Below are 72,089 nucleotides of genomic sequence, written 5' to 3'. Positions count from 1 at the left end.
ATGGCAGAATGACAGCAATGACCAGTAGTATAGAAACAGAAATCCAGACAATCCAATTCCAAGAGAATCAACCAATGCAAACCAAACTAACACACTTAGCTGATACTTGAAAAGAAAACTGACTGAATAGGCTGAGCAGGCTAAGAATTGAACAAAAGCAGGAAGAAAACCAGTTTCTGATTTCTGTATCTTTATCCCTCTTACTATCTATTTCTTTTCAAAACCCAATGTCCAATTTCAGTCTTGAAATCTATTTTTGGCTATCCAAAAGAATTCTTTTGCAGTTCTTTTTTCTGTTTTTCAGAACTCAACTCTCCTCCAAATGTTCCCTCTCAGTTCACTCTGTTATTATCAATGTCTATCTGTGTGTGTGTGTATATCCAAAAATCTCCTCCTGTGTCTCTCTATTATCCCCCTTTTACTGATGGAAATCCCCCCTTTTATGAACCTAAAATCAACCTTTTAACAGCCTGTTTAGACAATTAGAATACCCCTCCCATGTGCTACCCTCTTTTCAGATTCCACTTAGCTATTTAAGTATAAACCCCCCATGATATTCCCTGACAGACTTACTCTTTTAAACGAGGTTTAATACTTCTTAAACTAAAGCAGGGTATGGGCAGCAGAATATAATCTGACAGCATATGCTGTCAAATTATTTTAATCAGAATGGCTCTTATGCACATGTTGTGCACTGAAGCACATGCCCTCCAATTCAGGTTGTAACTAACAGACCAAAACTTGGATTTCTGAAATCAAATTAACAACTATAAGTTACTAAACCCAGTCTCTAATTGATTCAGGCAATGCTTAACAGAAGCAGGTCAATTGGTTATTGTTCGGACAACCGAAACTAATTGACGACATATGTCGACTCGACTATACTAATCATAACACGTACAATCGAAACCAAAATCAGACATTTAACATTATCGAACACATGACTCGAATCATACTGACCAAGCAGAATTGTACTGGGGAATCAGTTGATCAGTCAAATTTGAGGTTCGACTAATTGCACAGCACACACATATACACATTATTAGTAAAAATAGAAGAGGGATTCAATCAATCACAGAGGTTCAGTTAAGGTGGACAACCAACAGTTGATAAAAATTCAAAGACACAAATTATACAAGACATTCGGCCATACGAACAGACCTTTTAACTACACACGTACTGAATAACAAAGAGAAAACAAACTTACCTTAAAAACTTTGAAAACAGAAAAATCAACTCGTTTGAAAAGACCCTTCTCAAGGTTGAACGGAATTTAATCGAAGTGTTTCTCAAATGAGAAACACTTCGATTAAAGTCCATTAGACCCTAATCTCTTGGTTCGAACAGGCACGGAACAGGCACGAGGAAACCTAGGGTTCTAGAGGGCAGATTTGGGTTTTGGGCTTTCTTGGTTAGATTCGAACCAAACCAAGCATGGTTTGGTCACGAGGGGGGTCCGAGGACTGTCTGGTATGAATTTAGGGCAGATCGGTGTAGATCGAGTTTTGACTCGAATCTTCAAATGAAGATTCGAGAAGGTGGGATGGGATTCGAGCTGAACGGTTGGTGGATTCATGTTCAGGGTGTCAAGGTGGTCCTAGGGTGTTAAGGTGAAGGTCACCGGCGTTCATGCCGCCGGGATTAATGGTGAGGAATAAGGGGGCGGCTAGGGTTTCGTGGGGAAGGGGATGAGGACGAAAGCTGGGGTATTGGATAGGGGGGCAGGGTATGGTAGGAGACTTATATATGGAATGGGTGGATTGATTTCAACCGTTGGATGAGGCGAGATGGACGGCTTGGATCTGAAGGTTTAAAAGAAACGTCGTCGTTTGGCTTAGTAGGGGTCAGATTTGGTTCGGGTAGCGGGTCGGGTAATGGGAGTTATGGGTGAGAGATCCGGACCGTTGGTTTGAACGGTCGTGATGGATTGGCATTGAAACGACGTAGTTTTGGTGTTAAACTACGTCGTTTTGTGGCCTGGGGGTGGGCTGTTCGGACTGGTGGCTTGGGCTGTTCATTTGGGCCTCAGATTTTGAAAATGGGAATTGGCCCAAATTCATTTAAAACAAGTTTCAACCTCTTTTTCTTTATTTCTAATTTTCTTAAACACACAACCTAATTAAATAAAACTAAACACCATTAATTAACACTTAACGTATTTATTACACGCAATATAAAAAATGTCAAAAGTAGGTAAAATTAAACAAGGCAACAAATCAGGACAAACAAAATGCGTACTTTGTGATTTTCCATTTAACAACCGGATTTCGGTTTAAATTACGCATGACACATACATTTTTTGTATTTTGTTTCAATAAAAATAAAAATGGACAAAAAATCATAAATAATTAACAAAGTGCCATGTAAAATCCAAAAATTGTACAGCATGACCATTTGTTATTATTTTTATTTCTTTTGGAGCGATTGTCGCGTAAAAACAAAAATCACGTGCTAAACAAAACAAATGTTAACTTGTTAAAAATTGCAAAGTTCTTAACTTGTGTTTTCTGATTTATGTTCGTCTACCTCAGAAAATTGCAAAGTAAATATCCTTTCAACTATGAGCGCTGCCAACAGATCAAAGGAATTGCATAACTGTTGCCTATAAAAAAGATAACCAAAGATTTGAAAATAAATAATCCCTCTGTTTCAATCTCTCTTTTGCTACCGCAAAGGACTCAGTTCCAGACATCGAATACTACAATTAATAGAAAGCGCAAACTTCAGCTAAAAACTGAAAAAACATTCCATGTGGAAATGACTTTGTATCGTCGCAAATGCTTTCCATTATGTCAAACATCGTTTTCTGATTTGGTATGATATTTTGGAAGAAAACCAGAAAGCAATGCAATCAAATGAAACATGTTAAGCTGAGGAATTTGGTAGAGCAAAAGAATTTTAATTACTCAGAGCAATGTAAGCATAACGTCACACTCAGCTATAAGATCTGTAATATAGATTGCATATTGTTACCAAAAATCCTGAAAAAGATTGCTAAATTGAGATCAGAGCAATCTATCTAGTGCTTATCCTTTTAGTTGTTAAATTACGTACTAAGATGAATTTCCAAAGACAATAAACATCCGGATGACATATATGTGCATATACCAAGTTCATTACATGAGCTATCAGCTTTTTTGAGAAAATTATCTCAATTCCTGCATATACCAGATTTTGTTTTACAATGTTCAATGCAAATATAAGGATTTTAGCACCTTTTCTTGTTGTCATCTAACATTAAATTCATCTCGGTCTCAAGATGATTCCTCGGCTTCATTGTGGCAATGGACACACTACACACTGCTCATCAAGACTTTTAACAAAGGAAAAGAATTAACAAAGAAGCCAATAAAAGTAACCAAAAATAAAGAGACGTCGCTGATCCATAGACATCAAAGCGATGTGAAGACCTCCGGTCAGTAGTAAATGGAGCTCAGGAAGCCCTTCTTCTAGCAATGATTGAATTTGAGGTAAATTAAGAGTATATAGAGATTCAAGAGGTAAATTAAGCATAGAGCTTGTTACTACCATCTAACAATCCAACTTCTAGACTGCCCTGCATTACTAATTTAGAGAAAAACAAATGGAGGCAAAGAACTATATATTCACGGTGAAATAATTAACCTGTGTAAAACAAATATAAGGTATACAGGACTTCACTTTTGGGTGGCATCCTTTTTGAAAAAAACATGTTCCAGCTAGTTTTACATGTGGTCTTAGAGTCCTCAAGCAATAATCAGTTGCACAAAATGATTTCCTCTTCTAAAAAAACTCTCTTTTGTGATTTAGAAGTACTTATTCCATGCTAAACTAACACCATTAATTACACTTAAATATATATACTCTCGCTAGCTTGTTACAGAAAATCACACAGTGAGAATAATTACAACGATACTGCTGACAGGAGAGAGTTGATAGAATCTATGTTGCTCGGACTCTCTGAAAATGTCGCCGGGTGCGTGTCGGATACTCAAAAAGTAGTGTATTTTTGGAGAATCCGACACGGGTGCGGCAACATTTTGGATAATCCGCGCAACATAGGATAGAATCTACAACTTAGAAATCGATAGAACCATTTATCTCTGTGGAACTAAGCTTAACAGCTCTCATGATGGCGATTTATTTTCCAGTCTGTAAGATTTGATGGAGAAAATAGGTTAATAAAAAAGAAGAGAGAGTCTTAAAAAGTAACAGGCAGGTGAGGTACAACAAAAATAACAAGAAAAGAGAGTCTTTGGTTATTCCTCTATCATCATTAGTCGCCTGTCTTTCTAATAAAGGATCACATGAATGTTGAAAACTGACTCGCGCCTTTTGCTATATAATTTAGACAAATTACATTTACATTTATGAAACAAGCAATCTAACTGAGATTATATTGGAAGTGGTGTTGCTGCCAACTACTGACAATGGAAGTTTACTTATTTCCTAGATGATTTGGATGGTTGTCCGCGATTTTTTGTATATATGTGTGTGTATATGAAATATAACATCTATATGGAGCCTTAGAACAGAACTAGCGTTTAATGACAAGCAGAACATAATTCATGTCCCTGGTAGCAAATTGAAAAAAGTGGAGTTTGATCATTCTGACAAAATTTTATCTTTCTAGTTTCCACTGGAAACGAAACATCAAGCAGTAGAGAGGCTTCTAGCAAAACGGTTCCAATTCAGTTCTGATAGTTATATCTCATTGTTAGGCATCGATACCAGTAGCAAACAGAGTTGTTGGAAGTGAAACGGTTCCTTCATTCGCGCTACCAAATGCAGAAACAGCTGTAGCCGATTTATCCCAATCAGTATTGTACTGATAATGCACTAGGCCTTTAGGAAACACAAATTTGTAGAGTCTTAAGTATAGAGCTTTTTACTACTATCTAACAATCCAACTTCTAGACTGCCCTGCATTACTAATAATAGCTCGGATGCATGAAGGTGAGTGTGGGGCGGGTTGACAATGAAGTAGAAGAAGTATATGAGATATTATTTTTGACAATTTGACTTCCCTGCTCATCCTTTAAACTACACTGCCAATGGCTGATAAATTGCATTAGCGTTAACTATCAAAAGGCAGAGGTAACAAGCAATTTGAAAATCATCAGTATTACCTATTGAATACAGGGTGGTTAGAAACTCAAAGATCAAAATGAACAAAGCAATACGTGATGAAAAAGAACTGAGTTTGGAGATCTTCATCCATATATTTTGCTTTCCAAGCTTGATGAAAAAAGTAGCTGATTGTGACATAGAGATTGCTAGTTTCCGACCATTCGTGATCTTCCTTGTGATTCCATGAATTGACTGGGGTTTAAGAACAACGAACAGAAGATTGAAAAACTGCAACAACGACAATGTATCAACGGCCAAATCGAGCTAGTAGAAAAGGAAGGGAGGAAATCCTCAAAATAAAATACCAAGTTACTCTGCATCATATTTTGAACAGCTAATATGCATCAACTGAAACAAAAGAACTAATAAGATCTGGCTCTTTCTTATAGGAAATAAATTTTGAAGAAAAAGCAATATTACCTCAGAAATTGGTAATGGAATCGATAGTAGGAGGCTCTTTCTAGATGTTGAAGTGAAGTGAGGCACCAAAGACCTATTCTTAGGTCAGAAAGAGACGAGGGAAGTCCTTCTTCCAGCAGCGATAAAACTTCATTCCCTGAATGCATCAAAACTTTAGTTAGAGCAAATCAAGGCTGAACTATATAATACACAGAGCTAGTGTCTCCTCAGCTATAACAAAATAACCTATTTTAATTTGGGAAAATATCAGTTTTAATTTGATAGTTGATAGAACTGGATGATTTAATCGACAACAGAAAATGACTAGTTCTTTTAACTGATGTATTGGAAGAAACTGCTGCACAAAATTTTGCACAATATTTTCTAAGGGTGATCAAAGAGAAGCAGTACTGTCAAATTCCACACAAAAGAGTAGTACGTTTCTTCACTTACACTTTGCTGACAGACCACATTCAGCGCAACTTTCCATTCACCAATGGAGCTAAGAGCGTTAATAGCTTGCATATTGTTACCCAAATCATGATAAAAATAATTACTAAGATGATATCTGATAATCATATTGGGAAGCAATTTTTTTTTTTTTTATATGTAGGAGACAAACTTTGTGTCGCGTATACCTTTGAATTCTATAGTGGACATGCATTACTCTAAACCACGGCCTCCTCGCTCAACTCACTGAAAAGGGGAAAGAACAAGAATACATGAATTTCTATTGAGATGAAAGTTCAAGCAATACATGAACTAAAAAACGACAAGATGTAGAGCGAGATATATGACAATAATCTATGAATTGCAATTGATGAGATGAATCTCCAAAGACAATAAACATATGTCTGATATATATGTGTGTGGTAACAGATTAATATTACATTAAGCTATCAACGTTCTGGAGCAAATATGTGAATTCCTACCAATACCAAATTTTACAATGTTTCAGTGCAAATATAAGGATTTTATCATTTTTTTCTTTTTGTCATCTAACATTCAATTCATCCCAATCTGAAGATGCTTCCTCTGTTTCATAGTGGCAATAACCTCTTCACACTGCTCAACAAGATTTTCAACAAAGGAAAAGAATTAACAGAAAAGCGAAGAGAAAAAAAGAAAAAGAATAACTTACATCTGTTTAAGCACCTTCGTTTGAGTCATCACAGGTGTTCCCCATCGATATATATTTTGGGAATATGAGCAATATTTGGCCAGTAATCCCCTTTCTCAAATTCTAGGAGTGGTTCCAGCAATGGGCAGCTGCGAATATGTAGTTCAGAGATGGAAGAGGGCATCCCTTTTGCTGGAAGAGATTGGAGTTTAGGGCAATCGTAGATACTCAGCTTAGAGAGGGAGGAGGGCAACGCTGATTCTGGAAGAGGTTCGAGATTATTACCGCAACCACAGATAGGCAGCAGAGAGAGGAAGGAAGGCTTTCTTTTCACTTGAAGTGATTGGAGATTATAACTGTTGAATTTGGCAAAACTATTTGTCCCACATCGGTGGGAAGAGAAGGGTTGGAGGATTAACCCCTATAAAAGAAGGCTTAATGTTTAGGATTTAAACACACCTCTCATTTGCCTTCTCATCTGTTTAAGGTATTTGTATCTTCTCTCTTTAGTATTATTTCACTTGTATTTTTGGAGTGAAATAAAATATTGGTTGTGTCCGAGGAGTAGGCAAAATTAGCCGAACCTCGTAAATTCTGGTGTTCCCTTTATTGTTGCTTTATTGTCTTATTTATTATTTGGTGGCTGTCATAATTTTTGGTATAGTAGTTGTGACTTATTCACACTATATACATTTGGCTTCCGCAACAATTGGTATCAGAGCCAAGGTACTGTCTAAGTATGCTCTGTGGTTGCAGCATAGTCTGATCTTCCACATCAGAAAAGATTTATCTTGGTAATTGAGTCAAGGTTCTGTCTGAGTATGCTCTATGGTTGCAGCTTAGTCTGATCTTTCACACCAGAAAGGAAATGATCTTGATTTGTGTCGTCATCTATTAAATAATATTTGTGTCAAAGATGGGAGACAATAAACAAGAAGAATCTACATCAAGTGTCAACAATACGTCATCATTGACATCTTCGCTTATGACAAGAATTGTGTCAAATGCGAAATTTGCGGTCGAAATATTTGACGGGTCCGGACATTTTGGGATGTGGCAAGGCGAGGTCCTAGATGTCCTTTTTCAACAAGGGCTAGATCTGGCCATTGAAGAAAAGAAACCAGATGTTATTGGAGAAGAAGATTGGAGAATTATCAACCGTGTTGCTTGCGGTACTATTCGATCCTACCTTGCTAGAGAGCAGAAATATCCATACACAAAGGAAACTTCTGCAAGTAAATTATGGAAAGCACTGGAGGATAAATTTTTGAAGAAAAACAGTCAAAATAAATTGTACATGAAGAAGAGACTGTTTCACTTCACCTATGTTCCTTGTACCACGATGAATGAACATATCACCAGTTTCAATAAGTTGGTCACAGATTTGCAAAATATGGATACAACTTATGATGATGGTGATTTGGCCTTAATGTTGTTGGCGTCACTTCCTGATGAGTACGAGCACCTTGAAACTACTCTACTCCATGGAAATGACGAAATTTCTCTCAGAGAAGTTTGTTCGGCTTTGTACAGCTATGAACAAAGAAAGCGAGAAAAATAGAAGGGCGGAGAAGGAGAAGCATTGTTTGTGAGGGGTCGTCCTCAAAATCAAACGAGGACAAAGAAGGGAAGATCCAAGTCAAGATCCAGACCCAGCAAAGATGAATGTGCCTTTTGTCGAGAAAAAAGGGCACTGGAAGAAAGACTGTCCGAAGTTGAAGAATAAGGCCAAACATAACAATGGAAAGGCTATTATGGATTCAAATGTAGCTGATTGTGATGATTCAGACTTCTCATTAGTTACAACAGAGTCATCAACATCATCAGACATATGGTTGATGGACTCGGCTTGTAGCTATCATATGTGTCCCAACAGGGACTGGTTCGTGGAATTTCAAGAAGGAGAATATGGAGTCGTCCACACAGCGGATAACAGCCCTCTTACCTCATATGGCATTGGTTCAATACGATTAAGGAACCATGATGGAATGATCAGAACATTAACAGATGTTCGATATGTACCAGATTTGAAGAAAAATCTCATCTCTGTGGGAGCCTTGGAATCAAAAGGGTTTAAAATCATTGCAGAAAATGGAGTGATGAGGGTATGTTCCGGTGCACTAGTGGTAATGAAGGCTAATCGGAAGAATAATAATATGTACCGCTATTGTGACAGTACAGTTATTGGGACAGCGACAGTGACATCCAGTGACGACAAAGAGGCAGAAGCAACCAAGCTATGGCACATGCGCTTGGGACATGCTGGAGGAAAATCCTTGAAAACTCTATCAGATCAAGGATTGTTAAAAGGAGTCAAGGCTTGCAACTTGGAGTTTTGTGAGCATTGTGTTAAAGGAAACAGACAAGGGTTAAATTTGGTACAGCGATCCATAATACTAAAGACATTTTGGATTATGTACACTCTGATATTTGGGGTCCTTCCAAAACACCTTCATTGGGTGGGAAGCACTATTTTGTAACCTTTGTTGATGATTTTTCCCGAAGAGTATGAGTGTATACAATGAAGAGCAAAGATGAAGTGTTGGGAATTTTTCTCAAATGGAAGACGATGGTGGAGAATCAGACAGGCAGGAGGATCAAGTATATTCGCACAGACAATGGAGGTGAATACAAAAATGATCATTTCAATAAGGTCTGTGAAAATGATGGCATCGTCCGACACTTCACTGTTAGACATACACCACAACAGAATGGAGTGGCAGAACGTATGAACCGGACCTTGCTGGAGAAGGTACGGTGTATGTTGTCCAATGCTGGCTTGGGCAAAGAATTTTGGGCTGAGGCAATTACATATGCATGCCACCTCATTAATCGTCTACCATCTGCTGCTATTGATGGCAAGACACCATTTGAAAAATGGTACGGAAAACCTGCTGTATATTATAACTCTTTGCACGTGTTTGGCTCAACTGCATATTATCATGTGACGGAGTCAAAATTGGATCAAGGGGCAAAGAAGGCTATTTTTATGGGAATTACTTCTGGAGTCAAAGGATATCGCTTATGGTGTCCTATGACAAAGAAAGTAATATTCAGCAGAGATGTTATCTTTGATGAATCTGCTATGGTAAATAAGGTAACAGAAGACACCAAACAAAATAAAGGTGCTTCTAAGCAGGTGGAGTTTGAGGGAAAATTTATTTTTCCTACACAAGAAGCAGAGGAGGAAACAAATGAAGATTACCCTCTAGAAGGAGAGCCAGTAGAGGAGATTCCAACTCATGAACCTCAACAACAACTTGAATCAATAGCAACCAGCAGGCCAAAAAGAACAATAACAAAACCTGCTCGTCTCATAGAGACGGTTGCTTGTGCAACCTCAATTATAGCTGATGATGTTCCTACTACTTATAAAGACGCTGTCCAAAGTTCAGAAGAAGATAAGTGGAGGATTGCCATGAATGATGAAATACAATCCCTTCATCAGAATCATACATGGAGATTGGCCAATCTCCCGAAGGGAAAGAAAGCAATTGGATGCAAATGGGTATTTGCAAAGAAAGAAGGATTTCTTAACCAATTAGATATTCGCTACAAAGCAAGATTGGTGGCCAAAGGATATGCTCAAAAGGAGGGAATTGATTATAATGAAGTGTTTTCTCCAGTTGTAAAACATTCCTCCATTAGAATTATGTTGGCTTTGGTAGCACAATTGGATTTGGAACTAGTTCAGATGGATGTAAAAACTGCGTTTTTACATGGAAACTTGGAGGAGGAAATCTACATGACTCAGCCAGAAGGATTCAAAGTTGCTGGAAAAGAAAATATGGTGTGCAAACTTGAAAAATCGTTGTACGGATTGAAACAATCTTTTAGACAATGGTACAAGCGATTTGACGAGTTTATGTTGCGGCAAGGGTACAAGAGAAGCAAATACGATCATTGTGTGTATTTGCACAAGCTTAAAGATGGTTCCTTTGTATATCTTCTCCTATATGTTGATGATATGTTGATAGCTTCCAAGAATTCGGAAGAAATTGATAAGTTGAAGATTCAACTGAAGAAGGAGTTCGAGATGAAGGATTTGGGTGAGGCAAAGAAAATTCTTGGCATGGAGATAATTAGAGATAGACGTTCAAAGAAACTTTGTTTATCTCAAAAGGAATATTTGAAGAGAGTACTTCAACGTTTTGGCATAGATGACAAGACTAAGCCAGTTAGTACTCCACTTGCTTCCCATTTTAAGCTAAGTACTATTATGTCGCCAATGGATGAAGCTGAACGAGAGTATATGTCAAAGGTACCATACGCAAATGCTGTTGGTAGCTTGATGTATGCAATGGTTTGCACAAGGCCTGACATTTCACAAGCTGTTGGAGTTATTAGCAGATATATGCACAATCCAGGGAAGGAGCATTGGCAAGCTGTGAAGTGGATTCTACGGTATATTCATAATACTGTAGATGTCGGGTTAGTTTTTGAGCAGGAAGACAATCAGTCTGTAGTTGGATATTGTGACTCAGATTTTGCGGGTGATCTGGACAAACGAAGATCAACTACTGGTTATGTGTTTACTTTTGCAAAGGCACCAGTTAGTTGGAAGTCTACTTTGCAGTCAACAGTTGCTTTGTCTACAACAGAGGCAGAGTACATGGCTATTACAGAGGCTGTGAAAGAGGCAGTTTGGCTTCAAGGATTGCTAAAGGAGCTTGGTGTTGAACAAAAAGGTATCACAATTTTTTGTGATAGTCAAAGTGCTATTCAATTAGCGAAGAACCAAGTTTATCATGCAAGGACGAAGCACATTGATGTTCGGTATCATTTCATACGAGAAATCATAGAAGTAGGTGGAGTCACAGTGAAGAAAATTCATACTACGGAGAATCCTGCTGATATGCTGACAAAGGTGGTGATTGCGGTCAAGTTTCAACATTGTTTGGATTTGATCAACATTGTTGAAAACTGAAGATTGAAGATGAAGACACAATCAAAATTTGTTATTGAGAGAAAATTGAAGATGTGGAATTTTGCCAAGGTGGAGATTTGTTGAATTTGGAAAAACTATTTGTCCCACATCGGTGGGAAGAGAAGGGTTAGGGGGATTTCCCCCCTATAAAAGAAGGCTTAATGTTTAGGATTTAAACACACCTCTCATTTGCCTTCTCATCTGTTTAAGGCATTTGTATCTTCTCTCTTTAGTATTATTTCACTTGTATTTTTGGAGTGAAATAAAATATTGGTTGTGTCCGAGGAGTAGGCAAAATTAGCCGAACCTCGTAAATTCTGGTGTTCCCTTTATTGTTGCTTTATTGTCTTATTTATTATTTGGTGGCTGTCATAATTTTTGGTATAGTAGTTGTGACTTATTCACACTATATACATTTGGCTTCCGCAACAATAACAACTCCAGATGGTCAGCTCAGAGAGGGAGGAGGGCAGCGCTGATTCTCGAATAGATTTGAGTTGATGGCAGTACTTGATCTTTAGACGTTGAAGCGAGGTGAGGCGTCGAAGACCTTCGGTTGGTAGTGAATGGAGCTCATCATGGCTATCTAATGTTAGCTCAGAAAGAGACGAGGGAAGCCCTTCTTCCAACAGTGTCTGCATTTGAGGTAAATTATAAGTACATAGATATTCAAGAGAGGAGAGGCTTTTGAGAACATGGCTGCTTAATGTTTTCAGACTGGTTATCGAAAGAGTTCGAATAGAGGAAGGCAACTCCCAATTTTCACCAGCACGAATCTCTTTGTCACTACTATCATGTTTGATGTATAACTCTGTGAGTTTCTGTAAACCCCACTCCTTTCGCCCATTCACCAATTTCTTGCAATACCAGATTTTAAGGACTTCTAAATTGAAGGGAAATCCTTCTTCAGGAAAGGACTCTATTTCTGGACAAAATTGCAGTTTCAGTTCCTTAAGAGATGGAAGGAGTTCATTCATATGTTCTGGCAGCGACTTCAGCTTCTCGCATTGGCAAATATCCAAAGTACTCAACGACGTCATTTGAGCCACCGAAAGTATTTCAAGATTCTCACATTCATTAATTAGGAGATATTCAGTCCCATTGGGAATGAAAAGCATGGTAAGGTCGTGGCAACTGCTTACACTCATATAGCGTGCTTGTGGGACCAACTCAGGTAATATCTCATTTATAGAATCACATCCTTCCAGTTCCAAATTCTCCAGAAACATGTTACTTCCTCCAGCTGATGACTCCAATTTCAATTTCCCACAATGCTCTATCTTTATTTCCTTCAAGGTATTTGGCATACTGCCAAAAGGCAAGGAGGTAAGAGAGTGACAATCACTTATGCATAATTCAACAATCTGTTTCATTCTTTGAAGTTGAGATAAAAACAGTCCAGCATGATAAAAAAGAACTCCAACCTTAGGAGAACCTTCAACTTCAAACTCTTTTAGACTTGAAAATTCTATAGGTGTCTCTAGATTGAGTTGCGGACATTTTGAAATTGTCAAACTTGTCAGAGAACAAAGATTTTCAGGCAACGTTCCAATCAACTTGGGGCAATTAACAATTGAAAGCTTCTGAAGCATAGGAAACTCTTCTCCATTCCCTAGTATGTGCCACTGCTTCCACTTCAGCATCTTGTCAAACTCAAGTCGCTCAAGAGAGTTAAAAGGCTTTTTGGAGGACGAACTACCATAGAATTCGTTAGTCACCTCTGTTATTCGATGCATCCCTCTAATGGTAAGGAATTTCAGAGAAGGAAGTTGGCCTAATGCTGGCAAGGAATAACAGTCGTTGCAGTTGCTTAGAGACAATTTCACTAGCTCAGAAAATGAATGATCAGCTAGCCAATTTGGAAAGTTTGTCCCTCTATATCCGTTGATCTCAAGTTCTTTTATGTTTGGATTTGGATGTAGCTTACCAAGTATGTCTCTTTCATTTTGTGAACTGTCCGCAGTACTTACACTCCACTCCAATGATAACTTTTCAATATGTTCCTTTCCTCTCATGTTTGCCTTCAAAGATTCGCTTCTGTCGGCCACATTTTCCAACTCTAGAATAGATAGAGATCCATACAAGTTATGTAGTTCACCTAAATCTTCCAATCTCCAACCACTGGGATCACCTAGAAGAAATTTAGCTCCCAATAACACATGGAGGCTTTTCAACTTGCTCAGATGTAGTGGCCTCTTCAAGCGAGAAGTACCACTAATGTCAAGGTGACACAAGTTTATCAACTTTTCCATCTGCTGTGGTAACTCCTCAAGGAATTCACAAGATGATAAGAGAAGTGTCTCTAAGTTATAGAGTACACAAATAGAATCTGGTAATTGCTTTATCTCTGTCCAAGAAAGGTCCAAAAATCTTAGGAGCTTAAATTCAAAAAACAAGACATTCGGCAACTCCACAATCCCATAACGAGACAATGATAGTGCCCTTAAGGATGTTAGTGTTGGCAATATATTATGCAACACCCTCTTGCTTAGAGGTCGACCATAGATATTGTTGATTGGAAGCAATGTCCTCAGCTGCTCCAGTTTGTAGAGAGGTTTCAACTTTTCAAATTCACCACCATATCCCCTTGAATATGATAGGTGTTGACATCTTCCCAACATATCAGATCCTTTGTTATCTTCCAAATTAATGCAAAGTTTTGAAGATGTAATTTGGGCCAAATCATTCACAAGGTCGTGCATTAAGAATTCCTCTGCATTAATTTTAGAAGAATTTGGGACCCTTTCGAAAAGTGATCTTGATTGCAACTCGAGGAAGAATAGGTTCCCTAAATCTTCAATTGTTTCATTTTTTTGTAACCCCTGTACTAGACCATTAGCAATCCACAACTGAATGACTTGTTTCTTCCGAAATGGATAATCTTTCGGAAATATTGCACAGTAGGAAAAGCAATGCTTCAAATGCACGGGAAGATCATTGTAGCTCAACATCAACGCTGGTAATATGCTTTTGTCTTTCAGCTCCCATATTTCACTCCTCAAAATGCTTCTCCACTCTTCAATCTTTGATTTGGACTTTAACAAACCAGCAAGTGTCTTTAGTGCTAAGGCCAAACCTTTGCACTTAGCTGCGATTTGTTTCCCGACTTCTACATGGTCTAGATGTTCCTTAGTGTCCATTTTCTCAAATGCATGTCTTTTGAATAAAGACCAAGAGACATCACTAGACAAAGTATCCATGCTAATTTGCTCATTACCCATTGTCTTGGCAACACTTTCCTTACGTGTCGTCACAATGATCTTACTTCCAATTTCTCCTTGTGCAAAAGGAATTCTCAAGGTATCCCACTCAATGTAGTTGTCATTCCAAATATCATCTAACACAAAAAAAAACTTTTTTCCTTTTATGCTTTCCTTCAATTTGATTTGAAGCTGATTAAAATTGTTATCAACCGTCAAGTTGGATGAACCAATTTCTTCAAGTAATCCTTTTGTTATTCTAGAAGCATCATATGGTTCAGACACACAGAACCAAGCATCATATGTTATTCTAGTCGAAATGGTCTTTCACCTTCTTATTATTGTACACAGTTTTAGCAAGTGTTGTCTTGCCAACCCCCGCCATTCCAACAATAGGAATTACACTATAGCTATACGTTTTTTCATCGGCATCAACAGACAATAAACGGTCAACCAAAGTCTCAATTTCATTCTGCCTACCAAAGATATCAGATTCATCAACCAAAGATGTTGAAGGTACTCTAGTTTCTTGTTTAATAGAAACAAGATAGTCCTTTAGGCCAAGCCTACCAATTTGCTTTTCCAACTCCTCCAATGTTTCAGTGGTGCCTTCCAACTTCTCCTTTATGTTAAGAAAAAATCCATCACTCAAGCACAAGTTGAGGTCACTTACCTGCTGGTTGCTTGCTTCTGCATGATTTTGATGCTGACCTTGCACCTTAACTCTCAGAACTTCATAATTGATTTCTTCCATTAAGTTTTCCGCATTGTCGACAGCATCTCGGAGTTCATTAAGCCACTGAGTCACGTTTGGATTAGATGCCTGCTTATTCTCTGCATCAGTAAGCACAGCCCGGAAACCACACAAAGTCCTCCTTAGCTTCTCTAAGAGTCGAACATCATGCTTTCCCCTCTGAAACATCTTCAGCAGCTCGCCCCGAGGAGCATGCCTATCAAAGAGAACATTCAAAGCTGAAGATAGAAATGCACCTCCAACTGCTAAGCCAATCTCCATTTCTGAAAGCTGCAAAGCAAGACAAGAAAATCATAAAATGATTAAGAACTTGGAGAGGATTAATATTTCAATCTTAAAAATAGTGCTAGTTTTACCTGTTCAAAGCTAAGAGTAATATGAACAAGAATGCGCAAAGTATATGCTAGCTTGAATAATTGAGGCAAGCTGTTTGGGAAATGATGTAAATTGCTATGGGGTATGTGTTAGCTGTGCATTTTGCTCATATCATGAAAATGTTTTAGAAATTTAAATGACTGTTAAATTATTGCTGAAATTCCTATGAGATACTCTACACTATACATTCTGGAAAATAATGTTCCTTATCTTATCATTTTTTCAAGTTCAAATTTCTGTGAGGTTGTAAATAATTTTCTTTGCAATATTCTCTTTCAGGTTGTAAACAATGGTAGGAAAATAATTAAGGTTGGCTTTAAATTTTAATAGTGTTGTCTCTGTCTCTAAAGAAATTATTGATCTATTATATGTGGTAGCTAGTTGTTATTAGTGACAGTTTCAGCATAACTTGACAAATCTAAATTTTGAAATTCTTTGATATCATGTTTTCGAAACTATTAGAGCTTGAGAATATAAGATGCATATTAGCAGTTCTAGTATAAGTTTTCTACCGATAAGGATTAAAAACCTTAGGTGTATTAAACAAATATTACTTTATCTTGAAATAATCTTTACAGAAAACATTATTTGACGTATAAAGAAGTATGGTATACTAGTTGTGTGTTATAGACAAAATTTACTTTGCATGGATTCTCCAAAATGCTACCGCACCGTATCGGATCCTACAAATATCCACTACTTTTGGAGGAACTGACATGCACCCAACGACATTTTTCGAGAGTTCGAGCAACATTGTAAGATATTTTCTCTTATATAGACTATTTCTGACCATTCATTACTACTACTACGTTTGCTTTGCCAAGTATAGTTGGCTATCATAGAATGAGAAAAGGACAAGGATTAATATGTTTATTTTTTTTCTCTTTTTCCTTTTTTCTTTAAGAATCTTTGTTTTCATGCTGAAAAGGTTCATTAAAGTAGTAAAATATTTCTTCTAAAAACATTCTTCATTTCCAGATGAAGAATGTTTTCTAGATGGAGAACCACAATCAATCCTTGAGTAGTGGAGTATAAAGGATTAAAAAATGATTTAAAAGAATCCTACAAAAGAAGAGACAGATTGCACAAAAACTATCCAAAGTTACGAGGGAGCAGTAAAGTTTTTTCGGTCTTTACTAAATTAAATGTTTCAATTTCGAGTTTTACAATGGAGTCTTCTTTAGTAGGAAGCGCTAAAACATTCATACGAGGCTTTTCATAGCGTGAATACAAATGAGTTGAGCATGTGAATTCCGAACACGACAAAAATCCAGATTAATCGGGCCCGTTTAGTTTGGAGATTAATGCTTCTATCTTAAAAAAAATAGTCTTAATTTCACAAGTTCTATGCTAAAACCAATATGTATTGAACGATACTTCTCTTACATATAACAATCATGACATTAACAATATCATGATTTTTGGTACATAGTTAAGTATGTATAAAGTCATGATTGTCCTTTCAAAATCTTTAATACACCAAACTAAACAGTCGATAAGGATTAATTTCAGCATTACTAATACACCATATTCGATACTGTTCTTATACACCTTACCAAACAATCCCTAATTTCAAGCTTGTAATTCTTACGGCTATATTTGCTACTTAACTACCGTTTGCAGCTGACACAGAGAAATAAAAAAAACGCATAATTGTCCTTGTTTTCTCTTTGCTATTAAAAGTAAGATTTTATACCCAACAAAAAAAAAACAGAAGTCTTCGTAATAGAGTATTGTTTCTTGTATATTCATTACTCAGCTGAATAATTGAGGCAAGAGAGGAAAGCTACTTGAGAGTGTAGAAAGGGAATGATAAATTTCTGTAAGGTATGTGTTGCCTTTGCATTATATATTTTTCCACTGCTCATTGTAGTGATAATTAAGCATACCATATCATGAATATGTTTAGAAATTGTGAAAATTTGAATGAATAGAGTATATAGATACTACCATATCATGAATTATTGTATATGGAGTTATGGACCCAGATAGGGACCATGATATGGTTTTGAAGAAGACTTGGAGGTCTTTTTTCTTGAGACATTAGTGTCCTTCAATTATTAAAAAAGAAAGAAAGACAAAGACTTAAAAATAAGATTAAAATTGTAGACAAAACTTTATCCAACTTAAAACTAAACTGTCTATGCACATGACTTCATAATGGAATTAACTATTCATTGAATAATTGAGGCATGGGAATGTAAAAAGGTTTTGTAAATGATTCCAACAAAAAGACAAAGACTTCTTTTCATTGAATATTTCAAAGTTCAAGTTTTTGTGAGATTGTAAACGATGTTCTAGCAATATCCTCTTTGAATTTGTAAACAATGGTAGGAAAATAATTAATGGTGGCTTTAAATTTTAATAGTGTAGTCTCTGTCTCTAAAAATTTATTGATCTATTATATGTGGTAGCTAAGTGTTATTAGTGACAGTTTCAGCATATCTTGACAAAATCAATTGAGAATAGAAGAAGCACATTAGCAGTTCTAGTATGAGTTTTTTGTAGATTGGGATTAAAAACCTTAGGTGTATTAAACAAATATTACTTTATCTTGAAATAATTTTTACAGAAAATATTATGTATTAATTTTGTAGATAATATAAAGAAATATGGTATACTAGTTGTGCGTCATAAACATGCACCCATCGATATTTTTAGAGAGTTTGAACGATATAGTAAGACATTTTCTCTTCTGTGCACTATCTCTGACGATTCATTGCTACTAGTACGTTTGTTTTGACTTGTATAGTTGGCCATCATAGAAAGAGAAAAGGACTCGGATTAATATGTTTATTTTTTCTCTTTAAGCATATCTGTTTTTATGCTGAAAAGGTTGATGAAAGTAGTAAAATATTTCTTATAAAAACATTTTTCATTCCTAGGTTTTCAAAAACGAAATTATCTTTTCTTACGGTTTAACATTTTTTTTAATACTGAAAACATTAAGTAGGAAAAGAAATTACGGCTATGAAGTTGTAGCAGTCTGTTGTAAGTTCATGCATGTAAGAAGTGACGTACGCATGATTTTTTTTATAAGCGATGTCACGATTTTAAAGAGTGTGAACAAATAATAATTCTCTATAATAACATCATATTAAAAATATTGTTAGAATCATATTCATAAAACACAACTCAAAAATAGTAAGTGAATTTTTATTTTTTAAAATGTACTCAACAACCTCATTGAAGATAATACTAAATATTTCTTTTATAGAAAATACTAGACAATTATATAAAAATGCATAGCTACTGGTTTCGAACTTGCGACCTATCCTTCGAATATGAAGCTATTGACCGAATGAACTACACAGCAATTATTAAGAAATGGTGTCACTTCTTAATTTAAAAGTTATTTTGCTTTTGGATTTTAATAATATATACATAGTTAATAAAATTTCCCGATCAAGCAGTGTCACGTGACACCACTTGCGCTAAGGTGTATCCGCCCCTGTTAACGTAAGGCATCCTACAATTTATACAACTAAATTAACTGTTTTATTGGCAAGTAAAATTTATACTATTATTGTAGTTTTGTTTTACCATTGTAACATGTTATTTACCATATTTGGCTAGTTACCTATCAGGCTTGCCATAAAAGTTACTTGTAGTTGGCTTTTAGATGATCTAATTGTATGAAAAAATTACATCACCGTCGAACATTAGATAAACTAGATGAGAATTGGTTGTCATAGTAATCACGCAGATTTCAATTTTCTTGCATCTATCTACGCACAATCACTTTAAAATTTTGGAAAAATAATAGCTAAACCGATGATTTTAGGATAAATCATCAGTTATTGCTCATGTTGACCATGGTGAGGAACCCATAAATAATCTTTTTATTTCAATTTCATGTACCAGTCTTGTCACGACCCCAAATACCAGTCGTGATGACACCTATCACATTACTAGGTAAGTCAACCCAAACATTTGATCACAACCCTTTTTCCTTATAATAAGCCATTTTCTAACACAGGTTTTAAATACCAAATTTTCATTATAAGTGTTTAAAGCAACAAAATATATGTGGAATTCAAGTAAACATGAAACTACACAGCCTCAAGTATCTCGTGTCACGAGTCTAGAGCCTCTAATACATAACTGACTGTCTGATACATCATAAGTCTAGAAAATGCGGAAAAGAACAAGATAGGAAGGAGAAAATAAGGCTGCGAACGCCATGCAGCTACTTGGCAACTCCGGCAAACTCTGGATCAGCTGAGGACCCTCACTCTAATGCTCGGGTACCTGGATCTGCACACAAGGTGCAGGGAGTAACGTGAGTACGCCAACTCAGTAAGTAACTAAAGTAAATAAGGTCTGAAAGCAGTGACGAGCAGTTAAAAATCATATGAATGAAAAGACAACCAGAAAACAAATCAAATTCCACAGTTTAAAACCATTTTCGTCGAAAAATCATCAATTTCAATTTAAATACTTGAAATCATATACTTAGCAATTTCTTACAATAGAGGCTTGTTTTAAAAGAAGAGTGAAATTGGTGAAAATATCATAACTGGGCCCCTCAGGCAAGGTATCACTCAGAACATGGCCCCTCGGGCAGCCTCTCAGTCACTCGTGACTCGACTCTTATCACACAGTACTCACTCTCAGCACTCGGCTTATTAGTATCTCATAATAATAGAAATCATAGTACCTGCTGCGGCGTGCAGCCCGATCCATATATAATAGTCGATTACGCTCACTGGGGGTGTACAGACTCCGGAGGGGCTCCTACAGCCCAAACGTCATATCGCTGCGGCGCGCAGCCAGATACATACATACATACATATATATATATATATATATATATATATATATATATATATATATATATATATATATATATATATATATATATAACCCGATCCATATAAATATCGTTGCGGCTCAGCCCAAACAGTCTTCACAATTAGAAGTGGATTGATAAAACCAGTTTTAAACTTTTAAATAGGTAAAACATGACTGGGATATGCTTTCAACAAATAAAGTTAGGAAAAATAGTAAATATGCCCCTAAGGGCCTCAACAGGTCGGCACAAGGCCCCAAACATGACATACAACCCATAATACAGTATAAATGACTAAAGTACAGAATAATATAAGATTCCAAATCAAATACGCGGCTTAATAGTCGCTACGGAACGTACCAAGTCACAATCCCTACCGGTGCATGCCCACACGCTCGTCACCTACCATGTGCGTCACCGCATTTATCAAAACAAGTCAAATACCGTGGTTTTGTACCCTTAGTTCTAGATTTACAATGGTTACTTACCTCAAACCGATGAAAATACTACCCCGCGACGCCTTTGCCCCTCAAATCGGCCTCCACTCGCATCGAATCTATCCAAAATCAGAATCACGGCGTCAAAATATGCTAAGGGAACGAAGCCCAAGCGAAAATAATCAAATAATACAAAAAATCCCGAAATTGGCCAAACCCGACCCTCGGGCCCACATCTCGAAACTCGATAAAAATCAAATCAATGGAATCCTTATCCTCCCATGAGTTCATACATACTAATAACACTGAAATCGAAGTCCAAATGGCCCCTCAAATTCTCACTTTAAGGTCTGTTAATCTCAAGCCCTAATTCCTCAATTTTAGGCTTAGATTCCATGATTAATTAAGTAGATTTCACATTAGAATCGAGTTTTAAGTCCAAAATTCTTACCTCCAAGTGATTTCCTTTGAATCCCTCTTCAATCTCCTTCAAAAAGCTCCAAAAACGACCAATAATGGAAGAAATAAATCCCAAATTCGCAGACAAGACGACTATTTAAACCTTCTGCCCAGGCCTAAAATCCTTCTTCGCGAACGTGGTCAATGCCTCGCGTTCGCAAAGCACAAAAATTCCATTGACCATAACTCTTCTTCGCGAACGCAATCTCACCACCGCGAACGCGATGCCTCAGCTTTACCAACCTTCGCGAACACAGCCAGGCCTCTCTCAAATGCGATGCTTACCATTCCGCTCCTTCGCGAACGCGGGACTACCCTTCGCAAATGCGAAGACCAAACCTGACGCCTCCCTTCCTGACCCTTCGCGAACGCGAAGAACAAAATACCTGCAACAGCTGAAACCAAAATCTGCAACTTTTCTTTAACTTAAAATGATCCAACTCACCCGAGGCCCCCGGGACCTCAACCAAAGGCACCAACATATCCCAAAACCTTATTCAAACTTATACCAATCTTCAAAACACCACAAACAAAATCAAATCAACCAAAACACATCGGATTCAAGCCTAAGTTTCCAAAATCTTACGAATTCTTCTTTTGATCAAAAACCCAACCAAACCACGTCCGGATGACCTAAAATTTTGCACACACATCCCAAATGATACAACAGAACTACTGCAACTCTCAGAATTCCATTCTAACCCCTATATCAAAATCTCACCTACCAACCGGAAATCGCCAAAAATCCACTTTCGCCAATTCAAGCCTAAATCTATTCCGGACCTCCAAAACTCATTCCGATCACGCTCCTAAGTCCCAAATCACCTTCCGAAGCTAACCGAACCATCAAAATTCACATTCGAGCCCTCTAACACATAAGTCAACATCCGATTGGCTTTTCCAGCTTAACCTTTCTCAAAAGAGACTAAGTGCCTCAAACCTTACCAAATCCCTTCCGAACCCTAACCAATAAACCCGATCACATATAGAACCATTATACAAAGCAATAAGAAGCAGAAATGGGGGAAACGGAGCGGTAACTCATGAGATGACCGGCCGGGTCGTCACAAGTCTTCTATCATTTACACGTAAAAAGATTGTCTTGTATTGGGTTAATGCTGTCCGCTTTATTAATGATTTAAAAGGGGTGGTTTTCATTATGCTCGAAGGCTCATTTAAGGTGCGATTAGGCCTTGAAGATCAGAAAAAGCATCGGGAGGGCGCTTCATCTTGCTATAGCTACTCTTTAGTGTAGGTTAGGCACTAAAGCTTGCACGTCATTGGCCATAATTTCTATATTGAATTGAGCGGTACTGAACAACAAATGTAATCGACAAATAAGTGTATTACTAGTTGTTAAGAGAACAATTATGAATGAACTTGTTACTTTTGTCTTGTATACACAAACATTTTTATTTTTTCATCTTCATTGTGCCTTAAAAACTAAAGACCATACTTTAATTGCGCTTTGTGCTTAAAGCCCAATAGACATGGAGCGCTTTTTACCTTTGACAATACTGGTAGTTTCGCATTTTTTCATGTCATTCGAGTTTTGCCACCTTAGAGGTTCTTGGTGGTACTTAATGTTCATTATATTAAGATTCCATATACTTTTCTGATAATGTCTTGAATCTAATAGGAAAGTCTACCCTGACCGATTCACTGGTGGCTGCTGCTGATATAATATTGCTCTGAAAGTTGTTGGTAATGTCAGAATTGCAGTTATATGTGCAGATGAGGCCGAGCGGTATTACCGTCAAATCCACTGGTATTTCACTTTACTATCAGATGAGCGATGAATTGTTGAAAAATTACAAGGGAGAGAGACAAGGGAATAAATACCTTATTAACCTCATTGATTCTCCTGGACATGTTGACTTCTCATATGAAGTGATTGCTGCTCTACGTATTACTAATGCTGTGCTTGTTGTGGTTTATTGTGTGGAAGGCGTCTATGTCCAAACAAAAACAGTGCTCCGTCAGGCACTCGTAGAAAGGATTTCATCCTGTTTTGACTGTTAACAAGATGGACAGATGTTTCCTCCAACTCCAGGTTGATGGCGAGGAGGCTTATCAGACATTTAGAAGAGTTATTGCGAATGCAGATGTTATCGGTGATGTTCAGGTTTACCCCAAGAAAGGGTTGGATTGTATGGTTGGGCTTTTACCCTCACTAACTTTGCCATGATGTATGCCTCCAAGTTTGGAGTGGATGAGTCAAAGATGATGAAAAGGCTTTAGGGCGAGAACATCTTTAATCCTGTCACCAAGAAGTGGACCAACAAGAACTCTGGGTCTCCTACAAGCAAGCGCGGTTTGTTCAATTCTGTTACCAACCGATCAAGCAGATTTCCAACACTTGCTTGAACAACGAAAAAGATAAGTTGTGGCCATAAAATCCAAAGAAAAAGATTTGATGGACAAGGCACTGACAAAGCGTGTGATGTAGACCTGGTTGCCCACAAGTATCGCTCTTCTGGAAATGATGATTTTTTATCTTCCATCTCCTGCCCAGGCTCAAAGATACCGTGCTAAGAGCTTATACGAATCCACTTGATGATGTTTTTGCTAAAGCTATCAGGAATTGTGGCCCTAAGGGACCGCTTATGCTCTATGTGTCGAAAATGATTCTAGAACCAGACAAGGGTAGATACTTTACTTTTGGCCGTGTGTTCTCTGGTAAGGTTTCAACCGGTTCAAAGGTCAGGATCATGGGTCCTAACTGTCACGAACCGATTTCACTACAGGTCATGATGACACCCAACACCGTTGTCACGCAAGCAAACGCAAAAATATTAGTGAATTCTTATTTTACTTACCAAGCACTTACAACATTTTTCTTAATTTGCAATTAAAACAGGTGAGAATAAGCAATATTCAATAATAGCTATACAACCCCAAAAGTACTATCTACTAATGTGTGTGCCAAGACCTGGTGTCACAAGTTGTTGGCAACTACTAGAATATACAAAATAACAAATCTATCCTACTATTAGAAATAGAATAGACAGTCAAAAGTAAGAAAGACTCTATCAAGCTGCTGATCGGCACAGGAAGGGAAGTAGCTCACCGTGGAAGTCTCGGACAATGATCAGGGACGCGCACCTGTCTGATAGCTAGATGTACCTGCCTTAGAGCATGTACAATTAAGTACAGAAGCGTAGCATGAGTACATAAACAATATGTACCCAATAAGTATCCAGTCTAATCTCGAAGAAGTAGAGACGAGAGGTCGACTTGATACCTACTAGGGTCAAATAATATAATATGATGTTATGCCAGACATGATGGTCATAATTATATAACAGTTGAAATAAGGATTTCTAAGTCATGTCATTTTAATATCATAGTTAATTCTTTACAATTCAAACCATGTATCAGGCAAGTCATCAATAATAATTCACATAAATATCATGTACATATTATGCCGAGGTCGACGGCCCGATCCAACATAAAAGAAATTGTGCACTGCTAGAGGGTCGAATGGCGCGAACCATAGATACATCTATTTCTACAGAGGCGATCGACCCGATCCATAAATATGAATTATCAATAGAAAAATGCAAGAAGGCACATTTATATTCAAATGAACTCATACAAGTGCTCAACACAGCATATGTTCACTTACGTTCATTTCCAATTCTCTAACATATCCTAAATGATCACATTAGCAAGAAGATATATAACATTTGCAAATATAGCATGATACGGGTCCTAAACTACCCGGACAATTAACATGATAGTATCTACGTACAGACTCTCATCACTTAGTGCGTACGTATCCCCCGCATTTAGTGGAAAATCATACAATTATCACTCCTATGGGGACAATTCCCTCTTACAAGATTAGAAAGGAGACTCATCTCGCTCCAAGGTGCACTTCTAATACTCAGAGCAAGCCTGAACTCTCAATTTGGAGCCAAACGATCCAAAACTAGTTAAATGGGGTAAGAACTAGTCAATACAAGCTCACAAGATCACATTCTAACTATTAAAGCAATTTCCCAACCTTAAACACAAGTTTCCTAAAATCCGACCCGGGGCCCACATGCCTAGATTCCGAAATTTTTCAAAGAGAGTTGTTTTTTATAGCCTAAGGATCAATAATATATGATTTCTACTTCGCTTCATAACCAATTCCGTGGAAAACTAGGAATAAGTGGGATAAACTTACCTCAAGATTCTAGGTGGAAGCCTTCTCTCAAAAGCTCTAAAATCACCCAATGGAGGAGTGAAAAATGACAAAAATAACTTAGAACTCGTATTAAATGAAGCTCACTGCTTCAGCGATTTCCACATCTGCGGTCCTGGGCCGCACCTGCGGCCACCGCATCTGCGGAAGGGAGCCCGCTTCTGCCGAAATTTCACCTGGGCCGCTTGGCCGCATCTGCGGGTTGCTAGCCACTTTTGCGGCTTCGCTTCTGCGAAGGAATGGCCGCTTCTGCGATTTTGGGCCTGGCCTGGCTTGGCCGCATCTGCGAGAGATGGGCCGCTTCTACGGTTTCGCACCTGTGGCTGGCCAACCGTAGGTGCAGTTATGACAGAAACTGAAGCTTCAACACTTCTCCAATTTTTCCCAACTTCACTCGAGCCTCGTCCGATTGACGCTCGGGGCTCCCGAGCCCCGCCCGAACATACTGGCAAGTCTGAAATCATGAAACGTACCTGCTCAAACCTTCGGAACGCCCGAAACAATGCTAAATATAAGAATCACCCCCTAAAACCAATTGAATCAAACTTATGAACTTCAAGTTCTTAATTATCCTCTAACGAGCCGAAACGCAATTAAACTACTCGGATTGACGCCAAATTTTGCGGGCAAGTCTTAAATGTTATATTGGACCTGTACCGGGCTCCAGAACCAATATACAAGCCCGATACCCATGTGATCAATCATTATTTAGTTTCTTTAAATCCTTAGAATTTCAGTTTAACAATTTCCAATAAAAATTCATTATTGGGGCTAGGGACCTCAGAATTTGATTCCAGGCATACGCTCAGGTCCCATATTTTCCTACGGACCCTCTGGGACCTTCAAAACACAAATCCGGGTTCGTTTGCTAAAAATATTGACCAAAGTCAAACTTAGCCTTTTAAGAAAATCTTAAGGAATCAAGTGAGCCTATTGCAACCCAAACTCTTCCAAAACCCAAACCAACCATCCCCACAGGTCATAATTCAGATAGAGCAAGCGCGAGAAGTTTTATTTGGGGGAACGGGGTTCTAAAAAGAAAAATAACCGGTCGGGTCGTTACATTCTCCACCTCTTAAACAAACATTTGTCCTCGGACGGACATAGAAAAGTACCTAAGGTGCCGAATAAGTGTGGATATCTGCTCCACATGTCCTCCTTGGACTTCCAGGTCGCCTCCTCGACTGGTTGGACCCTCCATTGGACCTTCACCGCTGAAATCCTCTTGGATCTTAACTGGCAATCCTGTCTATCAACAATGGCAACTGGCTCCTCCTCATAACCCAAACTCTCATCCAGCTGAATAGTACTGAAGTCCAACACGTGGGACAAGTTGGCATGATACCTCCGGAGCATGGACACGTGGAAAACCGGATGAACTCCTGATAAGCTGGGGGGTAGAGCAAGCTCGTAAGCAACCTCCCCAACTCGCCTCAACACATCAAATGGGCCAATAAACCTTGGGCTCAGCTTTCCCTTCTTCCCAAACCTCATAACACCCTTCATTGGCGACACTTTCATAAGGACCTTCTCGCCAATCATGAATGATACATCACGCGCCTTCTAATCCGCGTAACTCTTCTGTCCGGACTAAGCATTGAGAAGCCTCTCTTGAATCAACTTTACCTTGTCCAAGGCATCTTGCACCAAATCTGTATCGTATAACTTAGCCTCACTAGGTTTAAACCACCCGATAGGAAAATGACACTACCGACCGTATAAAGCCTCAAATGGAGCCATCTCAATGCTGGACTGATAGCTATTATTGTAAGCAAACTCTGCCAAAGGCAAGAACTGATCCCACTGTCCTCCAAAGTCAATCACACATGCTCTGAGCATGTCCTCCAAAATCTAAACTATCCGCTCCGACTGCCCGTCAGTCTGAGGATGAAATGCTGTGATAAGCTCTACACGGGCGTCCAACTCACTCTGAACGGCTCTCCAGAAATGGGAAGTGAACTGGGGGGCCCTATTTGATACAATGGAAATGGGCACATCGTGCAACCTAACTATCTCCCAAATGTAAATCTGGGCCCATCTCTCTTAAGTGTAAGTAGTCACAACCGGAATAAAGTGCGCCAACTTGGTCAACCTGTCAACAATGACCCATACTACATCAAACACTTAGTTCTAACTGTCACAACCCAATTTCACTTCAGGTCGTGATGGTGCCCAACACTGTTGTCAGGCAAGCCAATGCGGAAATATTAGTGAATTCTTATTTTACTTACCAAACAGTTACAACATTTTTCTTAATTTGCAATTAAAATAGGTGATAATAAGCAATATTCAATAATAGCTATACAACCCCAAAAGAACTGTCTACTAATGTGTGTGACAAGACCTGGTGTCACAAGCTGTGGGCAACTAGTAGAATATACAAAATAATAAATCTATCTTACTGTCTGAAACAGAATAGACAGTCAAAAGTAAGAAAGACTCCATCAAGCTGCAGATCAGCACAGGAAGGGAAGCAGCTCACCGTGGAAGTCTCAGACTATGATCAGGGACGCGCATCGGTCTAAGAGCCAGATGTACCTGCCTCAGAGCTTGTACAATTAAGTACAGAAGCGTAGCATGAGTACATAAATAATATGTACCCAGTAAGTATCCCGTCTAATCTCGAAGAAGTAGAGACGAGAGGTCGACTTGATACCTACTAGGGTCAAATAATATAATATGATGTTATGCTAGGCATGATGGTCACAATTATATAACAGTTGAAATAAGGATTTCTAAGTCATGTCATTTTAATATCACTGTTAATCCTTTACAATTCAAACCATGTATTAGGCAAGTCATCAATAATAATTCACATAAATATCATGCGCATATTATGCCAAGGTCAACAGCCCGATCCAACATAAAAGAAATTGTGCACTGCCAGAGGGTCAAATGGCGCGAACCATAGATGCATCTATTTCTATTGAGGCGATCAAACCGATCTACAAATATCAATTATCAACAGAAAAATGCAAGAAAGCGAATTTATATTCAAATTAACTCATACAAGTGCTCAACGCAACATATGTTCACTTATGTTTATTTCCAATTATCTAGCATTGATCACATTAGCAAGAAGACATATAACATTTGCAAATATAGCATGATACGGGTCCTAAACTACCCGGACAATTAACATGATAGTAGCTACGCACGGACTCTCGTCACCTAGTGCGTACGTAGCCCTCGCACTTAGTGGCAAATTATACAATTATCACTCCTATGGGGACAATTCCCTCTTACAAGGTTAGAAAGGAGACTCACCTCGCTCCAAGGTGCACTTCCAATACTCAGAACGAGCCGGAACTCTCAATTTGGAGCCGAACGATCCAAAATAAGTTAAATAGGGTAAGAACTAGTCAATACAAGCTCACAAGATCACATTCTAACTATTAAAGCAATTTCCCAACCTTAAACACAAGTTTCCTAAAATCCGACCCCGAGCCCACGTGCCCGTATTCCAAAATTTTTCGAAGAAAGTTGTTCTTTGTAACCTAAGGATCAATAATATATGATTTCTACTTCACTTCATAACCAATTCCATGGAAAAATCTAACGTTTATCAAAACCCTAGGTTTTGCTCTAACCCGATAGTTTTACCTTAATCTTAGTGTTTAATCGACCTAAGACACAAGTATTAAACTAGGAATAAGTGGGATAAACTTATCTCAAGATGCTAAGTGGAAGTCTTCTCTCAAAAGCTCTAAAATCGCCCAATGAAGGAGTGAAAAATGGCAAAAATAACTTAGAACTCATTTTAAATGAAGCTCACTGCTTCAGTGATTTCCGCATCTGCGGTCCTGGGCCACACCTGCGGCCACCACATCTACGGAAGGGATCTCGCTTCTGCGGAAATTTCACCTGGGCCTCTAGGCCGCATCTGCGAGTTGCCAGCCGCTTTTGCGGAGGAATGGACGCTTCTGCGGTTTTGGGCCTTGCCTGGCTTGGCTGCATCTGCGAGAGATGGACTGCTTCTACAGTCTCGCACCTGCGGCTAGCCAACCGCAGGTGCGGTTATGACAACAACTGAAACTTCAACACTTCTCCAATTTTTCCAACTTCACTCGAGCCTCGTCCGATTGACGCTCGGGGCTCCGGAGCCCCGCCCGACTATACCAACAAGTCTGAAATCATGAAACGGACCTACTTGATCCTTCGGAATGCCCAAAACAATGCTAAACCTAAGAATTACCCCCTAAAACCAATTGAATCAAACTTATGAACTTCAAATTCTTAATTCTCCTCTAACGAGACGAAACACACTTAAACTACTCGGATTGACACCAAATTTTGCGGGCAAATCTTAAATGTTATATTGGACATGTCTTGGGCTCTAGAACCAACATACAAGCCCGATTCCCATATGATCAATCATTATTTAGTTTCTTTAAATCCTTAGAACTTCAGTTTAACAATTTCCAATAAAAATTCATTACTCGGTCTAGGGACCTCAGAATTCGATTCCGGGTATACACTTAGGTCCCATATTTTCCTATGGACCCTCCGAGATCGTCAAAACACAAATCCGGGTCCGTTTGCTAAAAATGTTGACCAAAGTCAAACTTAGCCTTTTAAAAAAATCTTAAGGAATCAAGTGAGCCTATTTCAATCCAAATTCTTCCAAACCCAAACCAACCATCCCCACAGGCCGTAATTCATATAGAGCAAGCACGGGAAGTTTTATTTGGGGGAACGAGGTTCTAAAAAGCAAAATGACCGGTCGGGTTGTTACACTAACTACTTACCTGGTGAAAAACACTTATATGTGAAGAGTATCCAGAGAACTCTTATATGGATGGGTAAGAAGCAGGAAACTGTTGAGGATGTACCTTGTGATAGCACTGTTGCCTTGTTTGGTCAGTTTATTAACAAAAATGCAACATTGACGAATGAAAAGGAAGTCGAATCCCATCCAATCAGAGCAATGAAGTTTTCTGTCTCACCTGTCATACGTATTGTTGTGGAGTGCCACGTTGCGTCTGATCTTCCCAAGCTACCTAGTAGAAGGGTTGAAACGTCTGTCCAAGTCTGATCCTATGGTTCTTTATACCGCTGAAGAGTCTAGGGACCATATAATTGTTGTTGCTGGAGAACTCTACCTCAAGATCTGCTAGAAGGATTTGGAGGAAGATTTTATGGGCGGTGCTAGAATTATAGTATCTGATGCTGTTGTGTCCTTCTATGAGATTGTCCTTGAGAAGTCTAGTCGGATGGTGATGAGTATGTCTCTAAACAAGCAAAACTGTTTGTATATGGAAGCTAGGCCACTGGAGGAAGGAGTTGCTGAGGCTATTGACGATGAACAAATTGGCCCTAGGGTTTATCCCAAGGTTCATTGTAAGATCTTGTCTGAGTTTGGTTGGGACACGGATCTTGCCAATAAAATTTCGTGCTTTGGTCCTGAAACAACTGGTCCCTATATAATGGTTGATATGTGTAAAGGAGTCCAATACCTGAATGAAATTAAGGATTCTGTTGTTGCTGGTTTCCAGTGGGCTTCTATGGAAGGTTTTTTGATGTTTATGATGTCGTTCTTCATTCGAATGCCATTTACAGGGGTGTTGGCCAGATTATTCCCATCGCGTATTTGGCTTAATGTATGCAAATTTTGATTTATAGTACCTCACATTGTGCTCATGCCTCGTAGATTTGAGATGCATAATGTCACACCTCCTTTTTCCGCACCCGAGAGGGCGCAAGGGAGTTTTTCCAATTAAAGGACAATCGGAACGGGATTAGTTTATTTATTTTAGAGTCGCCACTTGGGAGATTTAGGGTGTCCCAAGTCACCAATTTTAATCCCGAATCGAGGAAAATAATGACTCTATATTACAGTCTGCGTACCAGAAATCCGGATAAGGAATTCTGTTAACCCGGGAGAAGGTGTTAGGCATTCCCGAGTTCCGTGGTTCTAGCACGGTCGCTCAACTGTTATATTCGGCTTATTTATCTGATTTTAATACAATTATGAACCTATGTGCCAATTTTATCTTTTATCCGCTTTTATCGTTCACCGTTATTTTTATAGGACTTGCAACGTCGTGAAAACATATCTCGAACCACGCTACATCAATGCACCCGTGGTTATTGATATATCTCGACTCGGCTGGGATTTGGATTTGGGTCACATAAATGTGCACCCGAGTTTAAGAAGGTAAGGTTTTATTAAAGCGTATCCTAAAGAGACTAACGTGTTGTTATTTAGGGAGGGTTGTGAGATTTGCTAAGCAACCCATCCCGGAAACTAAATGCTCCAACAATATACATTTAACAAGGGCCCCGCATTTGCACGTTGTGTTTATTTTTATCGAGGCTCATCTCGTTCTTATTTTAAAAGGTTATCCTATAGCAACTACGTTTCTTATCGCGTTTGTCCTTATCAATTGAAAACAGTATATAGTCCTAATTAATTAAATGCTTGCAAGCTATTTGTAATGACATTCAGAAAAGCTAAAAAAAATTTCAGAAATGGGGCTGTATATGCAATCAGCCGAACAAACAATTCTGGGCCCAAATCCAGCCCATGCGCGATGGACCAGACCTGGGCCTTCGCCTGTTCTACGCGGGCCTACTTAGTTTGCTTCGATTTGGGCTCGACCTTCATGAGGTCGAGGCCCTGAACTGATTCTTTATTTTGTGAAATGAGTTTATCAGTTTATGGGACAATATGGCAGAAGGAGAAAGAACTTTAACTAAAATGGATAGCTTTCCTATTTGGCCTACATTAGAGAATATACTATACCATCAGACTAAGTTTGAAATACAACTTATTACACTGGGCGTATTCTCACTTAGCAGTATACATACAAAGCTAGCATTCGTTAACCTACATTGATATACTTAGTATGTAGGCTGTTTCTATTGTCCAAACAAAAATGACAATCATTATACAATACATGATGTCTAATGTAACAATTTATGCATAAAAGTCACTCTTCAGGTCTTTTCTTTTGTATTCATGCTCAACTTTCCAATTACATTTGACAGAGTATTAGTCATGTACCTGGTATAGAGAACGAAAAGAAGAAAAGAATGATCAGTTGGGCAGTATGCCACAAACACAGCAGCAGCAGATACACAGCAACAGCACAGCAACAAACCAAACCAAATGTTTTCCACAAACCTCAGACGACCAACAATATTTCCCAGAACAAAGAGGACCAACAAATAGTCGAGTACCAAACCAATGAACCCAGAAAAGAAGGATGAAACAAACAGCAACAACAGAGTATTCAATGCAGCAACACTACCAATTGAATAACCAGAAACAGCTCAACCAATGCAAACCAAGAACTTGGCCAAGACAGCTTGACCAATATGCACTCTTATACAACTTTTCAGGCAGTGTTTGGTTGCAGTGTTTATTGGAAGCTAACTTGTGTTTTTTCAGTTTTCTTTGAACTCACTAGACCTCTCTTTGGACTAAAATTTTACAGCCCTTTTTTTTCTCTCTGAAAGCTAAAAGTTCAGCCTCAGACCCATAAACTTCAGCCCCTGTTTTAGTTGTCCAATGGCCTATTTATAGGCCAAATGCACCATTACAGCTGAGCTGCCCTGCCTGCCAATTGGCAGAATGCCCATACCCTTTAAGCCCATCCTAAGCATGCTTGGTGTCAGCTACCTTTATTCCCCACGCCTGGTTTTTGTTTAATCCAGAATTATGGGCTCATTTGTTTATTCATTTTGAGCCCCCATACCCTTGTGTCTTGTTCCCCATTGGTATTAGTTTAATCCTAAGTTAGTACCCTACTTGTCAGCTCACTTAAACTAATTACTTCTGTTCTTTTTAGCACCCCAGATTACCCCTGTCAACCTTGATTATTACTGCCCCTGCCTATTGCAGCATTAGGGCATTTTTTGCACTGATGAAAGCTCGAGCTCAGGACTGCCTAGACTGAACCCTTTTAGTCATTTTTATAATGCCAACAGACCATTTCAAACATTACTAGGTCATCCAGCCAGTGTCCGAGTTTAATTAGTTATGTGACAATCCTAACTCCTTCGATTCATTAGTTATAGAAAACTAATCGACGACATTTATCGAGTCGACTATACTAATTATAGCAGGTAATAATCGATCGCTCACATAAACAATACGTTTAGGGACCTAAAGGGCATCAGACAATTCTATGTTCAATAACTGGGGACCTATATAAGTTTATTCATTTGACGACCAATCTAATCGAACAGGTTCATCACAGAGTACATTCAGAATACAAATAGAAGACAAACGACCAAATAAAAGGTCTTTAACAGAGATGAAAGAAATCTGGATGAAAAATAACAAAATAACAAACAAACACAAAGAGATATGCTGACAACTTATTTGGAAATAAAACAAAAGAACGGAAAACTTACCAAAACGTTTAAACCAAACAGACCCAAATCAAACTCGACTTCGAACTTTTGAGGCCGAACAAACTTTAGTCAGGGTGTTCTCACATGAGAACACCTTGACTAAGGTCTATTAGACCTCAAACCTATGTCAAAACTGGCCGGGTTCCCCAGGTGCATGTGTTTCCAGTTCTGGATTTCCAGATCTGGATTTTTAGGAGTTGTGGGTAGATTCGGACCAAACCAAGTTTGGTTTGGTCACTAGGAAGGTCAGGGGGGTGTCTGGTATGAAGATGGGGTGGTTTGGTGTAGATCGAGTTTTGTCTCGAATCTTCAAATCCAGATTCGAGACGATAGGAGATGATTCGAGGTTCGTGGTTAGTGGATTCGTGTTCAGGGGAGTGAGGGGGTCTTAGGGTGTTCAGGGGGTGGTCACCGGCGTTCGTGCCGCCGGCTTTAATGGCGAAGGAGACTAGGGCGGCTGCTAGGGTTTGGGGGTTTCAGGGTTCAGGGAAGGAGACGAGTGAGGGGTGGGGTTCGGATAGGGGGCGTGGGGTGTAAGGGAAGGTTTATATATGGTGAGGTTGATCGGATCTGAGCCGTTAGATCAGATGATCTCAACGGCTTAGATCTGATGTTGAGAAATGGGACGGGGTCGTTTTGTAGCTAAACGGGGTCGTTTGGTTTAAGTGGGGGATTGGATCGGATTGGTTATTGGGTCGGGTTTGAACACGGGTTGCTGAAAATGATCCTGGACCGTTGGATTGGATTGATTGGAACGGCTGAGATGGATTGGCCTGAAACGGTGTCGTTTCAGGAGGTGTCTGGGCAACCGGATTTGGACTGGGCCTGCGTGCTGGTTGGGCCAGTTATTTTGTTTAATTTTTGGCCCAAACCGATTTCCTTCTCTTTTGTTTTTCTAATTTCATTTTTTCTTTTAAAACAAAAATAAAAATAATAAATAACAAAATAACGAAATTAAAACTAAACAACAATGCAACATTTTAACACAATTATCACAAAAATTATTTAAGTAAGTTAACTAAAAGCCTAGAACGAACGATGCACACATATATATATATATTTTGAATTTTCTTTTACTGACCGAATTATGGTTTAATCATCCTAACATGCATATTTTGTATTTTTGTTTGTTAATGATTAAATGCAAAAATGGACAGACTCACAAACGATTAACAAAACATGTCACGGAAAGACCGAAAAATTGTACAGCGAAGCCCTTTGCCGCTATTTTTATTTTCTTTTGGAGCAATTGTCCGTGAAGCAAAAATCACGTGCTTACAGTTGCCCCTCTTTGCACGAAGACACGAAGGGTTTTCGTGCAAAGATAAAGCGAGCGATTTTTGCCCGTCCGACTACTCCATGTGAAGCATTTTTTGAAAAAGATTTGACCGAACCTTTGCTTCAGGGGTTTCCTACATATCCTGGGCTGAACAGGAATCAGGTCAATGTAGTTCGGGAAATTTTGGTAGCTGGGACTACCGTGCGACTGTATTACTTGCTGCTGTTGTGCGCTGTTGCATGCTGCTGTAGGATGCTACTGCTCAACCGATCTCCCTGTTACATTGCTCTAAAAGGAAAAACAAGAAGTTAAGCTAGAGTATGAGATCTCATCCATCTTCGACTTGTTCTTGTTGCCTTGCTTTCTTGTCGGCTAACGTTTTCCTCTGACGCCTTTATTTTGTGAACTTGGAGATGATGCTGGTCCTTCACCTTTTCTGACTGTCAGTTCTCATCACTTTGCTTGATTTGCTGGGGATACGGCTTTCTTCTTTAAATCTTCCAATGGTTTCTTCAGTGGTATGGCTTTTCATCAGAATTGTTATACTAGGCATGCTACAACGTTCCCAAACTGTTCCTTTTTCCTTTTGAATGGCGTGCTTGCCTCTGCAGTTGTCTGCTTCTTGGTGCTGGGGATTTCATTGTTTCCCGTTTGGGGATCTCTGTTGTACCCTTCCGTCTTCAGGTGGGGCGACTGATTCCAAAATCTAGAGCTGAATGTATTCCCGCATTATACTGGTGGGCGACCTAGAACTTAAGAGTATTCCCGCGTTATACTGGTGGGCGACCTAGAACTTAAAAGTATTCCCGCATTATACTGGTGGGCGACCTAGAACTTAAAAGTATTCCCGCATTATACTGGTGGGCGACCTAGAACTTAAAAGTATTCCCGCATTATACTGGTGGGCGACCTAGAACTTAAAGGTATTCCCGCATTATACTGGTGGGCGACCTAGAACTTAAAGGTATTCCCGCATTATACTGGTGGGCGACCTAGAACTTAAAAGTATTCCCGCATTATACTGGTGGGCGACCTAGAACTTAAAAGTATTCCCGCATTATACTGGTGGGCGACCTAGAACTTAAAAGTATTCCCGCATTATACTGGTGGGCGACCTAGAACTTAAAAGTATTCCCGCATTATACTGGTGGGCGACCTAGAACTTAAAAGTATTCCCGCATTATACTGGTGGGCGACCTAGAACTTAAAAGTATTCCCGCATTATACTGGTGGGCGACCTAGAACTTAAAAGTATTCCCGCATTATACTGGTGGGCGACCTAGAACTTAAAAGTATTCCCGCATTATACTGGTGGGCGACCTAGAACTTAAAAGTATTCCCGCATTATACTGGTGGGCGACCTAGAACTTAAAAGTATTCCCGCATTATACTGGTGGGCGACCTAGAACTTAAAAGTATTCCCGCATTATACTGGTGGGCGACCTAGAACTTAAAAGTATTCCCGCATTATACTGGTGGGCGACCTAGAACTTAAAAGTATTCCCGCATTATACTGGTGGGCGACCTAGAACTTAAAAGTATTCCCGCATTATACTGGTGGGCGACCTAGAACTTAAAGGTATTCCCGCATTATACTGGTGGGCGACCTAGAACTTAAAAGTATTCCCGCATTATACTGGTGGGCGACCTAGAACTTAAAAGTATTCCCGCATTATACTGGTGGGCGACCTAGAACTTAAAAGTATTCCCGCATTATACTGGTGGGCGACCTAGAACTTAAAAGTATTCCCGCATTATACTGGTGGGCGACCTAGAACTTAAAAGTATTCCCGCATTATACTGGTGGGCGACCTAGAACTTAAAAGTATTCCCGCATTATACTGGTGGGCGACCTAGAACTTAAAAGTATTCCCGCATTATACTGGTGGGCGACCTAGAACTTAAAAGTATTCCCGCATTATACTGGTGGGCGACCTAGAACTTAAAGGTATTCCCGCATTATACTGGTGGGCGACCTAGAACTTAAAAGTATTCCCGCATTATACTGGTGGGCGACCTAGAACTTAAAAGTATTCCCGCATTATACTGGTGGGCGACCTAGAACTTAAAAGTATTCCCGCATTATACTGGTGGGCGACCTAGAACTTAAAAGTATTCCCGCATTATACTGGTGGGCGACCTAGAACTTAAAAGTATTCCCGCATTATACTGGTGGGCGACCTAGAACTTAAAAGTATTCCCGCATTATACTGGTGGGCGACCTAGAACTTAAAAGTATTCCCGCATTATACTGGTGGGCGACCTAGAACTTAAAAGTATTCCCGCATTATACTGGTGGGCGACCTAGAACTTAAAAGTATTCCCGCATTATACTGGTGGGCGACCTAGAACTTAAAAGTATTCCCGCATTATACTGGTGGGCGACCTAGAACTTAAAAGTATTCCCGCATTATACTGGTGGGCGACCTAGAACTTAAAAGTATTCCCGCATTATACTGGTGGGCGACCTAGAACTTAAAAGTATTCCCGCATTATACTGGTGGGCGACCTAGAACTTAAAAGTATTCCCGCATTATACTGGTGGGCGACCTAGAACTTAAAAGTATTCCCGCATTATACTGGTGGGCGACCTAGAACTTAAATGTATTCCCGCATTATACTGGTGGGCGACCTAGAACTTAAATGTATTCCCGCATTATACTGGTGGGCGACCTAGAACTTAAAAGTATTCCCGCATTATACTGGTGGGCGACCTAGAACTTAAATGTATTCCCGCATTATACTGGTGGGCGACCTAGAACTTAAAAGTATTCCCGCATTATACTGGTGGGCGACCTAGAACTTAAAAGTATTCCCGCATTATACTGGTGGGCGACCTAGAACTTAAAAGTATTCCCGCATTATACTGGTGGGCGACCTAGAACTTAAATGTATTCCCGCATTATACTGGTGGGCGACCTAGAACTTAAATGTATTCCCGCATTATACTGGTGGGCGACCTAGAACTTAAAAGTATTCCCGCATTATACTGGTGGGCGACCTAGAACTTAAAAGTATTAAAATTGCTTCCTCGTTCTTCCGAGAAAATTTTCGACAACCGGCAGAAAATTTTCTGCCCCGGTCTTGGTGACTCCCTTGGCGTTGCTGTTCTCGTCAATCCTTTGCTTTCCTGCAGCAGACAGAAGGATTTAATTAGTTTTTATCGTGGTGGTAGAGGGTGCCTTTCTGGCGGATGGTCTTCCTTTCTTCCCCTTTTCTTGCTCTTTGTCCCCATAATTGGTTGGCGGGCAAAGTTGCCTGTTGGGGGTCTCTCGCCTGCTGGGGATCGGTTTTCAATTTATCCCCTTTTCTTCTTTCTCTTTAAACACATGATGTGGGGGTCTGCTTCTAACTCCCGAAACCACTCCCTTTTGGAGCTTACTTCTTCCAAAATTTCCGGGCACAATCCCTGCATTGCCTGGGACCGGCCTTTACGACTGTTTGTATCATCCGGCATTTGGATGAATTCTCCTTTGGTTTCTGGTAGTAAGCTTTGAAAAATCCTTTCAAGACACATTTTAGGAAAAGAAATAAAGATATGGAAAAAAGAAAAACTTTCTGAACCAATATTTTTGTGGGAGGAGACAATCCAAAGAACTTATCTGGAGGACACAATTGGTCCCCGTGATCATGACGTGCACCATAGATTCCCGACCCAGTCTATTTGTATCAATCAATTTGTCCGACGGTCTGACTTGCTGGGGATGATAAATGGATGTTCATCTTGTTGCAAATGTGGTAGCTTCGCTGATCTGTCTCGTCGCCTCATAGTGCCCTTCGAGGGGTTTTCACTAATGAGACTCTCTCTTTTCTCTCATCTCCCGGCGCCTTATGGTGCCTGTGAAGGTTTTCACCAATAAGACTCTCTCATTTTATATCCCTCATCTTACGTCGCCTCTCGGTGCCTGCGAAGGTTTTCACCGATGAGACTCTCTCATTTTATTTCTTTCGAGGAATCGGGGTGTTGTAGATACGACCCTCTTTTCTGGAGATTCCTTTGACTAATCAATTCGTTCCCCATATTACGATCCTCTTCTTTGCTGGGGCTTGGTGTATTATTCTCGGCCTTATTTTCCGGATTTGGCATCTCTCGAACATTGATCGGGAGGTCTTTTGGATGTTGACGTTGGTTTTGGTGTGGGATTGAAGAAAGGCTACAAAAATGAAAACAATTTGAAGGGTGATGTGCTACAACTTTTGGAATCTAACCTTTGTTGGAACTTAAAACATAACCTCTGCCCCAGTTTTCTTGCTTGGGGAATTTTATTTTTTATGCTTATGTTGAGTTACGTGCGTTACGCACATTGTGCTATATTGTGCACACTATGTACATTATGCATCCTATATTTGCTATGATGCATACTATGACCGAGCCGTGAGGCGCCTACGTATCCTCTTTGAGGAATCAGGTCAAACGTAGTTCCCACGGTTTTCTATTCCTTGATTTTTCTTTTCTTTCTTTTCATTTTCTTTTCCTTTTCTTTTTCTTTTTCTTTTCTTTTCCTTTCTTTTCTTTTTTTTTTTTTTTTTTTTTTATATCTTTCCCATTAGTGATTCCAAAAGAGGGGTATTGAAAGAATTTGCTCAAGGCTCAAAGGGGAAAGCGAAGGTTAAAAGTGTTTGGATAGAAGAAAGAATTGCCTCCGTCATCTCATTATTCAACAAACGCCAAACACAAACAAATAAACCAAAATTGCCATAATTTAAAGAAATTACGCATAATATCTCTTGACTGCATCTGAGTTGATAGCCATGTCGACACATCCACCTTCGACATCTGTCAAACACAAGGCACCATTGGCCAAGACTCTGGTCACAATATAAGGCCCTTGCCAATTTGGGGCGAATTTGCCTTTCGCCTCGACCTGATGTGGGAGGATCTTCTTCAATACCTGCTGCCCTACTTCAAACTTCCTGGGGCGCACCTTTTTATTATACGTTCTTGCCATTCTCTTCTGGTACAGCTGACCATGGCACACTGCTGCCAATCTTTTCTCATCTATCAGGCTCAACTGTTCCAATCGAGCTTTGACCCATTCATCATCATCAATCCCGGCTTCAGCGACAATTCGGAGGGACGGAATTTCGACCTCCGCTGGTATCACGGCCTCAGTCCCATACACCAACAAATAAGGAGTTGTGCCTATGGAAGTCCGGACGGTAGTGCGGTAGCCCAACAAAGCAAAGGGCAATTTCTCGTGCCACTGTCTGGACCCTTCCACTATTTTTCGCAGTATCTTCTTGATATTTTTATTGGCTGCTTCGACTGCTCCATTTGCCTTAGGACGATATGGGGTGGAATTGCGGTGTGTAATCTTGAATTGTTGGCATACCTCTCTCATCAAGCTGCTATTAAGATTCGCACCGTTATCCGTGATGATCACTTTTGGGATCCCAAATCTGCAGATGATATGGGAGTGAATAAAGTCCACCACTGCCTTCTTGGTTACCGACTTGAAGGTTTTAGCCTCAACCCATTTGGTGAAGTAATCAATGGTCACTAGAATGAACCTGTGACCGTTGGATGCTGCTGGCTCGATGGGCCCGATGACATCCATGCCCCAGGCCACAAACGGCCAAGGTGCTGACATCGTATGTAACTCTGTTGGCGGAGAATGAATCAAATCTCCATGTATCTGGCACTGATGGCATTTCCTCACAAAAGTGATACAGTCGCGTTCCATGGTGAGCCAATAACACCCTGTTCGAAGGATCTTTCTTGCCAATACATATCCGCTCATGTGTGGTCCGCAAACTCCCGCATGTACCTCTTCCATAACCGTCATTGCTTGACTGGCATCTACGCATCTCAACAATCCCAAATCCGGGGTTCTTTTGTACAACACTCCTCCACCGAGGAAGAAACCATTCGACAAACGCCGAAGGGCTCTTTTTTGGTCTCCCGAGGCATGTTCTGGATATATCCCCATTCTGAGGTATTCCTTGATATCATGAAACCAGGGTTCGCCATCTGCTTCTTCTTCTATGGTATTGCAGTAGGCGTGCTGATCACGGACTTGGATATGCAGAGGATCAACATACATTTTGTCAGGGTGGTGCAGCATTGATGCTAAGGTGGCTAAGGCATCTGCAACCTCATTGTGAACTCTCGGGATGTGTTTGAACTTCACCGATCGAAATTGCTTGCTCAGATCATGCAAGCATTGTCGGTATGGTATGAGCTTTAGATCTCGTGTTTCCCATTCCCCCTGAATTTGATGTACCAAGAGGTCCGAGTCTCCCAAGACCAAGACGTCTTGGACATCCATGTCAGCAGCCAAGCGCAGACCCAGAATGCAAGCCTCATATTCGGCCATATTGTTAGTGCAGTAGAAGCGCAGTTGGGCCGTAACAGGATAATGCCGTCCTGTTTCAGAAATGAGTACTGCCCCTATTCCAACCCCTTTTGCGTTTGCAGCTCCATCGAAGAAAAGCTTCCAACCTGATTCCTCGGGTAATTCCAACTCATTCGTATGCATCACCTCTTCGTCAGGAAAATACGTTCTTAAGGGCTCGTATTTTTCATCAACGGGGTTTTCTGCCAAATGGTCTGCCAGTGCCTGGGCTTTCATGGCCGTCCTTGTCACGTAGATGATATCAAATTCTGTGAGCAGAATTTGCCATTTTGCCAACCTCCCCGTGGGCATAGGTTTCTGAAAGATATACTTCAATGGGTCCAAGCGGGATATGAGATAAGTAGTATATGAAGACAGGTAGTGCTTCAACTTCTGAGCTACCCAAGTCAGGGCGCAGCATGTTTTCTCGAGTTGAGTGTACTTGACCTCATGCACTGTGAATTTCTTGCTAAGATAGTAGATGGCCTGCTCCTTCCTCCCTGTGTCATCATGTTGCCCCAGTACACAACCAAATGAATTTTCCAAGACCGTCAGGTAAAGGATTAGGGGTTTCCCGGGCTTAGGCGGGACCAATACGGGTGGATTAGACAGATACCCTTTGATTTGGTCGAAAGCCTCCTGGCACTCTGCCGTCCAACCTACTGCAGCATCCTTTCTCAGTAGCCGAAATATGGGCTCACAAGTTGCTGTGAGTTGAGCGATGAACCTGCTGATATAATTGAGTCTACCCAGCAAGCTCATTACCTCTGTTTTGTTCCTTGGCGGTGGCAAATCTCGGATGGATTCAATTTTGGATGGGTCTAACTCAATCCGCCGTCGACTGACGATGAATCCTAGCAACTTTCCTGATGGAACCCCGAATGCGCATTTGGCCGGGTTAAGCTTGATATCATACCTTCGGAGTCTTTGGAAAAATCTCCTTAGGTCTGCCACATGGTCCTCTTGACGCCAAGATTTGATGATCACATCATCGACGTACACCTCGATTTCTTTGTGTATCATGTCATGAAACACGGCAGTCATTGCTCGCATGTACGTTGCCACGACGTTCTTTAACCCGAACGGCATTACCCGATAGCAGTAGGTTCCCCATGGCGTAATAAACGCTGTCTTCTCAGCATCCTCTTCGTCCATTAGGATCTGATGATAACCCGCATAGCAATCCACAAAGGATCCGATCTCGCGCCCAGCGCAATTATCGATCAGGATATGAATGTTGGGTAACGGGAAATTGTCCTTGGGACTTGCTTTGTTGAGATTGCGGTAGTCGACGCACACCCTGATTTTTCCATCCTTCTTTGGGACTGGTACCACATTGGCCAGCCACTCGGGATACCGAGTGACCCGAATGACCTTAGATTGTAATTGCTTAATCACCTCTTCTTTGATCTTTACACTCATTTCTGTTTTAAATTTCCTTAGTTTTTGCTTGACCGGAGGGTATGCCGGGTCAGTGGGCAATTTGTGAACCACTAAATCGGTGCTCAATCCAGGCATATCATCATATGACCATGCAAAAACATCTTTGAATTCCCTGAGAGTTTCGATCAATTCTGCTTTGACATTCGGCTCAATGTGGATGCTAATTTTGGTCTCTTGGATGTTATCAGCGTTTCCTAGGTTCACAGCCTCAGTGTCATTTAGGTTAGGCTTGGGTTTCTCTTCAAATTGGCATAGTTCTCGATTTATTTCTTCGAAGGCTTCCCTTTCGTCACATTCGGATTCATTATCACAAACGACCTCTTGCATCATTGAGTCAGATTCAGATTGATTTATTAGACTAGGTCGAAGATCCGTTGTGCATGCCATGTCATTAGGACCAGTAAAAAGAGAACTGTTCAGAAAGAAAACAAAACCAGAAATTAAAATGGGACAAAAGAAAAGAACTTTATTAAATTTGCAGGATAAAAAGGGTTCACACTTTTACAAAACGAAAGTAAAATTGGGATTACACCCTTGGATAATCCGATCAAACAAACAAACAAACAAAACATTAATCAAAGCCTACTACCAAGACTCCCCTCGGACAGGGAGAGGAGTAATCGTCCAATTGTTGGTCTTGGCCTCAGGCCCCACAAATTGTATCTCTGCCCTGCTGGAACCCTCTCCAGCTTCCACCATACTGACATCTGCGAATAGTCTCTCAAAACTCTGATTCAGGTCTTCATTTACACCGATCAAAGGTCCTCGAATCTTTGGGATCGCTGACCCCTTGGCACTTGCTTTAACAAAAGGCCTTGAGAGGCGTGGCACTGGTTTAGGCAGAAACCAGACCTTCTTCTTCATTCTTCGCGCCTCCTTCCTGTCTGCTGCGATTGGTTTGAACCCCAACCCGAAGGTTTCCAGATTCTTAGGAAGGGAAACAGGTTGGACTATCCCTTGAAGTTCAACTCCCAGGCCTTTTCCCGGCACAAATCCGTTACCCAGCATCTCCGATACCATCATGACTGTTGCGGCAGCTACCCTAGGGTGCGGGATGATTTCTCCTTCAGAGATTTTGTTGGCCGACCCTGTATCGAGAATCTGGTAGACCCAAGGACCCTTGTCATCACTGGTCTCTATGAAAGGCACAATGATTCCGCCCATGGTGTATGTTGTATCCTCACCGTGCAACACGACCTCTTGTCTTTCCCACTCGAACTTCACTGTCTGATGTAGGGTGGAAGGCACCGCTTTAGCTGCGTGAATCCAGGGTCGTCCTAACAGCAAGTTGTAAGATACCGTGGCGTCCAATACCTGGAATTCCATGGTAAACAGGACCGGGCCAATGGTTAGTTCAAGTACAACATCCCCCACAGTGGCTGTTCCGTTTCCGTCAAACCCTCGGACACAGATGCTATTCTCCCGGATTCTTCCACGGTCAATCTTTAACTGGTCCAGGGTGGACAATGGACAAATATTGGCGCTTGAGCCGTTATCCACCAATACTCGGGTTACCACCGAGTCTTCACATTTGACAGCTAGGTATAGAGCTTTGTTATGCTCCGTACCTTCCACCGGCAGGTCATCATCTGAGAATGTCACTCTGTTCACCTCGAAAATCTTGCTAGCAATGGTTTCCAGGTGGTTTACAGAAATCTCACTGGGTACATGAGCCTCGTTCAATATCTTTAACAGGGCCCGACGATGTTCCTCGGAATGGAGGAGTAATGACAATAGTGAGATCTGGGCAGGTGTTTTTCTCAGCTGCTCAACCACAGAATAGTCTTGTACTTTCATCTTCCTCAGGAAGTCTTCAGCCTCTTCTTCTGACACTGGCTTCTTGGTTGCCACTGGGTTGGTTTTTCTTAACTCCGCCGGAGCAAAACATCGACCTGATCGAGTCAAACCTTGCGCTTCACAACTGACTTCTTCCACCTGTTTTCCTTGGTACGTTACCACTGCTTTTTCATATTTCCAGGGCACAGCCCTGCTGTCAAGCACAGGCAGTTGGACCACCGGCTTTATGGTCACCCGTTCTCTACATACCCCTTTCAACATGACTGCCGGTGTGGGCAGGATCCCTGGTATTACCAATTTGCTTGGCTCGGGTTTGCTTGTTATGACGGACGGGTTCTTCCCCCATATTACTACCGGCTTGACACCTTCTCCCTGCGACTGTACATTTGTTCCTCCCCTGGTTAAGACTTCTTTTGGGGCAGCTTGGATCATCATCACTGTTTGTGAGGGTTTTCTTAATTCACCTCCCTCACACACCAACTCAATCATGTGAGCTTCGTGGTGCGCTGGCAGCGGGTTTTGGTTGATGTTAGGAGCCTCCGGTGTCTGGACCTCGATCTTATTGGTGTCAATAAGATCCTGTATGGCATGCCTTAACTTCCAACACTTCTCGGTATCGTGCCCGAGCATCCCTGAACAGTATTCACAACTGATTGAACGGTCCAAATTCTGAGGTGGGGGATTTGGTTCCCGAGTATGGACGGGACTAACCAAACCCAATTGTCGCAGCTTGTGGAACACAGCGGTGTAGGTTTCTCCCAGTTCGGTGAAGGTTCTTTGCTTCCGCAACCTGTCATTTCTGGCATCTGGATTTCCCCGGAAACCTGCCCCTGAAGGATTTCTATATGCCCTTGGTGGAGGGTAAGTGTTTTGTGGTGGTGCATATATGTTCTGGGGAGCCGGTGCGCGCCATTGTGGGCGAACCGGGGGCTGAGTGTATATCTGGGCTTGGTGTACGGAACAATGCGGTTCTCGAGGTGGATAGAAATTTTGTGGTGGGTTGTATGGATAGTTTGACCTGTGAGGCCTGGGTTGGTTGTAGTGTGGCCTGCCAGCCCTGGGCCAACTGCCTGCCTCGATCGTGGCAACCTCTTCTTTCTTTCTTCTTAGCGCACCTCCCGTGCCGCTTTGAATAGCCTGGGTTGTGGCCTTAAGTGCCGAATAGTTTAAGATCTTGTCCGACCTCAAACCTTCTTCTATCATGACCCCTATTTTGACCACCTCGTTGAAAGATTTTCCAACCGTTGTCACCAAGTGACCAAAGTAGGTTGGATCCAATGTCTGCAAAAAGTAGTCTACCATCTCTCCCTCTCTCATGGGAGGATCGACCCTAGCTGCTTGTTCTCTCCAGCGGAACCCGAACTCGCGAAAACTTTCCCCGGGTTTCTTCCCAGTTCTCAATAATGTGAGACGGTCGGGGACTATCTCTAGATTGTACTGGAAATGACCTGCAAAAGCCTGTGCCAGATCATCCCACGTGTACCACCTGCTGAAATCCTGCCTGGTATACCATTCCAGTGCAGATCCGCTCAGACTTTGGCCGAAGTAAGCTATCAAAAGCTCATCCTCGCCTCCTGCCCCTCTCATTTTGCTACAGAATCCCCGCAAATGTGCCATGGGATCACCGTGCCCTTCATATAAATCAAACTTGGGCATCTTGAACCCAACCGGGAGTTGGACATCTGGGAAAGGGCACAGATCTTTGTATGCCACGCTGACTTGATTGCCCAGCCCGTGCAAGTTTCTGAAGGATTGCTCCAGGCTTTTGAACTTTCTTAACACTTCATCCTGTTCAAGGGCCTTAACCGGCTTCTCAACCTCTGCCGGGACTTCCAAATGGGGATTGTAAGCCTGTGGTTCGGGTGCATGGAATGTAGGTTCAGGGGGATAGAATTGTGTATCGTGAGCCTGAAACAATGGCTCACTGGTCGTTCGTTGCAAAGGGGCCGATGCAGGTCCCACAAAAATGGGAATATTGGGTGTTGGGAGAGGTTGATGGGGTGGTGGAGCTTGGGAATCATGAGGGCTTCTTTCTTGATGATAGAGGGGATTTGGGCGGCTTGTGGAGGGGCCAGAGTGAGGGTATTCCGGCATGTGTCCCAGTGTCTCAGGGCTCTTTTGTGTTTTGGCCAGGGCTAGCTGCATTGCATGCATCTCTAGTCCCATCCTTTCAATCTTTTCCATTGCCTCTTTTAGCAACTGGCTCATCGGCCTTTCTTCCTCATTACTATTCTCTGAAGTAGTCATGCTTGTTGCTACCGGTCCTTTGGATCTGGTTTGGTATGAATGTGTTGCCAGAATTCTTTAACAACTAACTGTCTGGTTATCAGACAACAACAAACTTTGTTAGTGTTAGAGCTTAACAGATTTGATCATAACACATAGAGGATGCAATGCACCTAGGCAGTTAACCGTTTCTACATGCTTTGCTTCAAACCACATGCGTCATCCCGGTTTGTTCATTTGTCTCTTTTAGAGTATTCTGCGAAACCCCGCGTCTTATTTTATTTACATTTTCTTTTCTTTATTTATTAAAAGCGGTCGAATCTTATGGGGATTGCCTACGTATCACGTCCCCGCGTGAATCAGACCAGGCGTAGTTCTGCCTTAAAGTAAAAACACACAATTTTTGTGAAATCATTGAATTCATTCTCAAAATTTTGCTATTACAAATTACATCAAGCAAGGAATAGCAATAGTACAAACTCGACGGTTTCAAACTCGGTTTAACGAAAAAGAAAACAACATATGGAAAAACAACCCAAGCCAAATAAACAGGACTTGACCAAAACTAATTCTCCAATTTAAGGGGCCGTGAGGCATCATCCGGCCTTTTTGCGGCTCTAGGTGTAAGGTCTCTTTGCAAGCTCTTCAATTCGTTCATAATCCGGCGGACGCAACCCATGATGGAAACAAGGAGGGTCTTCCGAGGTGTTCGCTCATATGCCAAGCATTTCATGTAGATGTAATGCCCTATTTCATCAATCCTTCCCCGGATGTTGTCCCTTTCTGCGAACAAATGCCTTATCTGTTGGTTCTTCAATCCCAGTGTTTGCGCATTGTTGGCAAGCTGATCCTGGAACATCTCCATTTGCCTTTCCATTCTGGTCATTGCATCGTAATAATGCCTTCTGTCGTCTTGGGCATTTCGTGTTTGCTTGAGGATCCTTTCTCGAAGAGAGGCATTCGTTTCCCTTAATGTCCCGATGCTCAGTTCATACTCCCTTATGACTTGTTGCAGGTGCTGCCTCCGAGCCATCGCACCCTTTGCCCACTTGGTTCGCAATTTTGCTGTGCTGGCCCTGGCTTTTTCCAAATCTTCCTGGCATTCCGCAACCTGATCTTTTAACCCTGCTATCAATCTTTTATCTGCCCGGCTTCCTAGCTGGCTATTAGCCTCTTTTTTCATTCTCCGGATCTGAGTTTTGAGGATCTCGCCTTCTCTGATTAACTTGTTCTTTTCTCCCTTGTGGGCAGCAGACTGTAATTGGCACTCAAACTTCATATCCTGAACTTGTTGCTTCAGTTTGCCTGCTTTGACAAGATATTCCTGCTCTTTGGCCAACCAGCCCCACTGTTCTTGTGAAGATTTGGCAAATTCTTGCAGGTGAGGTCTTTTGGTCGGTCTTCCAGATGATGTCTCCCCTTTGTACCAGGCCTGATACCTGGGCGAAACTTCCCCTTTTGCTCGATTCAATACACAAGTATTTGCTTCTAAGTATTGACATTGGCTCCAAATTTGACGAACCCTTGCTTCAGGAAACTGGCCGTCGGGACTGATCTCGATTACCTGGATGCTCAGATCCTCGTCTTTCGGCACTATCTGATACCTCCCAAGTTGCCTTAAAACCCGATGCGGCGCGTATGGTTGAATGCTCTTAAGTCCCATTAAAAGAAAATGGGGCCTGGCTGCTGGCATGTATATGACTTCGTCGATCGGTAACCATCCTAGCGCCCACTGTATTTGACTGGCGTTGAGGGTTTGGAAATATGAGGTCCATGCTACAACTCCTTCTGGTAGGTAGGTTTCATCAACTCTGGTATAGAACTCCTCTATGCAGGTCTTTCCAGCGGATCCATGGCTCAGAAACTGGGCTCGGTGACATAGGTGTTCGATCATCCACATTTGCAACAACAAATTGCAACCCTCGAAAAAGCTTCCTCCGGCTTTGCAAGAAGTGAGTGCCCGGAATATATCAGATACTATCATGGGCGCCAACGTACTATCACTCTGTGTGAGCAACGTACTGACGACCCCTGCTATCTTTATGTCAATATTCCCATCTTTTCTTGGGAATATTAGTAGTCCTAAGAAAGTTATCATGAAAGCAATTCGTCTATGTTCTTCCCACTTCTGGCGATTACCTTTGCTGCACAACTGGTTTTCTGGCTTGTCGAATCCTCCTATGTGACCATATCTTTGATATATGAAACTCGTGCTGCAAAAACCTTTTGCCAAGTCAGGGTTATGAACTGTTCTGACTATCTTTAAGGAGTCCAGGAACCGGTGTACTGCTACAGCTCTTGGAGCAATCAGATATTTGTGCCTCAAAGGAGTCTCAGTGCTGCCGATATACCCTGCTATTTCTTCTAAAGTTGGGGTAAGTTCGAAATCTGAGAAGCGGAAGACATTGTGCGCAGGATCCCAGTGGGGGACTAGTGCCCTTATGATATCTCCTCGTGGCCTGATATCCAACAAACTCGTGAGGCCTTTCAGATACTTCTTGATTTCGTCATGCCCCTCTTTGCCCAAATCATTCCACCAGAGCCGCAATTGGAGGGGAATTTTATTCATGATTGAAAAGGGTTCATTCGGAATCGTGCTCATTCTGCACATTTATTAACAAGATTTTAACAAACGACACTTATCCTGCTAAAAACAAAAATATATGCGATTTTTTGTGAATTTTGAATTTTCATATATATATATATATAAAACTTTCTAAAGAAGTCAATAACGGAAAATATTTTGGATTTTTTTTTTTTTTTTTTTTCGAAAAACTGGGAGCCTGAAAGGACTTTTCTAGACCTTTAACAAGATAAATACTTTTGCCATAAATAAAGATATATACATTTTGAAATAAAGCAAAACTTTTGAATTTTTCATATATATATATATATATACATATATTTGTAACAAATAATAAAAGTAAAGACCACACAAGACTTTTTTTTTATTATATAAAAAAAATTTTAAAATAAGATTTTTTTTTATTTTTATGACAAGACAACTCTATATTTCTATTGATATATTTTTTATTATGAAAGGCAGAACAACGACTTTTCAAAATTTTGGCAGAGTTTTGACAGTATTTGTTTTTTTTTTTCAACAATAAACAATCAATTCCTAACCGTTATTTCCCTTTTTTTTTCACAATATTCCAAATATTCAAACACCGGTCAGCATGCGGGCATGAGACAAATAAATGCACGGAAAACAGTGGGATGCACCAGAATGGTCTTTTCATATCAGGTTGCTAGTCCTAGACGGACCCAACCCCTGTGTTGAGTCCCCTAAGTCAAATGCAACGTGATGCAAATAAGCGTTCCTACTAGGGATCCGGCATGAAGTCACGTTATTCTATGTTCAAAACCTGGGTCGGTGTTCTAGACAGTGTACCCGAGCGGACAACTCGAGTTGAGGAAGGAGCTCCTTTCCGGGAACCAAAAGGCCAGCCGGCTTAGAAACTTTCCGAACCTCTTTTATTTAGGGTATGACACTAACAGAATAGGGAGTCTCAACCAGTGAGCACATCCCCGGAGGCAAGAAGAGAAAGGTTTCGGCACAGTTTATATACAGTTCAAATAATATCAAAGCGGTAAAGGCAGCACTTAGCACATTAGGCTCAAAACATGTAATAATCAGATAATAAATAAAGCCAAATAATAACAATTATTCTAAGCTCGACTTCTTAACCCTGAACTATTGGTTCTGGGTTTTAAGATCCCCAGCAGAGTCGCCAGAGCTGTCACACCTCCTTTTTCCGCACCCGAGAGGGCGCAAGGGAGTTTTTCCAATTAAAGGACAATCGGAACGGGATTAGTTTATTTATTTTAGAGTCGCCACTTGGGAGATTTAGGGTGTCCCAAGTCACCAATTTTAATCCCGAATCGAGGAAAATAATGACTCTATATTACAGTCTGCGTACCAGAAATCCGGATAAGGAATTCTGTTAACCCGGGAGAAGGTGTTAGGCATTCCCGAGTTCCGTGGTTCTATCACGGTCGCTCAACTGTTATATTCGGCTTATTTATCTGATTTTAATACAATTATGAACCTATGTGCCAATTTTATCTTTTATCCGCTTTTATCGTTCACCGTTATTTTTATAGGACTTGCAACGTCGTGAAAACATATCTCGAACCACGCTACATCAATGCACCCGTGGTTATTGATATATCTCGACTCGGCTGGGATTTGGATTTGGGTCACATAAATGTGCACCCGAGTTTAAGAAGGTAAGGTTTTATTAAAGCGTATCCTAAAGAGACTAACGTGTTGTTATTTAGGGAGGGTTGTGAGATTTGCTAAGCAACCCATCCCGGAAACTAAATGCTCCAACAATATACATTTAACAAGGGCCCCGCATTTGCACGTTGTGTTTATTTTTATCGAGGCTCATCTCGTTCTTATTTTAAAAGGTTATCCTATAGCAACTACGTTTCTTATCGCGTTTGTCCTTATCAATTGAAAACAGTATATAGTCCTAATTAATTAAATGCTTGCAAGCTATTTGTAATGACATTCAGAAAAGCTAAAAAAAATTTCAGAAATGGGGCTGTATATGCAATCAGCCGAACAAACAATTCTGGGCCCAAATCCAGCCCATGCGCGATGGACCAGACCTGGGCCTTCGCCTGTTCTACGCGGGCCTACTTAGTTTGCTTCGATTTGGGCTCGACCTTCATGAGGTCGAGGCCCTGAACTGATTCTTTATTTTGTGAAATGAGTTTATCAGTTTATGGGACAATATGGCAGAAGGAGAAAGAACTTTAACTAAAATGGATAGCTTTCCTATTTGGCCTACATTAGAGAATATACTATACCATCAGACTAAGTTTGAAATACAACTTATTACACTGGGCGTATTCTCACTTAGCAGTATACATACAAAGCTAGCATTCGTTAACCTACATTGATATACTTAGTATGTAGGCTGTTTCTATTGTCCAAACAAAAATGACAATCATTATACAATACATGATGTCTAATGTAACAATTTATGCATAAAAGTCACTCTTCAGGTCTTTTCTTTTGTATTCATGCTCAACTTTCCAATTACATTTGACAGAGTATTAGTCATGTACCTGGTATAGAGAACGAAAAGAAGAAAAGAATGATCAGTTGGGCAGTATGCCACAAACACAGCAGCAGCAGATACACAGCAACAGCACAGCAACAAACCAAACCAAATGTTTTCCACAAACCTCAGACGACCAACAATATTTCCCAGAACAAAGAGGACCAACAAATAGTCGAGTACCAAACCAATGAACCCAGAAAAGAAGGATGAAACAAACAGCAACAACAGAGTATTCAATGCAGCAACACTACCAATTGAATAACCAGAAACAGCTCAACCAATGCAAACCAAGAACTTGGCCAAGACAGCTTGACCAATATGCACTCTTATACAACTTTTCAGGCAGTGTTTGGTTGCAGTGTTTATTGGAAGCTAACTTGTGTTTTTTCAGTTTTCTTTGAACTCACTAGACCTCTCTTTGGACTAAAATTTTACAGCCCTTTTTTTTCTCTCTGAAAGCTAAAAGTCCAGCCTCAGACCCATAAACTTCAGCCCCTGTTTTAGTTGTCCAATGGCCTATTTATAGGCCAAATGCACCATTACAGCTGAGCTGCCCTGCCTGCCAATTGGCAGAATGCCCATACCCTTTAAGCCCATCCTAAGCATGCTTGGTGTCAGCTACCTTTATTCCCCACGCCTGGTTTTTGTTTAATCCAGAATTATGGGCTCATTTGTTTATTCATTTTGAGCCCCCATACCCTTGTGTCTTGTTCCCCATTGGTATTAGTTTAATCCTAAGTTAGTACCCTACTTGTCAGCTCACTTAAACTAATTACTTCTGTTCTTTTTAGCACCCCAGATTACCCCTGTCAACCTTGATTATTACTGCCCCTGCCTATTGCAGCATTAGGGCATTTTTTGCACTGATGAAAGCTCGAGCTCAGGACTGCCTAGACTGAACCCTTTTAGTCATTTTTATAATGCCAACAGACCATTTCAAACATTACTAGGTCATCCAGCCAGTGTCCGAGTTTAATTAGTTATGTGACAATCCTAACTCCTTCGATTCATTAGTTATAGAAAACTAATCGACGACATTTATCGAGTCGACTATACTAATTATAGCAGGTAATAATCGATCGCTCACATAAACAATACGTTTAGGGACCTAAAGGGCATCAGACAATTCTATGTTCAATAACTGGGGACCTATATAAGTTTATTCATTTGACGACCAATCTAATCGAACAGGTTCATCACAGAGTACATTCAGAATACAAATAGAAGACAAACGACCAAATAAAAGGTCTTTAACAGAGATGAAAGAAATCTGGATGAAAAATAACAAAATAACAAACAAACACAAAGAGATATGCTGACAACTTATTTGGAAATAAAACAAAAGAACGGAAAACTTACCAAAACGTTTAAACCAAACAGACCCAAATCAAACTCGACTTCGAACTTTTGAGGCCGAACAAACTTTAGTCAGGGTGTTCTCACATGAGAACACCTTGACTAAGGTCTATTAGACCTCAAACCTATGTCAAAACTGGCCGGGTTCCCCAGGTGCATGTGTTTCCAGTTCTGGATTTCCAGATCTGGATTTTTAGGAGTTGTGGGTAGATTCGGACCAAACCAAGTTTGGTTTGGTCACTAGGAAGGTCAGGGGGTGTCTGGTATGAAGATGGGGTGGTTTGGTGTAGATCGAGTTTTGTCTCGAATCTTCAAATCCAGATTCGAGACGATAGGAGATGATTCGAGGTTCGTGGTTAGTGGATTCGTGTTCAGGGGAGTGAGGGGGTCTTAGGGTGTTCAGGGGGTGGTCACCGGCGTTCGTGCCGCCGGCTTTAATGGCGAAGGAGACTAGGGCGGCTGCTAGGGTTTGGGGGTTTCAGGGTTCAGGGAAGGAGACGAGTGAGGGGTGGGGTTCGGATAGGGGGCGTGGGGTGTAAGGGAAGGTTTATATATGGTGAGGTTGATCGGATCTGAGCCGTTAGATCAGATGATCTCAACGGCTTAGATCTGATGTTGAGAAATGGGACGGGGTCGTTTTGTAGCTAAACGGGGTCGTTTGGTTTAAGTGGGGGATTGGATCGGATTGGTTATTGGGTCGGGTTTGAACACGGGTTGCTGAAAATGATCCTGGACCGTTGGATTGGATTGATTGGAACGGCTGAGATGGATTGGCCTGAAACGGTGTCGTTTCAGGAGGTGTCTGGGCAACCGGATTTGGACTGGGCCTGCGTGCTGGTTGGGCCAGTTATTTTGTTTAATTTTTGGCCCAAACCGATTTCCTTCTCTTTTGTTTTTCTAATTTCATTTTTTCTTTTAAAACAAAAATAAAAATAATAAATAACAAAATAACGAAATTAAAACTAAACAACAATGCAACATTTTAACACAATTATCACAAAAATTATTTAAGTAAGTTAACTAAAAGCCTAGAACGAACGATGCACACATATATATATATATTTTGAATTTTCTTTTACTGACCGAATTATGGTTTAATCATCCTAACATGCATATTTTGTATTTTTGTTTGTTAATGATTAAATGCAAAAATGGACAGACTCACAAACGATTAACAAAACATGTCACGGAAAGACCGAAAAATTGTACAGCGAAGCCCTTTGCCGCTATTTTTATTTTCTTTTGGAGCAATTGTCCGTGAAGCAAAAATCACGTGCTTACACACATGTATATAATGATTTGTGCTAATTTGTGGTATTTCTATATGTAGGAATCATTCGGATGAGATTTGGAACGAAAGTGCGCGAAATGGAGCGAAAATGGGATGAAAAGTCAAAAGAGCACATTTGAGGGCCATAGGTAGGCAGCGTGAGGCGCTGCCTGTGGCGCACTTTACAAAACCTTTAGAAGTTGAGCGCCAGGGCCAGCACCCCATGCTGCCCTGGACGCTCAAAATGCAAACACATCCTAATTCGACTAGGACTTGGTTATTTTGACCCTAAGACGCCCCAAACTCATATAAAAGCCAACCTAAACCTATTTTGAGAGGGAGGACATGACTTTGAGAGAGTAACAAAAGTACAAAACACTCGGGAGCACGAATTTAAGCAATTCTTCCAATCTTCTAGTATTCATTGATTTTATGTTTGAAAATATTATTTTTGATGATTGTATGAACATAAGTGGCTGAGAACCCTATTGTTCTAGGGTCATGAGTGATATATGAATGTTGATGTTTGAAGTTTAAATTGACGAATTTTATTTTATCATATTGGATTGTTTATGTAATTTTGTTTTTAATTATTTTGCGGAGTAGCTAACAGTGAAATACTATCTATGAATCTAGAATTGAACTCGAAAGTGAGAATTCTGGATTGCATATAGAATTAAATAGAGCAGGTTCTTGAATCCAGGCATCGGGGAACGAATTAGCAATTAGGATAGAAATATACCTAATTGCCCTTCTTGGTTGAAATATTCTTGTTAATCTTAATTCCATAGACGTATAGGCATTAAAGTAGCTTGAATAGGCGAGTAAGAACTCGACATATTCTTATGAGTAATATCAACCCTCTCAATCAACAATCCAGATAAATTAATTAGTCATTTTAAGCCAAGAATGCAATATAATTTTTAGCTAACCTGTGACCTGGAATATCATCTCCTAGTGATTGTTATCCGAAATTGCTTAAGTGTTATGGTTGATTTCTAGTTATTTCATTACTTGATAGTTTTAGTCACTTATATATTTGGTTGATAATTAGTCACTTGTATATTTTGGGAGAAATCTCTTGAATTAATAAGTTGTTTGAGTTTGAATCAGTCAAAATTTAAGCATAAGTCTTCATGGGAATGATACTCTACTCACTACTCTATTACTTGACGACCATGTATACTTCCGTGAGTGTGTATGGTCGCAACTTACTGCCACACCTCGCTTGTTGGAGCCTATTTACCTCGTCGAGATTCTATCTCCAACGCAAGCTCTTGGTAGCATCTATAGTGTTCTAAACGAGAGACGTGGGCACGCGTTTGAGGAGTTGTAGAGGCCCGGAACACCTCTTTACAATGTCAAGGCATACCTTCCTGTCATTGAGGCATTGGGGTTCTCAATTAGTTTGAGAGCTGCTACTTCAGGGCAAGCTTTCCTACAATCCGTTTTCAATCACTAGGATATAATGCCATCCGATCCATTGGAAGAATTTTCACACACGGGAGGAAAGGTTTGAAGGAGCAGTGTGATAACCCAAAAGGTCATCACTTGTTTTAGAAATAAATTCGGTGTTCCAAGGCCATAAAAACCTCTTTCCGCATCATCTCAATTTCTGTGCGCAGTCCAGACGCATAGCCGGAAAGCCATTATGTGAAAATCTATGAAAAAATGATAAAATTTGCCTTTAAGTAAATTTAAGTTGACTTTGGTCAATATTTTGGGCAAAATTACCCGGACCCGTGATTTGACTGTTCTGGCCTTATAGGATCATTCGGAGAGTGGGCCAAGTGGCTTAGGAGTTAGAATTGCCCTCGGAATTGGAGTTAGTCCATTCGATTTTTTCACGTATCTATGTTACGGAAGTTCATTGGCGATCCTACCCGAGTAGTGTCCCCGGATGATGTACATATTATAGAGAAGTTATCATACGAGGAGGTTCCGATTGCCATCCTAGATTGACAAATCCGCAAGCTGCGGAATAAGGAGGTAGCCTTCGTTAAAGTACTCTGAAGGAACAACAATGTGTAAGAAATGACTTGGGATGCTGAGGAAAACATGAAGTCTAGATATACCTACCTATTCCCTCATCTAGAGAAGGGTCCGTCTGAGACGTCATAATCATAAGGTACATGTATAAATTCTTGTGTTGGTTATTGTTGTTGGTCATGAGAGGCCATTATTTTTATTCATAATTATGGTCTTGTGTCTCATTGGATTATTAAGCTTCTACGGGGAGAGTTGGTTGTGGTGGTGTTACAAAGGCGACCTTGCCAAAGTTATATAGATCACGGGGAGTTGAACATTTGAGGACGAATGTTTCTAAGGGGGGGGGGAGGATGTTACATCTCGCATTTTCGTATGTTATAATTTTATTTTCAGTTAACCGACGTAGATGTGGGGATGAGATCATCTTGACGTTAACGTACTTACGCTATTTATAACAAGCGATAAATAAGTATTATGAAGGATAAAGGGGTACACGAATTAAAGAAAACGAGTTTCGTTGAAAATGGACAATTTGGAATAAAATACAGGTCAGGCGATAATACCCGATAATTATAAACTAATACCATGCAAGGTACCATATGACCACGGTAGTATAATATATAAAGTATACATGAAGTATTTTGAAAATAAATAGAATTTTTAGTAATTTGTGAAATTTTTTAAATCATGCGGGTAATAGATTAATTACCGGGTAACAAAACATTACTCGATTAACTAATAAATGAATAAAAATTAACAAAAACTTACTCCAAGAAAATGTGGCACAAATGCCACAAGGCTAAGATGACTCATGAGCCATCTATGCCATGTGGCTATTTATGGCCAAATCAAAAATTTGACTAACCTAAGACTTGAAGTGTTATCTTCATTCTTAAGTTCAAAAGCCATGAGAAATTAGAAACATTTTTCCTTTATTGAAAATCAACCAAACACTTGCATTCATTGGTTTTTAAAACCAAAAACGTGAGAGAGCATAGATATTTCATTCAATTTCAAGATTTCAACAATTCAATCCTTGCCAACATTTTGTTCAAAACGTTAAAAGCAGATTAATTTGTCCGAAATTTCAAGTTTGTCAAAGTGGAATTTCGTCCATATTTCGCAGAAGTAGGTTCGTTCAAATAATTCCAGGAAAAAGTATGTTAAGGCTAAGCTCTTCTTTCATTTGGCATGATCTCGTAATTACACAAGTTTGATAATCAGGCATAGAGAAAAATTCGTATCCCGAAAATTACATATATTTTGCTAGTCTCGCAAATTACATATATTTTCCTAGTTTTGTAAGTTACCATATTCTTCTTATCGGGTACTCCATATTCAGTTGAGTATTTCTTTCTTCCGGTCAAAAGAGCAGAGAGTTTACATATATATTGTATTAAAAGTATTTTCATTACCATCAAGCTATAATCGATGGGCAGGTCTCTATTGGGCAACCTCTGATCAGATGGTAAGTTATATACCGAGCTTGTTGTGGCCGAGCGCCTAGGAGCGAACCTAGTTGGTCGAGATACAGAGCCTAGTATGGCCGAGCTCTTATGAGCGAGCCTACTACGGCAGAGAATATATATATGTATACTGAGTCTTATAGGGCCGGACAACTATTTTACTCACTATATTGAGAGAGTTGAGTTAGTATCAGCAGATGAGCATATCTTTAGATTTTCTTTGACTTCCAGTTGTTTTCAGTTATTATATTATCAGTTCAGGTTTCAGCTTCAATATATTGACTTACATACTCGGTACATTATTTCGCATTGACGTCACTTTCTAGGGACGGTGCATTTCATGTGTGCCGGTTCAGACAGACAGATGAGTAGACCTCCTCAGTAGGTGTTGCCTGAGCTTAGCTTTATCGGTAAGCTCTCCTTTATTTGGAGTTACCGGGTCTTACCCTCGAGGCGCCCCGCTTCCGTTCTCATCATCTTCTAAGCCACTTCTCGGCACATCTCTAGAGGCAAACAGGGCAACAACTCTCTTCTCTAGGGTCTTTACCCTCTTGGCCCCCTTAGACAGCCTCTCAGTATGGGCGTCTATTGCAGCGACATCCTCTTTGTGCGCAGATATAAGTGTCTTAGCTTCGGTTTTAATCTCGGATAGTGCAACCACTAACTTTGAGTGAAGACCTCTGTATTTGTTATTATCCGCCCTCACATCTTGAAGCTGACGACTGGCTGAGGCCATCCTTTCTTGAAGAGTATCCCTCTCAGTGGTTATCTTTCTCACATGCCGTCCAAGTTTGAGGACTTCAGAATCTCTGGATCGGAGCCTTTCCCTCAGTAGGGCAACTTCCTTCTCAAACTACATTGATCAAATCCAGGACATTAAAACACTGGGATCCGGCAAACATTCGAAAAATAGTCAAACAGAAGCTACGTAACCTATTCAATAAGGTGAGCCTTCTCATGCTCATTTACCTCAGCCTAAAACCGGGCGAAAGTCTAGTTGTAAAGTACCTTTGCCTAAAGCCACGGAAAAGACAAGTTAGAAAGACAAAGATTATGGTGACAAAAATTAGAACGGAATGCAGGATTTACTAAAAGCTACCTGCTCGCAAAGCTTGCTCATCTCGCCAAAGACGAGTGAAACATCGAGCCTAGGAACTCCCTCGGGAGCTGCTAAAGGCCTTTGTAGCACTCTCTGTCTCTGATAGGCACCCTCATATTAGAGGATTCTTCATTCGGCACATCTTGCATCCCCTTAGGGGGTAGGATCGTTCCATGAGGGGAATCACTCCACGACAACGGCACTAGCAGAGTCAATTAGGGCAATCTCCTATCCGTGAAGGGCTCCAAAACTGGGCTCCTACGAACCTCCTACCGAATGTGTTCCATCTCAAGGGATATTCTAACCATCGGCCAGCTCGATAATATTGCCCGATGCCTTCTCAATGACATCCTCATTCCGAAGTTGGACCGCGACTACATCAAACTCCGGCTCAATGGCCATCGTCTCTACTGCCTGAGGATCGGTCAGGTTTTCCCCTCCCTCGGGCACTATCGAGAAATTCTTTTCCCCCTCGCCAATGACCGGGGACTTCCAGCTGCTCCCGGAGTTGGTGTTACCGGGCCGGCCTTGGTTTCTTCCACTTTGATCTTATTGGGTTAGAAGGTTAGTCCGATGGCTTGCTCTACCTTTTCTTCCCTTCATTGGGTCCCGAATTACTCTCTTCACCAAGTTGTGTCCCCTTCATTAAGGAAATCTCCCCCAAACTTGCATGAATGAAAGAGGTAAGCACATGAAGTAAGAACGCTATCAACAGCGAGTCAGGTTAAAAGGTACGACTGCAACAGGGCAGAAGATCACCGTGGTCCTTAGCTTCCCATCGAGTTTGAGACAAGTCATGCCACACCCGCTCGGAATATGGGCAAATCGAGTTCAATCGGCTGACCCAACCTGAGAGATTCACGACCGCTTTAGGATGAACTGCCACAGCTGCACCAGTAGAAAAAGTTAAGCACATGGAAAATTGTACCTACAAAGAGGCAAGGAAATAATAGATAGTGTATTTACTTACGTTCCATGTTCCACCTTTTGGGGAACATCATCATTTCCACCGGGATCAGGTTCAAAGTCCTTACCCGGACAAAGAAGCTCATCCATGCTCCATTTCCAACTTCTTCAGTACAGGCAAGAAGGGTCCTTAGGGCTCGGCAGTGGAGATTAATCAAGCCCCCGCATAAGAGATGAGGGCTGTACATCCTGATCAGGTGATCGAGGGTGAAGTGCATTTCCTCAATCATGCTCGTATAGTACCTAATAATGTAGACAGTATGCCATAATAAAGGATGAATTTGGCCGAGGGTCACTTGGTACCATTGGCAAAAGTCGAGAATCACGGGGTCTATCAAAGGCAGAGATGGCCCCACCAGCCCAAGGGTAAATGGTTAAGTATACACATTGAGAAAACCAACTTTGTATGTCGTTATATCCTCCTCCTGAGTGGGGATATCCACATGCACCACGCCCACCAGCGGCAATCAGTCCTCACCCTCTCAATGTCTGATACCAAGCTAATATACTGAGATGCGGGCTCGCGACGCCCAGGCTTCGAGGAAAGCCTCTCAGCCTCAAAATCGGAAGACATTGCAAAAAAATTTTGAACACATTCCTCAGCATGAGGAGGCATTTCCGTTTTGCCTTTAGATGGGAGCGAAGAAGAGGAGGTCGCACTCTCTTGAGAAGCAGAGGCAGAAGTTTTCGCCATTCCTAAAAGATTCCGGAAGTGAAAGGGGAGTTGCGTCTCTGAAAAAGAACCACAACAAAGATAGAAGGAACCTTTTTGGGGGCTTAGTAGTGCGGTGAGTTGTGAAGAACTAAAAGAGAAGTATTTATAGAGGCCCCGCACGCACGTTGAAGGATGCCAAGGGACAGCCAACTGCCGTAATAAATGTGAAAGCTTCCAGAGGCCGTGTGTACGACGTCTTTTGGTACTTTATGGATCCTATCATTACGGAAGCACCCGAGGGGCAGGAATTTAAGATCGTTTCTTATCACTTTCACTCTAAAAAATGTGGGGACTATCTGTATAGGTAAAATCGGAGGGTCCAATTTCCAGTCATTATGATGGCTCGTAAGCATATTTTGCAAGGTCGAGAGTAGGGTCGAGCTTCACCCTTTAGGGCTATCGACGCCCGACCACAGGGAAAAGCAAACCAATGGCTATAATGGAAAAGTGGGCATTTCCCAAGGTGAGAAACTAGAGCCGACAAAATTTGTCAGGCTAGTCTGAGCCTGTATCATAGCGTTGGCTAAGTGTCCCATCCCTATATATTTGCAATAAATACACTTGTACTATGATGGGATTCCCCCTCTTATATAAAGGGGGCCCATATCAACTTGTAGGTCCCTGTTGCTCCATACCACATATACTAAGAACATTCTCTCTACTTTCTAACACATTCTCTTGATCTTGTTATTTCATTTATTGCACGTAGTTATTGTGTTCTATTCATTGTTCATCATTTATTGTTTATCATTGGCCATAAAGATCCGCCATTGATTTATTTGTAACCGCTTTCGATCGCCTCTGATAGCTCCTAATGAGTGGTGATTTTACCACTTATTCTAGTCACTTTTCTTTAGCTTTTATGTCCTTTAACTATAATATGAGGTCGTTTATGGTGTGTATTGTTAGATTTTAAGGTAAATGATGCCATGAAGTGATTTGATCTTCAATTGGAGTGGAATTGAGCAAAAAAGGGAGAAAATTATGCAAAATTCCCATATGATTCCGCATCTGCGGAAGGTTGGTCGCAGAAGCGACTTCGCTTCTGCGTGATAAAGCCCGCATCTGCGAAAATGGACGTCTTTGCAAGATACCACATTTGCGGTTAGATTACCTCTTCTGTGGTGGTGCATCTACGCTTGGTGGATCGCATCTGCGGTGATAGAGTTTAAATGACATTTCACTTCTGCGATTGGATCTCCGCATCTGCGAAGACGCACCTGCGAGGATTCTTCTGCAGGTGCGGTCAACAGGCATCAGACCTTGGCAATTCAGGCATTTCACATGTTCTCAACCCCAAACTATTTTTATACTCGTCCTAGCAGATATTTTGGACATCTTTTTGGCATATTTTCAGTTCTTAGAACTAGAGAGAACAAGTTTTGAAGCTAGGGTTTGCACACACACTTGGGTTTTGAAGATTTCAAGCTTGTGGTTAAGGATTTCTTACCCATTTATGTTTATTTCTTCATTTCCTTGCTTTGTATTGAATTTTTAAGTGTGTAGTATGTATTTCCAACACTTGAATCTTGTTTATTCAAATATTCATATTTAAAGTATGGATTAAATACCTTGTTGTGCTTATGCATTGAATGATTTTCATTTATTTATGAAGTGAGTTGTTGTTTCTTTAATTATTCTTCTTCTTTAATGTTTGCAAAGGGATTAGCTAACCCTAGGACTGACTCATTAACTCCGAATTAATTTTGGAAAAGATAATTTGGGGTTGGGAAAAATTAATTAACAAGAACTTAAGGCGTTAACCCTCATTTGATAGATTCTACCTAGGGATAGGATTGAACTACTTGTAACCATAATCGGGTGTGCTTAATCTTCTAGTTGTTTTAGGGATAATTCAATTAGGAAGTCTTGTTAGTCTTCGGAAGAAGCTAATATAAAATTATTACCCGTGGCTAATTAACATAAACTCGCTCATATTTGTAAAATCATGAAATACATTAGATCGTTACTTGAGTGTAATTCCCGATGCATCCATACTTGTAGCCATTGATCATTTTATTTGCTTTCTAGGTTATTTTACATTTCCGCATTTAGGTAGAAACATTTTCTCAAACCAATTCTTAGTGTTTGGCATTGCATAACGAGTGATAATTCTCTTACATTCCTAATCGCCTACATATTGTTCTCTGTGGGATTCGAACACGACTCATAGTTGGATAAATTATATTGCATGCGACCGTATCCATTTACTTTTTAGTAGTGGATTTGGACGTCATCAAAATTGGCGTCGTTGCCTGGAAACAATTTGGCATAATTTAGGTTGTTTGAGAAATAAGCATAAGTGCTTTCGTCCAAACTTGTGAATATTTGTGTAAATAATTTTTCTTACCTTGGTGTATTTTTCTTGTTTGTTTCTTGTATATTTTCTTATTTTTGAAAAATGACATCATATAATGAAAATTGGTCGGATGGTAGTTGTTCATACTTTGATGACCCTTGTCCTTATTGTGGAAGACCACACTCGTGGCAAAATTGTTTTAATTCTCCCGGGGGTGGCTTGTGCGCACAATGTCAAATCCATGAGTGGAGTATTTGTGATAAGTGTGGTTTTCAAAATGGTTATTAGGATGATTGTGCTTATTTTTCCTTCCCTTCCCCAAGCGCCCACTATGATGATTCTACTTTTTGTGATGAAAATGATAGGGCAATGAAAATGGAAGAAGTTGAGCATGGTCAAAATGGGGAGTTAAAGCTCATGTTAGAATGTCTACTTGAAGGAGGAAACAAAGAGCAAAGGCCTTGGAGGAGCTTTTGGAAAATAGTCTCCAAAATGACTTGGCACTTGCAAGGTTGCACTCACAAATGGGAGAAATGCTTGAAGCTTTAGACATCCAAAAATCCCCGAAAGTTAATGATAGTCGAGAATTTTCCTTAGATGTGGAAGCCGAAAATCCTTCCCTGGCATTTGATCAAAACATAGAAGAATTCTCAAATTCTCAAAATGAGAAGATGATGCTCATGTTGGAGACCATTCTTGAAAATAAGGAGAAGCACAACTTTGCACTGGAGGACTTGAAACAAGGCTTGGATCACAATGATGAACATATCCACACTTTGGAAGAGCAAATGAAAATATTGGTTGAGGCTCACTATGCCCACCAACTTGAGAGTGTGGAAGGAAGTCAAGAAGAGTCCGATTTCAAGGAAGAAAGTGAGCTCTACTTTGAGGAATCAAGAATTGAACATCCGCCAACCAACTACATGAGTGTTAGTGATTCCAAGAAAAATATGGAATTAGAGTCAACCGGTGTAAATGAAAATTTGGTTGAAATTGACTTTAGTTCGGGGGAAAAAGAGGATGTCAAAATCCGGGAAGAATTGCAATTTGGAGGTTTGATGTCACATTCCAAGAATTTTTCAACATTGGAATTGTGTGGTGATATGAGAATTGAACTACACGAGTCAAGGAGGTATTGCGAGGAGGAAAGGCAAAAACCATACATCTTACAATTTGAGGGAACAAGAAGGCAAAATGACATTCCTCATATGAAAGCCAAGAAGTGCAAAATGAAGAAATTAAGTCTTGGCTTGATCATCTACTTACCACCCCTACCACCCGTGGTCACAAGCGTGATTCCAAGCTAGGTGCCCAATTTATATCATCCAAGTGGCGAGAAAAGTGGTAAAGTTGAGTTGCGTCATTCCACGACGTTAAATGCAGCGATTGGTGGGACGCAACCCATCGGTTTTCAAAAAATTTTAAGTCATTTTTAAAATTTTCTTTTTTAGAATAACTTAGTATATTATTTTTGACTAATCTGCCAAGTTTCAATTTTTTTGGAGTTGAATTAAGGAGTTTGGGACGTTGGAATGGCATAGAACAGTGGCTGCAATTCTGGGCACCAGTTATCTGGTGTAACCACATCTGCGGAATTTAGCTCACAGATGCGGTAGCGCAGAAGCGATTTTCCACCACAGAAGCAGTCAGTCACGCAGATGCGTTCCCTACCCTGCTTATGCGGCATCACAGAATTGGTAATATACCACAGAAGCGAACATCAGGCTGGTGCTAAAAAATAGATCTCTCAATTTCTCAGGTATTTTCTGCCTTTGTCTCCCAGCCCTAACTCCCCAAGCTCTAACAAATTCCAAAACATACACTGCTCATGAATCTAGTGCACTGACACAGGATACAGATATTTCCTCCTGATTCTCATCCACTCATCTCTCCTTTTGTCTTCTCTTTTCTCCTTCTTCTTTTCTTAGGCCTGCCATGGCCGTGTTCCCCTAATCCCAAGACACCCTCTGATTTAGGCTAATTATAGGGTGAGGAATTTGGTTGAGAGTAGGTTAATGTGTGCTGCTTGCTATGAAACAAATTTGTGGGAAATCTGAGTACCCAAATTATGTGAAGAAGGAGTGATTTTAAACATCTTGCAAGGTGTTCGACAAAGTGTTTAAAAGAAATTTCTTGCTAAGTGCAACAAAATCGATCTCAATAAAATCAGAGTTTCATGTGGAGCACTAATTTAGAAGTCTTGAGTATAAATTAGATACCAAAATCGTGTTTAAGAATTGAAAAATGTTAAAACAATTTAGGCATTTGAACCCTTGCACAAACACCCAGATGCAGAACTTTTACCACAGATGCGGTCTCACACCTGCGATGATTTTTTCGCAGGTGCAATTTTGGCCAATCTGAGCAGAACCGCAGATGTAGTGAAAAGTTCACAGAAGTGGAACCGCTCCTGCGGTTACTGTTCCGCAGATTCGAAAACTGGGCAGAATGCCAAATTCCAGTAGCTTTGCAACGGGCTCTTCCCGGGTCCGTTCAAGTTGATTCTTTGGCGTAATTGTAGTGTTTTAAATTGCTTAACATGATTCTATTGCCTGACTGACATTGTTTTGATTTTATGAAGGTACTTTGATCTAAAATGGACCCGAACATGAATGAAAGTGCTCCACAACAACATGAAATTGAGGAGGAAGTTGAGGAACCATTTGATAACTCACGCTTCATGTCGGCTGACTGTCGGCGCAGATATTATGACAACCTCGTCACCAAAAATATAGTGCTTGAAAAGGGGATCAACGAGGAAAAATTGGCCGAGAAGCTCCTAGATTTCTATGCCCGTCTCCATGCCTACGGATGGTCAGGCTTCATCTCTACTCCATGCAAAGCTAATGAGGAGTGGGTTCGCGAATTCTATGACAATCTTAAGTGCACAGACTTTGCCAACCTACAACTCATCATTAGAGGAAAATTGGTAAGGTTTAGGATAGAACAGATAAATGAAACCTTTGGGATTCATAACTATCTAATTGAGCCGGAGCGAGAGAAAGATCAGTGCAACAACGGGGAATGGATTGTCTCCAAACTCTACCCTCCAAGCATGAGAGCAAAATGGGGAAACAAGAGAAAAGGTTTGAGGTCAATTGACTTCACATCTGAAGCAAAAATGTGGTTGTACATCCTATGCAATAGGGTGTCTCCTTGTGGAAACGTCTCATATGTCTCCTACACTAGGGAATTGATCATTGCATGCATCCTGGACGACATTCCTATGAATGTCGGTTACTATATCCTGCGGGAGCTAAGGGAGTATTTGCGGCACAAGGATGCAGGGTTGATGTTCCCTTCGTTGATCACACAATTATGCATAAGGGCAGAGGTTGAGGTGCGTAGCACCGATCATGGTTACCAGCTGATAAACCTTTGCACCCACTAAGAGTGACAGGAGAGGGTAGTGCAGTCAAAAGCAAGAAAAGGAAGGTCACCACCACGACTGCTGGTTCAGAGTCATATTCACAGGCAGCTGCACCTGAGGGACCATTGGGGTGCTAAACTCTAAGCTTACATCCATCCGAGAGTTAGTGTCACAACTTCCGAGTGGTCCTTCATCCTCCCAGCCCGGGCCCTCGTACTTCTCCAAGGAAGAAATGAAGAGTTACTTAGATGAGCAGAAGAGTCAAAAAGAGTCTCATGAGAAGATGGCAGCATCAGTTACCAGACTTGAGACAGCCTACAACAACTTGGCCAAGGCACATGTAGATCTCCAGTCAGACTTCAAGAAGGAGAAGGAGAAGAACAAGAAGAAGAGCAAGTTCATGATAAAAATGTGGAGAGCATAAAGGCCATCTTCAAATGGGGTAGCCAGGCAAGAAAATACCAGCGGAGGATAAAGATGATAGTGAGGAATACTCCTTCATGTTAGAAGTTGCCGGTGATGGTGATGGTGATGATGAGACTGATGATGATGATGAGGCTACGAGTTCAGCACAACATTGATTAGCCGTCATCCCACAGTCTGTTAGTCTTATGCAGACTTCAGGGAGACCCTTAAACTATTTGTGTTTTATATTTGATGTTGTGGAGTGAGGACACTGCAATGTTTTTAGTTAGGGGTGGCTACAGGAGTATATTGTATTCATACTATGATATTGTGTGCCCTTGACGAGCTTATTTTATTGTTATGGATATTGTGTGCCTTTGCCGAGATTATTTTGTTGTTTTGGATATTGTGCGCCCTTGCCGGGCTATTTTGTGTATCAGGTGCTCTTGCTGAGCTTGTTGTGATTAGTCTATTTTTAGCTTTATTTCATTATTTATTTTCTTTAGTAGCTTGTTGTTTTTAGTATTAGTCGCTTTTATTTTAGTATACTTTTAGTAGTTTTGTTCTTTTAGTTTTTTTTCCTTAGTAGTATTTCCTTGGGTTTTCTTCATTCTACGCTTCTTTCCCAAGGAACATTTTTGAAGTGAACCAGGTGAGTTTTCTCTATGATAGATGGGCTGACAACTTTCTTAAGGGAATTAGTCTTGTTTTGCTAGGAGGAGACTTTTGAATTATTTGGTACTAACAAAATTAGTCTCTTGTATGTGAAATATGAATTAAGAATACCCCTTCGAATTTTGATTTTGAACTAAAACAAGTAATTTACATGGTGAAGAATAATTTTTGTGATAAAATTTTGGCTCTTTTAGTGACTCTTTGCCCACTAATTTGAATAATATTGCTCTAGATGCTCTTATTAGAAAATGAAATTGATCCGTCTTGATTAATTCATGTGCCATGTGTGTTAGTTTTTGTAAAATAAATCTTGTGTTTATTTCTATCATCTAGAACTTGCTCGGTTGTTCTTTCAACGCTAATTATAGTATATTTGGTTGGAGGGATGATCTTAGACATTTTTTGTATTATTTGCAAAACCTCTTTAGCCTTTCAAGCTACCATTGCATAAATAATATCACTAGTACCCTATTTGAGCCTTTAACCTTTTCTTTGGCCACCTCATTATAAACCTTTTCCCTTTTGTAAAATAATTCCCTCTTTTGAACCCGTCCCTCCTTGAACATTTAGAATGAGGCTAAAAGCCTAAGTTGGGGGTGTGGTGTCAAAGTGGAAATTGGTAAGGTTGTACATTGAGTGTAGGAACATATACCTCAAAGTGTTCATGTTAAATTATTCAAGATCCAAAAGAAAAATATGTATATAAAAAAAAGAGAAATATATGTATGTATATAAATATGGAGCCTTGAAGAAAATTAGAGGTATTTAAGGTGGTTCTATGTTGGTAACTAGATGCCAATGAGGCTATGTGGTTTGAAAAGAAACAAAGTGCAAAAAGAAAAGCAAATGTGAGTAGTGTTCAAGGAGGGTGAAGTCACTTGTATATAAATGCTTATCTGACCCTTCCCTAAACCTACATTACAAGCCTAAAAAGTCCTTATGGGACCTCCAATCGAATGTTCTTGAATATGCGACGAATTAAAATAAGGGCAAGCTTATGGTGTGAGATGTTGTAACACTTGAAATTCTTTGTGAGAGTGAGTGTCTTTGTAAATTTGTCTCTTATGTTGTATTGTAAATATAGTGGTTTTGGGACTTTCTTTCTTGTGAGGGCACATGAATTAGGAAGGATTGGTGAAATTGAGTAAGTTGAGCATATGTAGTGTACTAGTGCTTTTGAGTCACTTCTTGAGGCTTATTCTTGTCACTTGGTTATTTTGAAACTCCGTTGCATTTCTTAAAGTTGTTTTTAAATGAGGGAGTCATTCGGGAAAGATGCACATACTTGAGCCTAATTATTAGTACCAACCAAATCCATAAGTATGGTGCTTAATTGGAGAATGTGATTTGTAAATAATACTAATACCACTTGTGTTTTAAATGGTAAATCCTCATTGAAGTGATGGTTTTGATTTGATTGAGGACAAGCAAAAGCTTTAAGTTGGGGGTGTTGATGAGTGATGATTTTACCACTCATTCTAATCTCTTTTCTTTAGCTTTTATGTCCTTTAACTATAATATGAGGTCGTTTATGGTGTGTATTGTAAGGTTTTCAGGTAAATGATGTCATGAATTGATTTGAATTCAATTGCAGTGGAATTGAGCAAAAAAGGGTGAAAACCATGCAAAACTCCCCTGTGATTACGCATCTGCGGAAGGTTGGTCGCAGAAGCGACTCCGCTTCTGCGTGATAAAGCCTGCATCTGCGAAAATGGGCATCTTTGCAACATACCGCATCTGTGGTTAGATTACCTCTTCTGCGGTGGCGCATCTGTGCTTGGTGGACCGCATCTGCGGTGACAGAGTTTAAGTGACATTTCACTTCTACGATTGGATCTCCGCATCTGCGTAGATGCACCTGCGAGGATTCTTCCACAGGTGCGGTCAACAGGCATCAGACCTGGGCAATTCAGGCATTTCACATGTTCTCAACCCCAAACCATTTTTATACTCATCCTAGCAGATATTTTGGACATCTTTTTACCCCTCATTCTAGTCTCTTTTCTTTAGCTTTTATGTCCTTTAACTATAATATGAGGTCGTTTATGATCTGTATTGTTAGATTTTTAGGTAAATGATGCCATGAAGTGATTTGAATTCAATTGGAGTGGAATTGAGCAAAAAAGGGTGAAAACCATGCAAAACGCCCCTGTGATTCTGCATCCGCGGAAGGTTGGTCGCAAAAGTGACTCCGCTTCTGCGTGATAAAGCCCGCATTTGCGAAAATGGGAGTCTTTGTAAGATACCACATATGCAGTTAGATTACAGCTTCTGCGGTGGCATATTTTTGCTTAGTGGACCGCATCTACGATGAGAGTGACATTTCCCTTCTGCGATTGGATCTCCGCATCTGCAGAGACGCACCTGCGAGGATTCTTCCGCAGGTGCGGTCAACGGGCATCAGACCTGGGCAATTCAGGCATTTCACATTTTCTCAACCCCAGACCATTTTTATACTCGTCCTAGCAGATATTTTGGACATATTTTTGCCACTCATTCTAGTCTCTTTTCTTTAGCTTTTATATCCTTTAACTATAATATGTGGTCGTTTATGGTGTGTTTTGTTACGTTTTCAGGTAAATGATGCCATAAAGTGATTTGAATTCAATTGGAATGGAATAGATCAAAAAAGGGTGAAAACCATAAAAAACTCCCCTATGATTCCGCATATGCAGAAGGTTGGTCACAAAAGCGACTCCGCTTCTGCGTGATAAAGTCCGCATCTGCGAAAATGGTCTTTGCAAGATACCACATATGCGGTTAGATTACCGCTTCTGCGGTGGCATATGTGCGCTTGGTGGATCGCATCTGCGGTGACCGAGTTTAAGTGACATTTTGCTTCTGTGATTGAATCTCTGCATCTGTGGAGACGCACCTGCGAGGATTCTTCCGCAGGTGCGGTCAACGGGCATCAGACCTGGGCAATTCAGGCATTTCACATGTTCTCAACCCCAAACCATTTTTATACTCGTCCTAGCAGATATTTTCGACATCTTTTTGGCATATTTTCAGTTCTTAGAAGTATTGGAGAGAGGTCATCAGACAGGACATGGCGCGACTTAGGATTACTGAGGACATGGCCCTTGATAGGGAATTATGGAGGTCGAGCATTAAGGTTGTAGGTTAGGGGAGAGTGTGAATACTTCTACAGCACAAGTGAGAGAAACTATCTAGTTAGGAGTTAGACTAGGAGTGTCAGTGGTCGTCTATTCATGCAGGGCTTTACCTTCTAGTTGTACTATACCAGCCATCTATTTCGTATTTCGTATTTCGTATCCGGTATTTCATATTTCGTATCTCTTATATATTGTTGTTATTTTATTACGCATTTTTATGGTACTAATATATCATCTCCTTTTGCTTTTCTGAGCCGAGGGTCTCCTGGAAACAGCCTCTCTACCCTTCGGGGTAGGGGTAAGGTCTGCGTACATATTACCCTCCCCAGACCCCACTTGTGGGATTATACTGGGTCGTTGTTGTTGTTGTTGTTGTTGTTTCAGTTCTTAGAACTAGAGAGAACAAGTTTTGAAGCTAAGGTTTGCACACACACTTGGGTTTTGAAGATTTCAAGCTTGTGGTTAAGGATTTCTTACCCATTTATATTTATTTCTTCATTTCCTTGCTTTGAATTGAATATTTAAGTGTGTAGTATGTATTTCCAACACTTGAATCTTGTTTATGAAAATATTCTTTAAAGTGTGGGTTAAATACCATGTTGTGCTTATGTATTAAATGATTTTCATTTATTTATGAAGTGAGTTGTTCTTTCTTTAAATATTCTTGTTCTTTAATGTTTCCAAAGGGATTAGCTAACCCTAGGACTCTCCCATTAACTCTGAATTAATTTTGGAAAAGATAATTTGGGGTTGGAAAAGATTAATTAACAAGAACTTGAGGCGTTAAGCCTCATTTTATAGATTCTACCTAGGGATAGGATTGAACTATTTGTAGCCATAATCGGGTGTTCTTAATCTTCTAATTGTTTTATGGATAATTCAATTAGGAAGTCTTGTTAGTTTTCGGAAGAAGCTAATATAGAATTATTACCCGTGGCTAATAAATACAAACTTGCTTATATTTGTAAAATTATAAAATACATTGGATTGTTACTTGAGTGTAATTCCCGATGCATCCATACTTGTAGTCATTGATCATTTTACTTGCTTTCTAGGTTAGTTTACATTTCTGCATTTAGG

General features: G+C 40.4%; 2 pseudogenes; one reads left to right on the top strand and one right to left on the bottom strand.

The window, feature by feature from the left end:
• Positions 1-4,963: 4,963 nt before the first annotated feature.
• On the bottom strand, positions 4,964-16,186 carry LOC107828682 (putative disease resistance RPP13-like protein 1; annotated as a pseudogene).
• A 1,507-nt stretch (positions 16,187-17,693) lies between these two features.
• LOC107808183 (elongation factor 2-like) lies at positions 17,694-56,428 on the top strand (annotated as a pseudogene).
• Positions 56,429-72,089: the final 15,661 nt, after the last annotated feature.

Source organism: Nicotiana tabacum, chromosome 22 (assembly GCF_000715075.1).
Source record: "Nicotiana tabacum cultivar K326 chromosome 22, ASM71507v2, whole genome shotgun sequence".
NCBI classification, from domain to species: domain Eukaryota; kingdom Viridiplantae; phylum Streptophyta; class Magnoliopsida; order Solanales; family Solanaceae; genus Nicotiana; species Nicotiana tabacum.
The sequence above is the reverse complement of the archived record's forward strand: the minus strand, read 5'-3'. Positions and strand labels throughout refer to the sequence as shown.